This window comes from Aethalodelphis obliquidens, unplaced genomic scaffold (assembly GCF_003676395.1).
Source record: "Aethalodelphis obliquidens isolate GAN/ISIS:26980383/991018 unplaced genomic scaffold, ASM367639v1 scaffold1, whole genome shotgun sequence".
NCBI classification, from domain to species: Eukaryota; Metazoa; Chordata; class Mammalia; order Artiodactyla; family Delphinidae; genus Aethalodelphis; species Aethalodelphis obliquidens.
This window is the reverse complement of record NW_020837945.1, coordinates 27,583,228-27,655,316: the sequence shown is the minus strand read 5'-3', so window position 1 is coordinate 27,655,316 and position 72,089 is coordinate 27,583,228. Positions and strand designations below refer to the sequence as shown.

The 72,089-nt window shown below is 37.4% G+C and overlaps 1 pseudogene; it reads left to right on the top strand.

The window, feature by feature from the left end:
* The first annotated feature begins 46,662 nt into the window (after positions 1-46,662).
* Positions 46,663-48,144, top strand: LOC113625050 (protein SET-like; annotated as a pseudogene).
* Positions 48,145-72,089: the final 23,945 nt, after the last annotated feature.

Sequence of the window (72,089 nt, the reverse complement as noted above, 5' to 3'; positions counted from 1 at the left end):
AGTCTAAAGGGACAGATAAGGTTGATGTTAATTTGAACCAATAGAATGTAAGACATATCAAATATGCCCAGGTCCCTAGTTAGCATAAAGTGACTAGCCTGCCACTCAACAGAAAAGAACAACACTGTACTCTCTCCCTCTCTCTGGAGTACTCTGATCTTGCAGCAGTTACATGAGGTTACTATGACCACTTAGTGCTGCTTGGATGGAGAATACTTATGAACAAAGGATCAGCTGGGAATAAATAACAGCCAAAGGAAATAGAGTTTTGGCTAAGTAATAGGCATAAGTTAGTACATCCCTTCCTGCTCTATCATCTGTTATGGCTTGTTTGCTTAATTGATTGATTGCTTAATTAGGTTGTTGAATGAAAATAAATGTATTTTGTAATAATAAGTAGTTTTCTTGGTTATTTCTCTTAATCAACATCCTCAGCCAGGTCTTTGCTTTAACCTGAGGTAGAATCTAAAGTCAGAGTATACACTCAAATTTAACAGTTGGTTCAGATACAACAGCCTTGCGACTCACATGCTCTAGCTACCCAGAAATTAAGTTTTATTCTTTTTTTTTAACTTTCAAAATTATATATTGTCATTAATAACTTATACAGACAAGTTGTTTTATATTTACAGACCCGTTAATCATTTCGTTTGTTCAATATTTCTTATGTTCCAGCTGTCATCCTATAATCGGTTTTCTTCTTATGGAGGTCCATCTGAGGTTCCTTTAGTTAAGGTGATAAACATTCAAAAGTTTAGGTTTCTAAAATGCCTTTATTTCACCCTTGTTTTACTAATAAAGTTTGGCTGGATACACTATTCTTGGTTGATATGTATTTCCTCTCAACACTTTAAGGTCTTCCCACTGTCTTCTGGCTTCCCTTGTTACCGTTGAAAATTCTATCAAAAGTCTTTCTATCATCAATCAATCTATCATGCCTTTGTAGGTGGTTTGCCTTTTCTCTCTGCTATTTTAAGATCTTCTTTATTTGTCAGATGCTTGCATTTTCACCACGATGTTTCTATGTGGATGTTTCTTTGTATTTATCCTGTTTCAGATATATTGGCAGATACTTTTCTTCCACACAATCATTGAGGGACTCTGATTTTTCCTTCCTGTGTCTCAATAATTTACTGTTCATAGTCTTATCCAGCCAGAAGAAGGGAAAAGAGACTATTGTGGAGGGACACTAGCTTCTTAATGTCATTGGCCTGGAATGACAAACATCAATTTCTTCCACTCACTTTTCATTGGACAGTCACTATTCACATGGCTACGTCTAGAAGCTAGTAGGGCAGCTGCTTCACAATCCACCTTTTTCTTTCCAAGCATAGAACACATTTACCTTCTCTCCAAGAAAGATAGCCCAAAATCATTTGGCTATTACATCCAGACAAAAGTCGAAGCACTTTGGTGCTCAACGTACTAGGCTGAATAATGGCGACCCAGAGAAAGCCACAAATCCTGGAAGCATCCCTTCAAGCTACAAGTGCTATCTTATAAAGAAACAAGGTCTTTGCATATGTGATTAAATTAAGGATCTTGCTATTGGAGATTATCCTGGATTGTGTGAATGAGCTTTAGATGCACTAGCAAGTGTCTTTATAAGAGGGAGGCAAAAGGAAATTTGAGATAGATAGAAGAGAAGAAAACAGAAAAGGAGAAGGCTATGTAAAGATGGATGCAGAGATTGGAGTGATGTGTTCACAGCAAGGGAATACCAGCAAGCACCCACAGCTGGAAGAAGCAAGGAGTGAATTCTCCCCTAGAGACTCCAGAGGGAGCACAGCCTTGCTGACACCTCGATTTTGGCCCAGGGAAACTAATATTGTACTGGCCTCCAGAACTGTGAGAGAATTTCTGTTGTTTGAAGCTGCCAAGTTCATGGTAATTTTTACAGTAACCACAGGAAACTGATATACTCGGATGAGGACTCCTCGTAATCATGTGAACAACATTTTTTGAGTGGGTCCTAAGGACAGGAAAGGAGGTTAAGTAGTCACCAGAACTTTATTTTCCTTCTTGGAGAAAGAAGAACATTTTAGCTGTGGATACTACATTATCATCTCTGATATTTTTGGTTTGATGGGATAAAGTTTGATAGCAGTTCACCAGGAGAAATGTTTTGGGGAGCATGCAAAGTAGACCTGCCTCTTCAGTGTTCTTTGGAGTGATCTTGCTCCTCTTTTAATACGCAGACAGCCCACAGGAGACTAAATTTACCAGATTTTCAACTATTACAATCACTGTTTGATTGTATTTCATCTGTCACTTACCTGTTAGCTGTGGTGTTTAAGGAACGAGAGACTTGATCTCAATGGTCTGTGTAGTGAAAAAAGTGTTTGGACTTTCCAGTATTCTTTCACCCTACTTTAGCTAATATCATCCTGACTTCCACAGAGTTAATTAACTCTCCCAGTTTGTGCGATTTTGGTGAGACTGAAAATCACCGTGCTCTCTCTTTGATCCATGTGCTGTAAAATGCTAACATTAGTGATAGGGAGTAGCCTTCCATTCAGGTAAGTTCAGAGGTACTATAAATTATGTCATCTAACATGTACAGACGGTCCCCAACTTAGATGCTTCGACTTACTATTTTTCGACTTTATGATGGTGCCACAGCGATAAGAATTCAATAGAAAGTAAACTTCACATTTTTTAATTTTGATCTTTTCCAAGGCTAGTGATATGTGATACGATACTTTCTCATGATGCTGGGCAGTGGCAGTGAGCTGCAGCTACCATTCAGCCACGTGATCACGAGGGTGAACAACTAATATGCTTACAACCATTCTGTACCCAATACAACCATTGTTCTTCACTCTTAGTACAGTTTTCAAAAACTTACATGAGATATTCAACAATTTTGGCTTTGTGCTAAATAAGTTTTCCCACCTGTAGTCTAATGTAAGTGTTCTGAGCACATTTAAGGCAGGCTAGGCTAAGCTAGGATGTTTGGTAGGTTAGGTGTATTAAATGCATTTTTGACAAGATATTTTGAATATCTTACGATAGGTTTATTGGGACATAACCCCATCAGAAATCAAGATCTGTATACAAATCAACTTCTCTTTAAAAGTACGTAGTTGATCTCATTTCATTTGGCATTTTTACTGATGCATGCCTGTGTAAATATTTCAGCAGCTTTTCCACTAAAGGAAATTTCCTTTCAAACATCAATAATAAGCAGATTGGTTTGATAATATTTATTCTATTAGGTGGTTTATTTATGTTGACAGTAAGTGGATACTTTAAATATAATGTCTACTGAAAGAAAAACTGTGGGATCATATGTTTTTAAGATAGTGTTTTAGATTTCCTATGTTATTATACCATGATTTTTTGGAAACAAATTTGTACTCGTATCGTCAGTTACTATTTAAAACTGTTTGAATGTACATGTCACTCAGGATCCAATCGGGAGATGGAAGTCACATTACAATTTTAACAAAGAAAGTTTAATTCAAAGAATTAATAACTATAACCAATTACTTAGCAACAGAAAAACTAAAAAATAATTGAATTGAAGAACACATCTAGGGAGAAGCCACTATCTCTAGGGCTGAGTCAGAGCACCAAGAGAAAGACCAAATCTGGAAGAGGTACTCTTCCCCACCAATGGAGAGGGTGTAGCCATGACCATGGCCCATTGGATGGTGTCGTCTGAGGTATATTGCCAGCTGAGATTGCCAGGAAGCTGCCTTCTGGGTGCTTGGAAAACTGTCCATAGGAGAGTGTTGCTTCATGGAATTTGCTGGGGAGCTGCCCTCTGAAGTGCCAGAGGAACGTGCCATTGTGGAGGTGCCATTCAGCAGAACACACTGTTGTCCTATGCACTGCTGGATGCTGTGCACCACAGTAGCAAGTGGAGAAAAACACACTGAAACAAAGCCTCGTTTTCCAGTAGTGTTCTCTAGCGCCATCTGCTGACAATACTTACCATTTTGTCCTCTGAGGAAAGAGAAATGTTTTCAGGGTCCAGCTCCAGGATCATCAGCAGGGCAATGGTGAGTGGATTTGGAGATGAGAGGTAATCACTTGGTAACTGACACAAGGTAAGTGAAATTGATCTTTTTTCCTAAGTGAAAGCAAGGGATTTTGCAAGACTTGGTGTTCCATTGGTTTAATCTGATAAGGAAAATCAGTCCTTGAGTAGAATTTTACATAGGGTTCCATATAGGTATTTAAACTGCAAAAACAAGAAAATAGCTCATGTTTTGTTTTTGGAGTATTTCTTTGAAATATCTAGGTACACTTATGCAGTGAAAATACTGGAATTCTCAGTTTTAGCCTGTGAAAATGCTCCGTTAGAAAATAATTTTCTTATAAAGAGACAGACTGCCCACAAACAGTCTATTCCCTAAGGGGAAAATCTGTGGTTTCTTAAAAATTGAGCTCAGATTGTGTTTGCATGGTTAGGGCCAAGCTGATTTTTATGTACTGATGAATCATCTAAGACATGGAACTGTATTCCATCCAACATAATTGGATGGGAATAAATAGGCCATCGGCTGAGGTTGCATGTACAACACACTGTAAACTATAAAGTTGTATGTAAAAGCTGTTCCAGAAGGATTTCTGTTTTGAGTCTGCTCTTTCTAATGTCATTTAACTCCCATAAAATTTTTCCAAATACTTGCAGAAAAAATTCTTTTTTTTTTTTTTTTTTTCGGTACGCGGGCCTCTCACTGTTGTGGCCTCTCCCGTTGCGGAGGACAGGCTCTGGACGCACAGGCTCAGCGGCCATGGCTCACGGGTCCAGCTGCTCCGCGGCATGTGGGATCTTCCCGGACCGGGGCAAGAACCCGAGTCCCCTGCATCAGCAGGCGGACTCTCAACCACTGCGCCACCAGGGAAGCCCCAGAAAAAATTCTTAAAAACTGTTGAAGTGACAAGGCAGAGCTCAACAGGTGGGCCAAATTTACAATTTACTCTTTGTAATGCTCTGTGACTATTGGAGTTTACTATAAAATAACAGATTCTAGATATCATCTATAGAAAAACTAACTCCTTCCCAAGTGGGTCTGAACATTATTAGAACTTCAGACAACTGCTACCCACCCCCTAAGCTTTTCTCCAGAAATTCTGACATTTCATACTATCCTTGTAATGTTCTAAATCCTTATTGTCTAGAGTTTGTTTTGGGATGGCTGCAGAACCAAGCAGAGAAGAACTAAATTGGAGCAAGAATTTGCTATTTCCCAGGATAGGACACAGAAATGTGACCAAATCCTGAAAATCAGGAAGAATGTTTTATAGAGTTGAGCTAAATTTTGTGCTCAGATTTCTAGAGTTTACCTACTAACATAAGGATTAACCATATCTCAAAGTTGATTTGCCCACCAGCACGTGGACCACAGACTGGTTGGAACCAGAAGGTCGATGATGCTGACTCACCATCAACCAATCAGAAGAATGTCCACGAGCTGATGACGCCCTCTTTGAACCATTACTATAAAACTCCTCAATAACCCCTCCAAGTTGGGACACACAGTTTTTTTTGTTGTTGTTGTTATTTTTTGTTTGGTTGTTTGTTTATAATTGTATTTATTTATTTATTTGGCTGCATTAGGTCTTCGTTGCTGGGCGCGGGCTTTCTCTAGTTGTGGCGGGCTGGGGATACTCTTCATTGTGATGTGCGGGCTTCTCATTGCAGTGGCTTCCCTTGTTGTGAAGCACTGGCTCTAGGTGTGCGGGCTTCAGTAGTTGCGGCTCACAGGCCCTAGAGCACATGGGCTTCCATAGTTGCAGCGTGTGGGCTCAGTAGTTGCGGCGCACGGGCTTTGTTGCTCCGCAGCATGTGGGATCTTCCTGGACCAGGGATCGAACCTGTGTCCCCTGAACTGGAAGGTGGATTCTTAACCACTGCGCCACGAGGGAAGTCTGAGATACACAGTTTTGAGGGCATTAGCCTGCTGTGACCCCCCCTTTGCCTGGCAAAGCAATAAAGCTATTCCTTTCTACTTCACCCCCCCCCAAAAAAGGTTTAAGAGTTTCCAAATATCATTAACATGTTCTCCAATCATGCACAATCAATTGTAATCTAAGCAAAAAGTAAAATACAGCATGGGGGCTTCCCTGGTGGTGCAGTGGTTGAGAGTCCGCCTGCCGATGCAGGGGACACAGGTTCGTGCCCCGGTCCGGGAAGATCCCGCATGCCGCGGAGCGGCTGGGCCCGTGAGCCATGGCCGCTGAGCCTGCGCATCCGGAGCCTGTGCTCCGCAACGGGAGAGGCCACAACAGTGAGAGGCCCGCGTACCGCAAAAAAAAAAAAAAAAAAAATACAGCATGGGTAAAGCTAAAGTGTTTGCATCTCATATTTCCATCTAAACTGTAGAGCTGAAAGGTGGGTGTCTCGGATACTAGAGAGTGGGGCATGGGCTGCTTACCACATACTGTGTTTGTAAAGTTTCTATAACAGCATCTTTGTCTAATTAAGTAGTGTAGATTCTCCCCCTCCTTAAATTAATTCCCCCCAAACTCCACATCTCTTAATTATTATAAATACTGGTTTCATTTTGCTTGGAAGTAATTTTCTGCTTCCTACATTTTTGTGGTTTACAAATTTGGAAAGAATTATAGCCAGTGTGCTCTACTTCAGATAACTCTGCAATACTACAGAGTCCTCGGTGAAAAGTTCCATTTTCTGTGTCTTGGGGAATTTTCAAGGACTCATTCACAGCACAGTCAAATGGATTTTTAGAATAAGGAAAAATCCCCTACAAATATGATCACATGTTAGAGAAGTTGCATAAAAAAAGGACTCTCTCCCTCCTTCCCTTCCTTCCATCCTTCTTTTATTTTATATTCAAATTGAATACCATCTCTTTTTTTCCCCGTAACAGGACCCATCCCTGAGATTCACAAACCTCCAGATAAAACTAGTAAAAGTGGAAAATGATAAATTTATCTTTTTTATCTTTTTATGTTTTCATTTGTATTTGTTTAAATGGAAAAGTTAGTCCTCCACAATTTTTTTCTCTTGACATTAAAACCAGGTGAAAGATATCATATAAAGACAAATGACCATGCAATTAAAGATGTCTCATAGTTTTGAAATCCTAGCGGAGTCTGCCAACTCTTGCTTTTAAGAGTGAAGAGGTTTATGAGAACTTTTAGAGTCTTATCTCAGAGGGAAAAAAGTTCTACAAAAAGACTTGTATTGATTCTGGATCATGACATTATCTCATAAATAAAGACTTAATAAAATTTGACTACAAAGAGAGAGAAGAAAGTATTTGCAATGAAATGATATCTTAAAGACTTATCAGATTCAGTAAAATAATTTTGGGTTTGTTTTTTCAAGGAACTAGGCACTGAGAACTCTTTAAGGAAGGAAAGTAGTTCAGAGCAAATAGGAAATTAATTATTTAATTTAAAGTTTGATGTGCCACTTGCCTTTTGTGATATATATCCACTTGACTGGAATATGGGGTGACCAGATATTTGGCTAAATGTTATTTCTGGGTGTGTCTGTGAGAATGGTTCTGGATGACATCATCATTCGAATCAGTGGACTCAGTAAAGCGGATTGCCCCCCGCCCCCCATGTTGATAAGCATCATCCAATCTGCTGGGTAGAACAAAGTGGGCTGAGAAGGGAATTTGCCCTTTCTGCCTGACTGTAGAACTGGGACACCCATTTCTCCTGCCCCTAGACTGAGACTTAGAGCACAGACTCCCCTGGTCCTCTGGCCTTTAGACTCCCACTAAACTACATCATCAGCTTTCCTGGGTCTCCAGCTTGCAGACGGCAGATGGTGGGACTTCTCAACCCCTGTAATGGTGTGAGCTAATTCTTCATAATAAATCAATCTCTCTCTCTCAATATATAGATATAGGTAGATATAGATGTAGATACAAGTATAGACATACTATCTACCTACCTAACTATAGATGTATATATAGATATCTACACAGATAGATATATACATCTATAGATAGGTAGGTAGATGTGTGTATATATATATATATATATATATATATATATATAAAATTGGTTCTGTTTCTCTGGTGAACCTTGACTAATACATCTTCACTAGTTTCCATTATTTCAAATAATATTTATAATTATGTTTGACTATATTTGAGTAATTCTAATTTGTAAGCAATCAGGTATGCAGGCACTCCTAAGTGATTGTGGCATGTATATGTAGAGATTGGGAAGGATGGTGAAGGAGACATGGAGATAAATGTTTGTAGACAAATGAACCCCAATCCGTAACTCAGTTTTAATGGTTTCAATTATAATCTGCATGGATTAAATAGAATGTGGGTACTTTTTATCTTGATTCTTAATCTCTTAATCTATATTCCAATCTCATTTTTTAACAAGCCACCATTAATTACATCAGTAATAACAAGCTGTCATTACTTCTTTATGGTTGTTGGTGCTGAGTGACCATTTGCACAAATACATTTCATTAAATGTGAATTATAATTCATTACATCTATTTTAATCGGGCTGACCACTTCATTGAGAAACTACAGTGAATCTGCTAAAGAAGAATTCTGTTAAATTCCTTGTCAGATAATGTCAACATCTGTGTCATCTTGGTGGTGGCTCTGTTGATTGTCATTTCTGGTTCGAGTTGAGATTTTCCTGGTTCTTGGTATGAGGAGTGATGTGTGATTGTATCCTGGACATTTTGAATATTATGTCATGAGACTGGATTTCATCTAAATCATATTTTAGCAGGCCTCCTCTGAAGCTGGCAAAGGATTGGGAGCATCTCTTCATTACTGCTAGGACATGGTAGAAGTCTAGGTTTCCCCACCTCTGTTAACCCCACAGTGCGGGCAGGGGGTTGTTGAGGGGTACCTCGTTACTTCTGGGTTGGGGGTGAGAATTCAGGCTTCAGTCTAGACCTTCACGGATACCTCCCTGGCTAGAATGGCTGCTTATTGCACACAGGTGTCCTCCACTGATATGTGGGGCAGGGATAGGGTGGCAGTGGTAGAAGTTCTGACCCTCTGCCAGTTTTCATCTGATACTGCTGAAACATGGGGGGAGAGGAGAGAGGGGAGCTTTATTACCACAGTGCAGGGGTACAAATCCAGATTCCCCATGTGGTATCTGCTGACACCAGGGTAGGGTGGGATGCATTACAGCTTGATGGAGATGGACTTCCCAAGCCCTCACTCAGCCTTCTCTGACACCATACCAGCAGAAGTGGAGGCAGGAGCAGGGTCATGAGACAGCAGTTTTCTCTGTGGTATTCGTTTGGAGCTGAGTTGTTATTGTCTAGGCCGACTCTTTCCTAGTCCTCTGGGTAGAGAAAAATAGACTTTCATTGAGGCTTAATTGTCTATGCCCATTAGTATTTTCTGCTTGCTGGTTTCTTCGGCTCTAAGTCTGAGGTATATGAGATAAAAAGAAAACCCAGGTATTTCACCGTGGTGTCATTCCTTGGGTCCACAGTTTAGCCAGTCTGTGTAGCCAGCCTGTCCTCTTGTCTCCACCATTCAGAGCCTTCTTTTGTTTTATATATAGTGTTCAGGATATCCAGCTGTACTTAGTGACAGAAATGGGCAAATGTGCCTCCCGTCAGTCTTTCCAAACTAAGAATGACTTTTTGAGTGATCAATAGTAAAGGTACTGAAAAAAAAAAAAAAGGGCATGAGCTACATGGGAGTGGGATGGAAGGAAGTTACTAAAAAAGCCAAAAGAAGTGGGAGAGAGGAGACAGGGATTAATTTAACTGAATATGGCGAAAAACACTTCAGCTGTTTGTAACCAGCATGTTCCCACAAAGGTATTTCCCAACCATGGTCATACTATCCACAAATATGCAGATTTACCCCTATGCCCTCCCCCAGGATGATGGGACGTAAATACCCAAATCATTGGGGAGAAACTGGATGAAGCAATAGTAGTGGCTCTGTGAACCTTTCTCCAGGATTCTTGCTTAAGTGCTGGGCAGATCGGGCACCAGTGTGACTGCCTGTTTGCTTGGTGATGTGAGTGTCCTTTGTTTACTTTCTCTTTTCTCTACCCATATGAAAACTTGACTCCTCTCATTGTGGTTTCAGGTGAAAGCAATGCAAAGCTTGGCACCAGAAATTCCATTCAAGACAGAATTTTGTGGTTTTACCAGACTTGTGAGCCCTGACACTTTATTTTAACCCACAGTTTGTAACCTCAAAATATCCCAACCCATGCATGTCGTTTTTAGAAGAAGAAATTTCTCCAGAAACCTAAAAATCCCCTGTCCTTCAGTTCTCCAGTGTTCCATCATTGAAGTCACAATTCCCATATTTATTACGTGAGAATCATATCTGATTTTCATTTCTTGCTCTCAGTTTAGCCAGCTGGGGTGAGACCTTGTACAATATGGATTGACTCATGACTGAGATAGAATAAGATAGAATCACAATTGAGAACTGGTAAAAAAAAAATTATTTTAGGAAACTTAACACCCAGCATATCACCTGGGACCCAAGTTGGAATTTACTCTGCATATTTAATCAGGAAACTGCAGTTTATCCAAGCGTGTGTCAAGGATAAAGTTTGAATATGTGCTCCTTTACTCTAGATTATGGAGTGAGGCTGGCCCTAGAAGAATTTGAGGCAGTTGGCAATTTTCTTAGATTTCTGAGTTTTACATCACAAAATCCTGTGAGTACTTTCTGCAGAGGGTAGGGAGATAAGGAAAAGTATCTCAAGTCAAGAACTGGACTCAAGGGGCTCATGGCACTAACTGCTTTCTAGAAGCAATGCAAGGGGAACTACACTCATTTACTCATATATCAGCACTCCTAGATGTTTCCAGGGTCACATGAGCAACTACATGAAAACATTTGTGGATTATTACAAAACCTTGATGTGGCCTCTGTCTCGCTCTACCATCTCAGTATGGGTCATGCTTGAAGCAGGCAAAGGTGGAGGGGGGGGTCCCTCTGTTGGGTACTTGTATCTTGAGAGAAAATCCTTGGTCCTTCATTACAAGGATTTGTACTTCTAGAGATTTCAGTACGCAGAACAGTAACCAGCATATGTAGTAAGTACTCAATAAACACTTCTGCTTTGACCAAATTCCTCACTATCAAAAAATATTAATCATTTTCAAGTGTCACAGTTCCCCAGATTCTGGTTAGGGCTCAAGCTAATGACTGAGACCCTGAGAGAGAATGCAGTTCTTGGGTATGTGATCCATTTGACAGAGGATTACAAATATTGTAGCATAATATTTAGGCATATTAACAGTGATTCCCCCACCTTTGCTTTTCTTTGTACTCTTTGATGTCTCTCAATTAATCAGCTAGACATTACTTATTCATTTCCCTACATATTTGCAAAATACCCGATTAATGATATTTTAATCTCTTCAACATGGTTAAAAAAGGGGTAATTGATGAGTAACAGAAAACTTGCTGCCTCCCACTGAAATAATAGATTCTTAGAGCTGGGGTAAGAGGAGAGTAAGATGGAGAAGCAATGAGTAGTACATATTGAACATACTTTATAAAAGGGAGATGACCCTTCTCTTGGATGAGCTAGGGGTCATTCAGACACTCCAGATAAATTGGGGAGATTGGAGTGAAAGTGGTGCCTCTTTTCCCTTCTGAAAGTACAGCCATGGAGGCACATCAATATTACAGAACACAAACCACCGTTTAAGATATCTAATCATATGGGTCTGTGTATTAGTTAGGATAAGCCAGCCTGTGGTAAGAAACACACTTAATCTGGTAATGGCTAGACAAAAACAGGAGTTTATTTATTGATCAATAACAGTCCTGGTGGGTGTTTCAGATTACAACTCTCTGCTCTATCATTCAGGAAGCAAGGTCCTTTGCAGCTTGTACAGCTTGTATCTTTTCAGCCTTTAGAGATTCACTTGTCTGTGTCATGACAACAGAGGAGGAATGAACATAAAGGAGCATGTGTGAAAGGCTTGGGGGCCAGGCTGCAAGTGACTCATATTATTTCTGCTCATATCCTATTGGTTAAAACCCAGTTACGTGGCCACACCTCCCAGCAAGGGAGGATGGAATACTGGCTCAGGAAAAAGACAAAATGGATTTAGGTGGACAAACATCTCTGATCAACTTATGGTAACATTTTTCTCCTATGCCAGGTTGATACCTGATAAGTATAAATATCGCCTGAAACTAAGAGGAGCAAGGAAGTAATGAGAGATCATAGGCAGCCTCTCATCCTGTAAATCTCTGTGGACTTGTGTGATTAAGAACAGCAGAATAATCCTACATACTCTAAAAGAACATGGGACATAGCCTAGACAGAACATGCCCGCAGGAACCTTTCGGATGACTTAGCAGTGACCTGTTTCGACAGAAATTCATGGACGGGAATGAATTATGAATTCCTCAGCTGATCTCAGGAGATGCCAGAATATACAGATTGTAAGACAAGAGCCAGATGCCCATCAACTCCCACCCACCCAGCATTTAGAATCCAGTGATAAGACAAACGGATATTTAAAGGATATTAAATTTTTATGATCTATTTGGAAGCTTGTGACAGAAAATAAACTGAGTAATAGAAAAATAAAATTGTATTCTGTGAACACCTAATTTTTATACTGCATTTTGTGCCTACTCTACATAATTAATTATTTAAATCATATTGCAAAAGAAATTAAGGATCTGATAAACCTTCTCTGAATACACTAGTCTTCCAGATGTCTTCATTGGCTTCTGAAAAACTTAACTGACATAAATAGCCCTGAAAATTATATAAAGTAGTGGTGTACATTAAAGTACACTCTTTATTGTGTAATGGGTTAGAGTGTAGGCTACCATGTTCTACTCAGGTTCAATTCCTAGGCCTACTATGGAATATATAGCTTTGTGACTTTGGGCAAGTTACAACATCTGCTCCTATCTTCTTATCTGTAAAATGGCAATATTGAAGTATCTAAATCTTAGGATTGCTGTGAGAATGGAATGAGGTGGTATATTAATGACAGTGCCTAGTAGAGAGTATGCATCCTGTAAATATTACTTATACTTACTTGTACTTCTAGAGATTTATGTGTGCTCTAGCTACTGCCTGGAATGCTTCCACTCCCACCTCCACTCCCACCTCAGGGTTCCTTTCCCCTGAACTTATTCCTCTTCTTGCAAACCCATACCAATATCACTTTCTTCTCAAAATGACAACCATTCTCTCATGTCTGTTCATAGAACTACTTATTTTATTGGGAATAATGATGTTGGTGAAATGAAAATGACAACTATTTTTGTTTCAGTCATTGTGATTTTTACTCTGTTTTCATGAATCTTCAAACTCCCCAGTACTCTTCCAGAGTATATTTTATTGTTTGCATTTTATGGATAAAAAAACTGAAACTCTGAGAGGGTAAGTAATTTATCCAGCATTATATTGCAAGTAAGCAATGAATCTAAAATACAAGTCTAGTTTATTTGATTTCTATTTATTGCATTACTATTATTTCTTATCTGAATGTCTCCTTTAGTAAACCATGATCCCCTTCATATTAGGAGGAATATAGTCATCTTTAAATCCCTAAAGTATAAGTCAAAAAAGATTGAGTGACTATGAAACTAATTTATATGACATTTATTATCTTAAAGAATTTTATGTCAGTGATGTATATGCATGTGTGTATGTGTTTCTATGTGAATGCTGGAAGAAAAAGAGTACCAGACCTGTTATTAGTAGACTGGTATTTAGTTCCCAGTGGATTATATTAGTTATATGATCATTAGTTATATTAAAAACGAAACCTTTAATTTTTTCATGTCACATTTTCTCCGTCTGTAAAATGAGATCTAGGAATTGCCAAAAAATAAGACCACTACTCAGTATCTGCAATGTAAATGCCAAAATTACAGCATAAGCAAGGGAGAGCTCTGATGACTAAGCTTAATCTTGTAGAGCAAAGCATATTGACAGTCTTTTTTAAAAAAAAATTTATTGGAGCATAGTTGCTTTACAATGTTGTGTTAGTTTCTGCTGTACAGAAAAGTAAATCAGTTATACATATACATATATCCCCTCTGTTTTAGATTTCCTTCCCATTTAGGTCACCACAGATCATTGAGTAGAGTTCCCTGTGCTATACGGTAGGTTCTCATTAGTTATCTATTTTATACATAGTAGTTTATATATGTCAATCCCAATCTCCCAATTCATCCCACGCCCCCCGCTTCCACCCTTGGTATCCATAAGTTTGTTCTCTACATCTGTGTCTTTATTTCTGCTTTGCAAATAAGTTCATCTGTACCATTTTTCTAGATTCCACATATTAAGCGATATTATATGAAATTGGTTTTTCTCTTTCTGACTTACTTCACTCTGTATGACAGTCTCTAGGTCTATCCACATCTCTGCAAATGGCACCATTTCGTTTTTATGGCTTTAGGAAGACTTCATTTGGGGTCATGCTAGTTATGTGTTGAAGTCAATCTTAGAAGCATGTTTTGTGTTACAAATAGAAACAGAAGTAGGGTGGTGTTTTGTCTTAGTTGCAGAAGTACGTACACTGAAGTGAATTGTCCCTGAACAAGTAGACAGATTTAAAATCACTTCTGCTGTTACCATTGCCAAATATCTGTCATTGATACTTTAGACAGATTTAAAACCAGTTCTGGTAGTTATATGTTCCTATGACTGTGGGATAATCCGGATTTCCTTTGGAGTTTCAGGCTTTTTATCCTCAAACCCTCTTTTTGTTCTTCTTAAGCCAAAGCTGCAGAAGAAAACGCTCGTATGTAGAGTTCAACAGGTCCTCACCATTATTGTTGATTTGCCTTGAAGGTGGGGTATAAAAATATTTAGGCTCTGGAAAACTGGTGATAAAACAATTATAATGAAACGTTCTATACGAGGGGACTGAAAGGCACTATGGAAATTTATTCAGGTAGCTGAATTTCTTTTAAAAGCTGTTTCGGTTTTTTAGATAGACTTTATTGAGGAATAATCTACATACAATAAAATGCACTTATATAAAGCATATGGTTTTGTGACTTTTGAGAAACATATACCTATGCAAACAGCAATCCAATAAAGATATAAAGCATTTTCATTATTCAAAAAAGTTCCCTTCTGTCCCTTTGCAGTTAATTCCCTCCTGACCACCCCCAATCACCGGCAATCACAGATCTGCTCTCTGCCACTATAGATTAGTTTTGCCTGTTCATATGAATAAAATCAAACAGTACATATACTTTTGTATCTGGATACTTTTGAGAACATAGTATTTTTGAGATTCATCCATTTTGTTGTGCATATAAGTAATCTGATTCTTTTCATTTCCGAGTGGTATTCTATTATATGCATATACCATTATTTGTTTATCCATTCAGCAATTGATGACCATTTGAATTTTTCAAGCTATTATTTTCTGTTTTTAAATATTTTTTAACATCTTTATTGGAGTATAATTGCTTTATAATGTTGTGTTACTTTCTGCTTTATAACAAAATGAATCAGCTATACGTATACATATAACCCGATATCCCCTCCCTCTTGCGTCTCCCTCCCACCCTCCCTATCCCACCCCTCTAGGTGGTCACAAAGCACTGAGCTGATCTCCCTGTGCGATGCAGCTGCTTCCCACTAGCTATCTATTTTACATTTGGTAGTGTATATGTGTCAATTTTACTCTCTCACTTCGTCCCAGCTTACCCTTCCCTCTCCCTGTGTCCTCAAGTCCATTCTCTATGTCTGCGTCTCTATTTCTGTCCTGCCTAGGTTCATCAGCAAAAAATATTTTTAGATTCCATATATATGTGTTAGTGTATGGTATTTGTTTTTCGCTTTCTGACTTACTTCACTCTGTATGACAGACTCTAGGTCCATCCACCTCACTATGAATACCTCAATTTCATTTCTTTTTATGGCTGAGTAATATTCCATTGTGTATATGTGCCACGTCTTCTTTACCCATTCATCTGTCGATGGACATTTAGGTTGCTTCCATGTCCTGGCTATTGTAAATAGAGCTGCAATGAACATTGTGGTACATGTCTCTTTTTGAATTATGGTTTTCTCAGGGTATTTGCCTGGAAGTGGGATTGCTGGGTCATACGGTAGTTCTATTTTTATTTTTTTAAGGAACCTCCATACTGTTCTCCGTAGTGGCTGTATCAATTTACATTCCCAACAACAGTGCAAGAGGGTTCCCTTTTCTCCACACCCTCTCCAGCATTTATTGTTTGTAGGTTTTTTTAATGATGGCCATTGTGACAGGTGTGAGGTGACAACTTATTGTGGTTTTGATTTACATTTCTCTAATGATTAGTGATGTTGAGCATCCTTTCATGTGATTGTTGGCAATCAGTATATCTTCTCTGGAGAAATGTCTATTTAAGACTTCTGCCCATTTTTGATTGTGTTGTTTGTTTTTTTTTTTGATATTGAGCTGCATGAGCTGCTTGTATATTTGGGAGATTAATCCTTGGCCAGTTGTTTCATTTGCAAATATTTTCTCCCATTCTGAGGGTTGTCTTTTCATCTTGTTTATGGTTTCCTTTGCTGTGCAAAAGCTTTTAAGTTTCATTAGGTCCCATTTGTTTATTTTTGTTTTTATTTCCATTTCTCTAGGAGGTGGGTCAAAAAGGATCTTACTGTGATTTGTGTCATAGAGTGTTCTACCTACGTTTTCCTCTAAGAGTTTCGTAGTGTCTGGCCTTCATTTAGATCTTTAATCTATTTTGAGTTCATTATTGTGTATGGTGTTAGGAAGTGCTCTAATTTCATGCTTTTACATGTAGCTGTCTAGTTTTCCCAGCACCACTTATTGAAGACGCTGTCTTTTCTCCATTGTATATTCTTCCCTCCTTTGTCAAAGATAAGATGACCATACGTGCATGGCTTTATCTCCGTGCTTTGCTTTGTATCCTGTTCCATTGATCTATATTTCTGTTTTTGTGCCAGCACCATACTGTCTTGATTACTGTAGCTTTGTAGTATAGTCTGAAGTCAGTGAGCTTGATTCTTCCAGCTCCGTTTTGCATTCTCAATATTGCTTTGGTAATTCGGGGTCTTTTCTGTTTTCATAAAATTGTGAAATTTTTTATTCTAGTTCTGTGAAAAATGCCTTTGGTAGTTTGATAGAGATTACATTGAATCTGTAGATTGCTTTGGGTAGTATAGTCATTTTCACAATGTTGATTCTTCCAATCCAAGAACATGGTATATCTCTCCTTCTGTTTGTGTTGTCTTGGATTTCTTTCATCAGTGTCTTATAGTTTTCTGCATACAGTTCTTTTACTTCCTTAGGTAGGTTTATTCCCAGGTATTTTATTATTTTTGTTGCAGTGGTAAATGGGAATGTTTCCTTAATTTCTCTTCCAGATTTTTTGTCGTTAGTGTATAGTAATGCAAGAGATTTCTGTGCATTAATTTTGTGTCCTGCTACTTTACCAAATTCATTGATTAGCTCTAGTAGTTTTCTGGTAGCATCTTTAGGATTCTCTATGTATAGTATCATGTCATCTGCAAACAGTGACAATTTTACTTCTTCTTTTCCAATTTGGATTCCTTTTATTTCTTTTTCTTCTCTGACTGCCGTGACTAAAACTTCCAAAACTATGTCGAATAATAGTGGTGAGAGTGGGCAACCTTGTCTTGTTCCTCATCTTAGAGGAAATGATTTCAATTTTTCACCATTGAGAATGATGTTGGCTGTGGGTTTGTCATATATGGCCTTTATTATGTTGAGGTAGGTTCCCTCAATGCCTTCTTTCTGGAGAGTGTTTATCATAAATTGGTGCTGAATTTGTCAAAAGCTTTTTCTGCATCTATTGATATGATCATATGGTTTTTATTCCTCAGTTTGTTAATATGGTGTATCACATGAATGCTTTGCATATATTGAAGAATCCTTGTTTTCCTGGGATAAACCCCACTTGACAATGGTGTATGACCCTTTCAATGTGCTGTTGGATTCTGTTTGGTAGTATTTTGTTGAGGATTTTTACATCTATGTTCATCAGTGATATTGGCCTGTAGTTTACCTTTTTTGTGACATGTTTCTCTGGTTTTGGTAAGAGGGTGATGGCGGCCTCATAGAATGAGTTTGGGAGTGTTCCTGCCTCTGCTATATTTTGGAAGAGTTTGAGAAGGATAGGTGTTAGCTCTTCTCTAAATGTTTGATAGAATTCTCCTGTGAAGCCATCTGGCCATGGGCTTTTGCTTGTTGGAAGATTTTTAATCACAGTTTCAATTTCAGTGCTTGTGATTTGTTTGTTCATATTTTCTATTGCTTCCTGGTTCAGTCTTGGAATGTTGTGCATTTCTAAGAATTTGTCCATTTCTTCCAGGTTTTTCATTTTATTGGCATATAGTTGCTTGTAGTAATCTCTCATAATCCTTTGTAATTCTACAGTGTCAGTTTTTACTTCTCCTTTTTCATTTCTAATTCTATTGATTTGAATCTTCTTCCTTTTTTTCTTGATGAGTCTGGCTAATGGTTTATCAATTTTGTTTATCTTCTCAAAGAACCAGCATTTAGTTTTATTGATCTTTGTTATTATTTCCTTCATTTCTTTTTCATTGATTTCTGATCTGATCTTTATGATTTCTTTCTTTCGGCTAATTTTGGGTTGTGTTTGTTCATCTTTCTGTAATTGCTTTGGTGTAAGGTTAAGTTGTTTATTTGAGATTTTTCTTGTTTCTTAAGATGGGATTGTGTTGCTATAAACTTGGCTCTTAGAACTTCTTTTACTGCATCCCATAGGTTTTGGTCACTGTGTTCTCATTGTCATTTGTTTCTAGGTATTTTTTGATTTCCTCTTTGATTTTTTCAGTGATCTCTTGGTTATTTAATAGCATATTCTTTAGCCTCCATGTGTTTGTATTTTTTACAGATTTTTTCTTATAATTGGTATCTAGTCTCATAGCATTGTGGTCGGAAAAGATACTTGATATGATTTCAATTTTCTTAAATGTACCAAGGCTTGATTTGTGACCCAAGATATGATCTATCCTGGAGAATGTTCCATGACCACTTGAGAAGAAAGTGTATTCTGTTGTTTTTGGATAGAATGTCATATAAATATCAATTAAGTCCATCTTGTTTAATGTGTCATTTAAAACTTGTGTTTTCTTATTTATTTTCATTTTGGATGATCTTTCCATTGGTGAAATTGGGGTGTTAAAGTCCCCTACTATGATCGTGTTAGTGTCGATATCCCTTTTTATGGCTGTTAGCATTTGCCTTATGTATTGAGGTGCTCCTATGTTGTGTGTATAAATATTGACACTTGTTATATCTTCTTCTTGGATCGATCTCTTGATCATTATGTAGTGTCCTTCTTGTCTCTTGTAATAGTTTTTATTTTAAAGTCTATTTTGTCTGATATGAGAATTGCTACTCCAGCTTTCTTTTGATTTCCATTTGCATGGAAAATCTTTTTCCATCCCTTCACTTTCAGTCTGTATGTATCCCTAGGTCTGAAGTGGGTCTCTTGTAGACAGCATGTATACAGGTCTTCTTTCTGTTTCCATTCAACCAGTCTATGTCTTTTGGTTGGAGCATTTAATCCATTTACATTTAAGGAAATTATCAATATGTATGTTCCTATTACCATTTTCTTAATTGTTTTGGGTTTGTTTTTGTAGGTTTTTTCCTTCTTTTGTGTTTCCTGCCTAGAGAAGTTCCTTTAGCATTTGTTGTAAAGCTGGTTTGGTGGTGTTGAGTTCTCTTAGCTTTTGCTTGTCTGTAAAGGTTTTAATTTCTCAGTCAAATCTGAATGAGATCCTTGCTTTGTAGAGTAATCTTGGTGGTAGGTTTTTCACTTTCATCACTTTAAATATGTCCTGCCACTCCCTTCTGGCTTGCAGAGTTTCTGCTGAAAGATCAACTGTTTACCTTATGGAGATCCCCTTGTATGTTATTTCTTGCTTTTCCCTTGCTGCTTTTAATATTTTTTCATTATATTTAATTGTTGATAATTTGATTAATATGTATCTTGGCATGTTTTTCCTTGGATTTATCCTGTATAGGAGTCTCTGTGCTTTCTGGAGTTGATTGACAATTTCTTTTCCCATGTTAGGGAAGTTTTCAACTATAATCTCTTCAAATATTGTCTCAGCCACTTTCTTTTTCTCTTCTTCTTCTGGGACCCCCCCCCCCCATAATTGAAATGTTTGTGTGTTTAATGTTGTCTCAGACATCTCTGAGACTGTCCTTAATTCTTTTCATTCTTTTCTCTTTATTCTGCTCTGTGGCAGTTATTTCCACTCTTTTAACTTGCAGGTCACTTATCTGTTCTTCTGCCTCAGTTATTCTGCTATTGATTCCTCCTAGAGAATTTTTAATTTAATTTATTGTGTTGTTCACCATTGTTTGTTTGCTCTTTAGTTCTTCTAGGTCCTTGTTAAATGTTTCTTGTATTTTCTCCATTCTATTTCCAAGATTTTGGATCATATTTCCTATCATTACTCTGAATTCTTTTTCAGGTACACTGCCTATTTCCTCTTTATTTGTTTCGTCTGGTTGGTTTTCACTTTGCTCCTTCATCTGCTGTGTATTTCTCTGTCTTCTTATTTTGCTTAACTTACTGTATTTGGGGTCTCCTTTTCACAAGCTGCAGGTTCTTAGTGCCTGTTGTTTTTGGTGTCTGCCCACAGTGTGTGAGGTTGCTTCAGTGGCTCTTGTAGGTTTCCTGCTGGAGGGGACTGGTGCCTATGTTCTGGTGGGTGGGGCTGGATCTTGTCATTCTGGTAGGCAGGGCTGTGTCCAGTGGTGTGTTTTGGGCTGTCTGTGAACTTAGTATGATTTTAGGCAGGCTCTCTGCTAATGGGTGTGGTTGTTTTCCTGTCTTGCTAGTTGTTTGACGTGGGGTGTCCACCACTGGAACTTGTTTGCCATTGGGTGTAGCTGGGTCTTAGTGTTGAGACGGAGATCTCTGGAGGAGCTCTCACCAATTGACATTACATGGGGCCAGAAGGTCTCTGGTGGTCCAGTGTTCTGGACTTGGCTCTCTCACCACAGAGGCTCAGGCCTGATACCAGGGCGGACCACCGAGACCCTGTCGGCCACACAGCTCAGAAGAAAAGGAAGAGAAAAAATAAAATAGAGTACAAAAACAATAAGAAGAAAAAATAAAAAAAAAAAAAGAAAGGAGCAACCAAATCAATAAACAAATCCACCAAAGATAATAAGTACTTAAAACTAAACTAAGATAAATATAAAAATCAGAAACAAAAACAAATCAGTCACAGACAGAAACCCCAAGTCTACAGTTGCTCCCAAAGTCCACGGCTTTAATTTTGGGAACATTCATTGTCTGTTCAGGTATTCCACAGACACAGGGTTCATCAAGTTGATTGTGGGGATTTAATCCGCTGCTCCTGAGGGTGCACGGAGAAATTTCCCTTTCTCTTCTTTGTTCGCACAGCTCCTGGGGTTCAGATTTGGTTTTGGCCCTGCCTCTGTATGTAGGTCACCCTCAGGAATCTGTTCCCAGCCCAGACAGGAGGGGGTTAAAGCAGCGGCTGATTAGGTCTGTCTTTCTTTCTCAGGCCAGGGAGAAGGAGGAGTACAGTAGTCATAATTGGAATGTGGGTTGAGCCTGCGGTTGCATTGGCTGGCGTGACATTGCAACAGCCTGAGGCATACCATGTGTTCTCCTGGGGAAGTTGTCCCTGGACAACTGGTGTGCTGTGTAGGGTCCTGTGGGGGGTGTGGGTAGTGACCTGAGCTTGCACACAGGATTTTTGGTGGCAGCGGCAACAGCATTAGCATTTCATGCCCATCTCTGGGGTCCTAGCTGATAGTCACAGCTCATGCCTGTCTACAGAGCTTTCTTAGTCGGTGCTCTGCCTTCTGTGACACATGGGGAAGGAATCCCCTCTTCTCCTGCACCCCAAAACAATGGTCTCTTGCCTCTTAGGCAGGTCCATACTTTTCCCCTGACTTCCTCCTGGCTAGTTGTGGTGCACTAGCCCCCTTCAGGCTGTCTTCACGCGGCCAACCCCAGCCCGCTCCCTGGGGTCTGATCTCCGAAGCCCAAGCCTCAGCTCCCAGACCCGACCTGCCCTGGCAGGTAAGCAGACAAGCCTCTCAGGCTGGTGAGTGCTGGTTGGCACCGATCCTCTGTGCAGGAATCTCTCCGCTTTGCCCTCTGCACCCCTGTTGCTGTGCTGTCCTCCATGGCTCTGAAGCTCCCCCCATGCCCACCCCCCCATCTCCGGCAGTGAAGGGGCTTCCTAGTGTGTGGAAGCTTTTCCTCCTTCACAGATCCCTCCCAGAGGGACAGGTCCCATCCCTATTCTTTTGTCTCTGTTTTTTGTTTTCTTCTTTTGCCCTACCCAGGTACGTGGGGGTTTTCTTGCATTTGGGAAGTCTGTGGTCTTCTGCCAGCATTCAGTAGGTGTTTTGTAAGAGTTGTTCCACATGTAGATGTATTTTTGATGTATTTGTGGGAAGAAAGGTGATCTCCTCATCTTACTCCTCTGCCATCTTGAAGGTCCCCCCCAAGCTATTATTTTCAATAAAACTGTTATAAACTTTCATTTAGAAGTCTTTTTTGAACATCTGTTTTTTTGTGTTTATTATTGACTAACATGGTAAGTGAATTTTAAATTTATGAGAAGTTGCCAAAGAGTTCAAAACTGTACAACTTTACACTTTTACCAGCAATGTTTGAGACTTCCATTGTTCTACCTCCTTGACAACACTTGATATTGTCTGCCTTTTAAATTTCACCTACAGTAAGTCCCCTACATATGAACGAGTTTTGTTCTGAGAGCGCATTCTTAGGTCCAATTTGTTTGTAAGTCCAACAAAGTTAGCCTAGGTACCCAACTAACACAATAGGCTATATAGTACTGTACTGTAATAGGTTTATAATACTTTTCACACAAATAATACATATAAACAAACAAACACAAAAAATAAAGTAAAAGTTTTTAATCTTACAGTACAGTACCTTGAAAAGTACAGTGCAAAAGCTGGCATACAGGGACTGGCATCGAGTGAACAGGCAAGAAGAGTTACTGACCAGAGGAGGGAGAGGAGGTGGGAAATGGTAGAGCTGAAGTATCCTCAGCTATAGGAGACAGAGGACAAGCTGCAACTTCACTCACGCCTGACATTGATGGCACAGGTTCTGGTTCCTTGCTAGAACCAGATGCACATTTGCATCTTTGAAAGTTCACAACTTGAATGTTCGTATGTAGGGGACTTACTGTATTTTATAGGATGTGTAGGGATATTGGAGTTTCCATTTGTACTTCTTTGATAATTAATCATTTTTAGCATCTTTTCATGTGTTTATTCAGCTACTCATATCTTTATTTATGAAGTATTTATGAAAAAATCTCGCCTTTTAAAATATTTTATTTTACTTTTGAGTTGTAAGAGCTCTTTATATATTCAGGATACATGTGCTTTTCTATATATGTAAATTGCAGATATTTCCTCCTAGACTGTGACTTGTATTTTCCTTTTCATAGTGGTGTTTTTTGGGCCTCCCTGGTGGCACAGTGGTTGAGAGTCCGCCTGCTGATGCAGGGGACACGGGTTTGTGCCCCGGTCTGGGAAGATCCCACATGCCGCGGAGTGGCTGGGCCCGTGAGCCATGGCTGCTGAGCCTGCATCCGGAGCCTGTGCTCCGCAACGGCAGAGGCCACAACAGTGAGAAGCCCGTGTACGACAAAAAACAGAAAAAACATAGTGGTGTTTTTCTAAGAGCAAATGCTTTTTTTTTTTTTTTTTTTTTGGCTGCATTGGGTCTTTGTTGCTGTGCACAGGCTTTCTCTAGCTGCGGTGAGCAGGGGCTACTATTCGTTGTGGTGCATAGGCTTCTCACTGCAGTGGCTTCTCTTGTTGCAGAGCACGGGCTCCAAGCATGCAGGCTTCAGTAGTTGTGGCTCATGGGCTCTAGAGCGCAGGCTCAGTAGTTGCGGTGCACGGGCTTTGTTACTCCATGGCATGTGGGATCTTTCTGGACCAGGGCTTGAACCTGTGTGCCCTGCATTGGCAGGCAGATTCTTAACCACTGCACCACCAGGGAAGCCCAGAGCAAATGCTTTTAAATTTGTTGAGATCTTTTTATGTTTATATCTATGATTCATTTTAAGTCCATTTTTCTGGACAGTATGATGTGAGCATTGATGATAGTTTGTCATAAAATGATACTCAGTTGTTTCAGCATTGTCTGTTGAAAAGACTATTTTTTTCTTATTGAAATACCTTGGTTATCTTTCTTGAAAAATCAATTCATCATATATATGTAGGTCTATTTGTACACTTTCTAGTCTACTACATTGATCTATTTATCTGTTTTTACTCTCAGCACCAACACTATCTTAATTACTGTGGCTTTGTAGTGAGTCCTAAAATCAGGTAGTTTAAACATCACATAAATTAAGTATTATATTGGTTTCTGTTTTCTCATTATTCTGTACAAGGAAAGTGATATCACTAGAGCTTACATATAAAGAAATGCAAGCATCAAGACCAGAAGGCAGTATTTGTGCTCAAGCAATTAGTTAATGTTTCTTCAGGTTACTATCAATATGATAAAACAACAAATAAAAGAATTTTAAAAATATTCTAGAGAACTCAAAGGGCCTCTGTTGTTAAAAAGAGATTTAGATTACACTCGTATCACTAGAACATCATTTCAAAAGGTAGTTATCCATATGGAATGGTTAGTCCTTCCTTGCACTGATCTGATTCTGCAATATGCTAATTGCTTTGTAAATCTTCTGCTCAACATTATTAGATGGTCTGACATGTAGTATGAAAATCATTCACAAATTTGAAAAAAATACAGAAAAAAATACCACTTTATAATTTTTTATCACACTTTCTCAGTATTTGCCATAAAATTTCTATGAACTAAATGAATTTGAATCACTACCCTATCATTTACTTAGAAAATTGCTTGTGTGTCTCTGTTTCCTTATTTGTAAAATAGAAATAATAAACCTGGCTCATAAGATTGTTGTAAGGACTAAAGGAGAAAGCATTTGAAAATTTCTGTAAGTAGAAGATGCCAGAAATATTAGTTTCCTTCCTTCCTTGACACCAGTGAATAATAGAAAAGATGCTTTAGCTAATTTTGATTGGAAATAATCATGATTTTGTCTCTACAGATTCATAAATGGATGCACTTTAAAGTTTCATTTAAAAATATTATTTTAAAGTCTTTATTAATTTAATGGCATGGTAGAAACATCTCACAGATATAAGCTCTGTTTTTGGTATTCAACCCTTTGGTACTGTATCAAACACTTTCCAAAGTACCATTTAACTCACTCAGTGGAGGTAGATTGCATGAATAGCCTGCTGTGGGTTTTTCTTCCTTTCATATAGTTAACATTGATTGGGAATAAGTGCTTCAGATAGTTTGGATGATGTAGTGTAAGACAGAATAGTAATCATTTAACTACAGCATAAATTCAATTATTATTGTGTCTTATATCATAAGGTGTAATTAGGCAAAAATTAGCTTATGATTTCAGTTGATATAATTACTGTGGTAAAGGAAATATTATGATGTGTGAGTTAAGTATGGCAATTGTTTTTTCTGGATTTCTATGTTTCGATTCTCTGTTATCGTTTCTACTTCCCATAAGCAGTTTTCAGTCCCCTCCTGCCTTTTAAAGTCACAATACAAACTTTTTCATGCAATTTTACATAATTTTATTTTCTATGAAAGAGCAAACGGCTCAGGAAGGAGAAGAGAGCTGCAATATCAGCCTTCAGATGGTGTGGGCAAAACCAACAGGCACTTTCTTTTCAGCTATACTTTGACTTCAAATCACTTAAATTCTTCCTGAAAATAATTTTTTTCAACATACCCATATAACGTGAGCACCATCTATATTGAAAATGTTGAAGCCTAATGTAGTTAGGAGAATAAAACTCCTTAAGTAGTTAGGAGAATCAAACAAGATAATGTTTCTGCTCATTTATTATTAATATTCAAAAAACTATTCATAAGGAATAGCCAATAGGTAGATGGCATTTTGTAGTCTTTGATTAAGAAAAGAGGCAGATGGGTTGAAAGTATTTGCGTTGCATTTCTAAGCTTCCTCAGATAGTGTTCTTAACTCCTACTGATTTTAAGTGTTGGAATTGCCAGCACATATAAAGATAAGTGTTTTAAGCTGCTGATTTGCTAGAGTCATTTAATATCTAGAGTTTGAAAAATGACAAAGGAAATTATCTAATATTAGTTAACAGGTATTTTTGGTTTAAACGTATTTGCTACATGTTTTAGTGGTATCTTTTAAAAGCCTTCTCTTGTTTATTTAATACAGTTTTCAATGTGTTACTACAAACTTTAAATACCAGAAACACAGCATAAAATATGTTCTATGTTTGTCTGTCTTGAAATTCCAATCACATCTGAATAAACACTTTCTCTTTTTCTAAAATCATTTGATGGAATGCAATCCACTGAGTTCTGATTCACTTCAATGTATTATCACAACCTTGTTTTTAGAGGTTGATGTCCAAGAATTAATGTCCCTTAAGAAGCTCTTTTATTTATTTTTTGGCAATTGTTTTCCTATTGGATAAAACGTTGAAACTCTTGACTAAAGGACATTTGCCATAGACTAAAAAACTATTTGGTTCCTATTCAAACCTAAGAAAATTAATTATGAGGTCAGACCTAATTCTGTTATTTATTTGGCAATAATAATAATACGTCAAATGAATGCACCCTTTATTTGGATTTTAATGTATTTTTGGAAATATTCCATTTTTAAAAAGTTTGCACATTCCCTTTTTTGTTGTTGTGATTATGGCCATTTTGTGATAAAGAAATGAAAGCATTGAGTTGTTTGTGGTCACATAGTCTCGATTAGTGGAAAACTGTCCAGGTCTTCTGATTCTCAACTCGGCTTTTTCCACAAGACTTCACTGCCAGTTCTGACCTTCACTCATTTTAGTTGCATGGTTTCCTTTTCATGTCCTCAAGTAAGCAAGGGTAATGCGGCTCTCTGTGTTATTGCAGCTGAGGGAAGTGAAGTGAAGGGGTCACCGGGGTCGAGATGACAGCGGAACTCTTACCGTTTGCTCACCAGGCTGCTGCTCAGCCCTTCCCTTCCTGCTGCCTTTGAAAACACACTTCTTGAAAGTAACTCCTTCTATTTCAAGTGTTCAAAGGTGGGCAAATCTTGTGGATTTTTATCAAACATAAAAGGATCATCAGCTTCATATGAGCAGTTTGCAAAGGGTAGTGAGAGAAAAGAATGTGAATTAATGTGTCTCTTACGGGCACTCAGGATGTGGTGACAGTCCATGAAATGATCACACGTAATTAATAAATAGCTACATAGGTGAGGGAGTTAACTAATGGATAAGCGGGTGATTAGTGGTTACCCCATTTTCCACTGTCTGAACTATTGATAAAAATGGTGTCTCCATAAATACAATGTGAGAGTGTATTAAAATTCCTCCACAATCCCTTTCAACTCTAAAACTGTATTGTTAGGGAATTGTTTTAGAAAACCAATAAAAATCAGAATGAGTTGACAGAATTGACTTATTTAGAATGAACACTACAAGGACTTGTGAAAGAAATGTATGTTATTCTGAAACTGAAGCTTTGACAAAAGATAAACTAAGAATCATCAAAGGGAAAAAAATGTTGTCTCAACCAAAAATGAGTCACTTCCCATAAACTTGTCTATTGGATTTTAGAACTGGGGGGGGGGGGGTCTCTCACTTTTGGGTGGCAATATAGAAAGCAGCAATTTTGTCCCAAGTGATTTCTTTTCCAGAAAAATACAATTCAAATATGTTTGCCTAATAAAATCACTGCTGATAAGAGTATAATATACCATACCATTGTAGTATTTAATAAAATTATGTTTTACTAACACGCTAGAAAATCTCAATAACTAAACACTCATGTGCGGTATCCTTTACAATTGAAGTCCTGTAACTTTGAACTTAGGCATGTTTAATACAATTCAAGCAAAAAGTATTGCTTTTACAGAGAACAACATCTCTGTACACATTCATGGTACTTTGCAATTTAATTTTTTCCATGCGTAATATTTAATTATCGAAGTATAGTTGACTTACAATATTATAGTAATTTTAGATATATAACACAGGGACTTGATATTTTTATAGATTATACTCCATATAAAGTTATTTTAAAATATTAACCATATTCCCTGTTTTGTACATTACATCCTTATACCTCACTTATTTTGTCTAGTCGCTTGTATCTCCTAATCTCCTACCCTTGTCTTTCCTCTTCCCCACCTCTCCCCTTTGGTAACCACTAGTTTGTTCTCTGTATCTGTGAGGCTGTTTCTGTTTTGTTATATTTATTCCTTTGTTTTATTTTTTAGATTCCACGTGTAAGTGAAAAATACACTATTTGTCTTTCTCTGTCGGACTTATTTCTTATATAATATTTTACCAAAGTATTAGAATATAAGTGCTGTGGAAAACAGACATTTATTAAATTCACTGCACAATCCAAAGTAAAACTCACTTTTCTTCCTGCCCACTCCCCCATATCTATATTTTTGTCCAACTCATTCAAATAAAAATATTCAGGCTGAACTGAAGTTAAACAAGAAATGTAGATTGGGGAGGGCTGACAACAAGCAGCCTCTGTCTCGGCATCATTCCTCACATTGAACTTTGTGCTCTACACTTCATTCAGATAAATGCCCAAAGGTGCAATTTCTAAGTTGTATGGTAGTTACATGGTTAGTTTCATAAGAACACTGCCAAATTGTTTTAATGAGTGGCTGTATTATTTATATGCCTACCAGCAATGTCTGGGTGATTGTTTCCCAGATCCTTATGAGCATTTGATGTTGCCAATATTTTTAACTTTAGCCATTCTGATAGGTAAGTAGTCATATCTCATTTTGGTTTGAATTTGCATTTCCCTAATTGCTAATGATGCTGAACATCGTTATGTCTTATTTGCTGTCTGTATATGCTCTTCAGTGAAATGTCTGTTCAGGTCTTTTGTCCATATTCTAATTGGATTGTTTTATTACTGTTGTTTGAGAGTTCTTTATAGATCCTACCTATTAATCCTTCGCTGGATATGTGTTTTGCACATATTTGGGCTCAATCTGTAGCATGTCTTTTCATAAAGGTGTTTGAACACACAAAAAGTGTTTAATTTTGATGTGGTCTAATTTATCAGTTTCTATATTTATGCATCATGCTTTCGGTATCATGTCTTAGAATTCTTTGTCTACCCCTAGATTCTAAAGATTTTCTCCTGTGTTCTTTTCCCAAAAGTTTTATAATTTTACATTTAAGTTTGTGAGCCATTCTAACTTAATTTTGGTACAAGACATAAAGTTCAGGTTTGAGGTTCGAATTATTTTACCTTGGATGTCTTATTGTTCTAGAACTATTTGTTGAAAAGTCCTCCTCCATTGAATTGTTTTTGCATCTTTGCAAAAAATCAGTTGGCAGAATAATATTCCATGGTATGGATATATCGTATTTATTTATCTATTCATCATTTGATGGAAACTTGAGTTGTTTCTACATTTTGGTTACCAGTAATGATTCTGCTATGAACATTGGTGTGCAACTGTTTGTGTGGACATATCTTTTCATTTCTCTTGGATATATTCTTAGGAGTGGAATTAATGGGTCTCATGGTACCTCTATGTTTAATATTTTGAGGAACTGCCAAACAGTTTTCCAAAGTAGCTGTACCATTTTACATTTTGATGAGCAATGTATGAGGATGCCAATTTCTCCACATCTTTACCAATGCTTGTTATCTGTCTTTTTTCATAACAGCTATCCTAATGGATGTGAAGTAATATCTCATTATGGTTTTTATTTGCATGTTCCTAATGAGCATCTTTTCATGTGCTTACTGGTCATTTGTGTATCTTCTTTGAAGAAATGTCTTCAGATCCTTCGCCCATTCTTTTTCTTCTATTCATTGTTCTGGTTTATTTCTTAAAATTTATTTTTTATTTTATTATTATTTTTTTAAATATTTTTATTGGAGTATTTTGCTTTACAATGGTGTCTTAGTTTCTGCTGTATAACAAAGTGAATCAACTATATGTATACATATATCCCCATATTCTCTCCCTCTTGAACCTCCCTACCACTCTCCTTATCCCACTCCTCTAGGTCATCACAAAGCATTGAGCTGATCTCCCTGTGCTATGTGGCTGCTTACCACTAGCCATCCATTTTACATTTGGCAGTGTATATGTCAATGCTACTCTCTCACTTCATCCCAGCTTTCCCTTCCCCCTGCCCATGTCCTCAAGTCCATTCTTTACATCTGTGTCTTTATTACTGCCTGCCCCTAGGCTCATCAGTATCGTTTTTTTAGATTCCATATTGGTGTATTAGCATACAGTATTTGTTTTTCACTTTCTGACTTACTTCACTCTGTATGACAGACTCTAGGTCCATCCACCTCATTACAAATAACTCAATTTCATTCCTTTTTATGGCTGAGTAATATTCCATTGTATATATGTGCCACATCTTCTTTATCCATTCATCTGTCAATGGACATTTAGGTTGCTTCCATGTCCTGGCTATTGTAAATAGTGCTGCTATGAATATTGTGGTACATTTATCTTTTTGAATTATGGTTATCTTATGGTATATGCTCAGTAGTGGGATTGCTAGGTCATATGGTAGTTCTATTTTTATTTTTTTAAGGAACCTCCATACTGTTCTCCATAGTGGCTGTATCAATTTACATTCCTACCAACACTGCAGGAGAGTTCCCTTTTCTCCACACCCTCTCCAGCATTTATTATTTGTAGCTTTTTCATGATGGCCATTCTGACCGGTGTGAGGTGATACCTCATTGTGGTTTTGACATGCTTTTCTCAAATGATTAATGATGTTGAGCATCTTTTCATGTGTTTGTTGGCAATCTGTATGTCTTCTTTGGAGAAATGTCTATTTAGGCCTTCTGCCCAATTTTCGATTAGGTTGTTTGCTTTTTTCATATTGAGCTGCATGATCTGCTTGTATATTTTGGGGATTAACCCTCTGTCAGTTGCTTCGTTTGCAAATATTTTCTCCCATTCTGAGGGTTGTCTTTTCGTCTTGTTCATGGTTTCCTTTGCTGTGCAAAAGCTTTTAAGTTTCATTAGGTCCCCTTTGTTTATTTTTGTTTTTATTTCCATTTCTCTAGGAGGTGGGTCAAAAAGGATCTTGCTGTGATTTGTGTAATAGAGTGTTCTCCCTATGTTTTCCTCTAAGAATTTTATAGTGTCTGGCCTTACATTTAGGTCTTTAATCCATTTGGAGTTTATCATTGTGTATGGTGTTAGGAAGTGCTCTAATTTCTTTCTTTTACATGTAGCTGTCCAGTTTTCCCAGCACCACTTATTGAAGATGCTGTCTTTTCTCCATTGTATATTCTTGCCTCCTTCATCAAAGATAAGGTGACCATATATGTGTGGGTTTATCTCTGGGCTTTCTATCCTGTTCCATTGATCTATATTTCTCTTTTTGTGCCAGCACCATACTGTCTTGATTACTGTAGCTTTGTAGTATAATCTAAAGTCCAGGAGCCTGATTCCTCCAGCTCCATTTTTCTTTCTCAAGTTTGCTTTGGTTATTCGGGGTCTTTTGTGTTTTCATACAAATTGTAAAATTTTTTGTTCCAGTTCTGTGAAAAATGTCATTGGTAATTTCATAGGGATTGCATTGAATCTGTAGATTGCTTTGGGTAGTATAGTCATTTTCACAATGTTGATTATTCCAAACCAAGAAAATGGTATATCTTTCCATCTGTTTGTATCGTCTTTGATTCCTTTCATCAGTGTCATAGTTTTCTGCATACAGGTCTTTTGCCCCCTTAGGTAGGTTTATTCCTAGGTATTTTATTCTTTTTGTTGCAGTGGTAAATGGGAGTGTTTCCTTAATTTCACTTTCAGATTTTTCATCATTAGTGTATAGGAATGCAAGGGATTTCTGTGCATTAATTTTGTGTCCTGCTACTTTACCAAATTCATTGATTAGCTCTAGTAGTTTTCTGGTGATATCTTTAGGATTTTCTATGTATAGTACCATGTCATCTCCAAACAGTGATGGTTTTACTTCTATTCCAATTTGGATACCTTTTATTTCTTTTTCTTCTCTGATTGCCATGGCTAAAATTCCTAAAGTATGTTGAATAATAGTGCTATGGTTGGGCACTCTTGTCTTCTTCCTGATCTTCGAGGAAATGCTTTCAGTTTTTCACTATTGAGAATTATGTAGCCAGACTCATCAGGAAAAAAAAGGGGAGAAGACTCAAATCAACAGAATTGGAAATGAAAAAGGAGAAGTAACAACTGATGCCAGGGAAATACAAAGGATCATGAGAGACTACTACAAGCAGCTATAGGCCAATAAAATGGACTATCTGGAGGAAATGGACAAATTGTTAGAAAAGTACAACCTTCCAAGACTGATCCAAGAAGAAATAGAAAATAGGAACAAACCAATCACAAGCAATGAAATTGGAACAGTGATTAAAAATCTTCCAACAGGGCTTCCCTGGTGGCGCAGTGGTTGAGAGTCCACCTGCCGATGCAGGGGACACGGGTTTGTGCCCTGGTCCGGGAAGATCCCACATGCCGCAGAGCTGCTAGGCCCATGAGCCATGGCTGCTGAGCCTGCACTTCCGGAGCCTGTGCTCCACAACGGGAGAGGCCACAACAGTGAGAGGCCCATGTACCGCAAAAAAAAACCCCAAAAAACAAAAAACTTCCAACAAGCAAAAGCCCAGGGCCAGATGGATTCACAGGAGAATTCTATCAAACTTTTAGAGAAGAGCTAACACCTATCCTTCTCAAACTCTTCCAAAATACAGCAGAGGGAGGAATACTTCCAAACTCATTCTATGAAACCACCATCACCCTGATACCAAAACCAGACAAAGATGTCACAAAAAAAGAAAACTTCAGACCAATATCACTGATGAACATAGATGCAAAAATCCTCAACAAAATACGAGCAAACAGAATACAATAGCACATTAAAAGGTTCATACACCATGATCTAGTGGGGTTTATCCCAGGAATGCAAGGATTCTCAATATATGCAAATCAGTCAACGTGATACACCATATTAATAAACTGAAGGAGAAAAACCATATGATCATCTCAATGGATGCAGAAAAAGTTTTTGACAAAATTCAACACCGATTTATGATAACAACTCTCCAGAAAGTGGGCATAGAGGGATTCTACCTCAACATAATAAAAGCCATATATGAGAAACCCTTTGCCCATTTTTAAAACTTGGGTTATTTGTCCTTTTATTATTGAGTTGTAACAGTTCTTTACATATTTTGTATCCATTTCCTTTATCAGATATATTATTTCCAATTATTTTCTCCCATTTGTGGATTATCTTTTTGTGCTTTTAATGATATAGTTCACAGCAGAAATAGTTTTTATTTTTGATGAAGCTCAATTTATCTAATACTTCTTCTATCTCTTGTGCTTTGGTGTCATATCTCTGAAGTCTTTGCATTATCAAGGTCATGAAAATTTACTCTATATTTTTTTTCAAAGAGCTTTATAGTTTAGCTCTAACATTTAGGTCCATAATCATTTTGAGTTAATTTTTATTTATGGCATAAGAAAGGGTTCCAAATTCCCTTTTTTTCTCTCTTTTTTTTTTTTTTTTTTGCATGTGGCTATCCAGATTTTTCAGAACCATTTATTGTAAAGACTCTTTTTTCTCCATTGAATGTCTTGGCACCGTTTTTGAAAATCAATGGACCATAAATGTAAGGGTTTATTTCTGGGCTCTCAATTCTATTCCATTGATCTAAGTGTCTATCCTTAAGCCAGTACCAGACTGTTGATTGCAGCAGTTTTGTAGTAAGTATTAGAACTGGGAAGTGTGATTCCTCCAACTTTGTTCTCTGTTCTCAGAATTGTTTTGGATATTCTGGATTCCTTTCAGTTATATGTAATTTTATGATCCGCTTGTCAAATTTCAAAAAAAAAAATAAAACAACTGGGATGTTGATAAAGATTGTGTTGAATATGTATATCAATTTTTGGAGTATTGTCTTCTTAACAATATTAAGTCTTTGCCAATTGAATTTTTTAAATTAATTAATTAATTAATTGTTTTGCTGCATTGGGTCTTTGTCACTGCATGTGGGCTTTCTCTGGTTGCGGTGAGTGGGGGCTACTCTTTGTTGTGGTGCGCGGGCTTCTCATTGCAGTGGCTTGTCTTGTTGCGCAGGCTCTAGGCATGCGGGCTTCAGTAGTTGTGACATACGGGCTCAGTAGTTGTGGCTCACGGGCTCTAGAGCGCAGACTCAGTAGCTGTGGTGCATGGGCTTACTTGCTCCGTGGCATATGGGATCTTCCTGGACCAGGAATCAAACCTATGTCCCCTGCATTAGCAGGTGGATTCTCAACCACTGCACCACTAGGGAAGCCCACCAATTGATTTTTGACAAATGTGCCAAGGTAATCCAACGAGGAAAGTCTGGTCTTCTCAATAAGTAGTGCTGGACCATAGACCTAAATGCAATAGGGAAAACAATGACACTTCTAGAATAAAACACAAGAGAAAATCTTCATTACATTAGATTAAGCAAATATTTCCTAAATATTATATCAAAAGCATAATTTGTAACTTGGACTTGAAAAAATTAATCGACCTTTAAATGACACCATTAAGAAGTTGAAAAGACCTACACATAGGGAATACTACATGGACTTTTTTCTTTTTAACATCTTTATTGGAGTGTAATTGCTTTACAGTGGTGTTAGTTTCTGCTTTATAACAAAGTGAATCAGTTATACATATACATATATCTCCATATCTCTATCTCTTCCCTCTTGCATCTCCCTCCCTCCTGCCCTCCCTATCCCACCCTTCTAGGTGGTCACAAAGCACAAAGCTGATCTCCCTGTGCTATGTGGCTGATTCCCACTAGCTATCTATTTTACATTTGGTAGTGTATATATGTCCATGCCACTCTCTCACTTTGTCCCAGCTTACCCTTCCCCCTCCCCGTGTCCTCAAGTCCACTCTCTAGTAGGTCTGCGTCTTTATTCCCGTCTTGCCCCTAGGTTCTTCATGACCACTTTTTGTTTGTTTGTGTGTTTAGATTCCATGTATATCTGTTAGCATACGGTATTTGTTTTTCTCTTTCTGACTTACTTCACTCTGTATGACAGACTCTAGGTCCATCCACCTCATTACAAATAACTCAATTTCGTTTCTTTTTATGGCTGAGTAATATTCCATTGTATATATGTGCCACATCTTCTTTATCCATTCATCTGTCAATGGACACTTAAGTTGCTTCCATGTCCTGGCTATTGTAAATAGAGCTGCAATGAACATTGTGGTATACGACTCTTTTTGAATTATGGTTTTCTCAGGGTATATGCCCAGTAGTGGGATTGCTGGGTCGTATCGTAGTTCTATTTTTATTTTTTTAAGGAACCTCCATACTGTTCTCCATAGTGGCTCTATCAATTTACATTCCCACCAACAGTGCAAGAGGGTTCCTTTTCTCCACACCCTCTCCAGCATTCATTGTTGGTACATTTTTTGATGATGGCCATTCTGACTGGTGTGAGATGATATCTCATTGTAGTTTTGATTTGCATTTCTCTAATGATTAATGATGTTGAGCATTCTTTCATGTGTTTCTTGGCAATCTGTATATCTTCTTTGGAGAAATGTCTATTTAGGTTTTCTGCCCATTTTTGGATTGGATTGTTTGTTTTTTGGATATTGAGCTGCATGAGCTGCTTGTAAATTTTGGAGATTAATCCTTTGTCAGTTGCTTCCTTTGCAAATATTTTCTCCCATTCTGAGGGTTGTCTTTTGGTCTTGTTTATGGTTTCCTTTGCTGTGCAAAAGCTTTGAAGTTTCATTAGGTCCCATTTGTTTATATTTGTTTTTATTTCCATTTCTCTAAGAGGTGGGTCAAAAAGGATCTTGCTGTGATTTACGTCATAGAGTGTTCTGCTTATGTTTTCCTCAAAGAGTTTTATAGTGTCTGGCCTTACATTTAGGTCTTTAATCCATTTTGAGTTTTTTTTTGCGTATGGTGTTAAGAAGTGTTCTAATTTCATTCTTTTACATGTAGCTGTCCAGTTTTCCCAGCACCACTTGTTGAAGAGCCTGTCTTTTCTCCACTGTATATTCTTGCCTCCTTCATCAAAGATAAGGTGACCATATGTGTGTGGGTTTATCTCTGGGCTTTCTATCCTGTTCCATTGATCTATATTTCTGTTTTTGTGCCAGTACCATACTGTCTTGATTACTGTAGCTTTGTAGTATAGTCTGAAGTCAGGGAGGCTGATTCCTCCAGCTCCATTTGTCTTTCTCAAGATTGCTTTGGCTTTTCGGGGTTTTTTGTGTTTCCATACAAATTGTGAAATTTTTTTGTTCTAGTTCTGTGAAAAATGCCACTGGTAGTTTGATAGTTATTGCATTGAATCTGTAGATTGCTTTGGGTAGTATAGTCATTTTCACAATGTTGATTCTTCCAATCAAAGAACATGGTATATCTCTTCATCTGTTTGTAGCATTTTAAATTTATTTCATCAGTGTCTTATAATTTTCTGCATAGAGGTCTTTTGTCCCCTTAGGTAGGTTTATTCCTAGGTATTTTATTCTTTTTCTTGCAATGGGAAATGGGAGTGTTTTCTTAATTTGACTTTATGATTTTTCATCATTAGTGTATTGGAATGCAAGAGATTTCTGTGCATTAATTTTGTATCCTGCTACTTTACCTAATTAATGATTAGCCCTAGTAGTTTTCTGGTAGCATCTTTAGGATTCTCTATGTATAAAGATACTGACTTTTTATCTGTTTTCTCAAATAGATGCTACTTTTCCATGTATATCTCTGAGTCAACAGAATATTGGTTCCTTTGTGGTGCCTGTTTTTTAACTCTTTCATTATTCTGTGTTTTAGTCATTGCTATGCTTCAGTTGATCCTGCATCTATATATTCTTGGTTGACTCTTTCTTGCCCATCAGTTCCCTTAACACAGATTAATTCTTATTAATGTTTAAACTATGTACAACACAGCTATATTCTAGCCCCTTATAATAAGTATATTCTGTTATTCTCTCATTTTTGTAATGATGGGCATGGTTTGAGTGGGAAGTGTGATCTGTATATTCATATAGGATTAATAAGACCAATTTTCACAGGTGTCTGTTATGCTTTGGATTATAACTGTAGTCTTTCTCCAAACACCTGTCATTATAGTCACTACCCAAGTATCCATCACAATTGGAACATGCCTCCTGGGTACATATTTTGCCTGAAGGCTTTGCTTAAAAATGCAGCTCAATAAAATTTCTTATGGCCACAGGACATTCAGTTCTTTTGGCAACGGTGATTTTCCACCTATTATGTATTGCTTATGACTGAGTGTAAGTGAATCTCTATATGTTTTTTTCCTCTTTAGTTACACCATTCCATTTTTTCCTCAGTACTACAAGTAAATTTATTCTACTGCTAGTATTTTTATATGTTCAAATCCATAGTAGTTGCTTATTTTCTAATGGAAGATATTTTACAATAGTAGACTAGCAATGATAGTGTTCAAGGATACTGAATAAGTCATAGAGGAAGAGGCTTCAATATAACATTTTTCTTTTCAATAAGCAATATAAAATAAAAAATATATAAATTGTTTCTTTCATTGTATTCTCATATTCTTAAAGTTAAATTACTTTTATGACATAATTTTTTAAAGTCTTAGCTGAATTTTACTGTCAGTTATATCTAATTTTGGATATTATTTCTTAAGAGGCCAACCTTACATGGCAGGAGGACACCATAGCCATGACTTAAGGTAAAGGTGAGATTAAAAATGGTGGCTCCTGGTTATAGTTTATTTGTTACAGCTAGGATGATGTCAATAATGTTGATGATGATGATGACTTTGTTGTGGGGTGATTGTGAACATGTTGTTCTTGAATGCCAACCTGGAAACTCTTTTTCAGAATTACAGAGGTTAAAACAATATTCTGGAAACACATCTATAAAATAGGCATCACCAATCACCAGAATAATTAAGTGCATGCTGTATATTAAAAGTTTAAAGTTTCAGATGACAACATTTTGGATATGCTTTTATATACCTATTTACTAAAGTTAGCTAAATTAAATTTTCATCAGCTACTTTTCTTAAATCAATAGACAATTCCATCCTACCAGGTCTGATATGAGGTCATTTCATTACAGTGTGTACCTCATCAGAAAGAGAGGAGAGTTGTAAGTTTAGTCATTATTAGTTTATGATACTATGCTGGTAAATGTTAACTTTATCTCCCCATTTTGCTGTGCACCATTCTGGGGTCTGAGGGTTATGGGTGTTTTTTTCTACTGGCCATACTGTCATCCAACCACTGTATTGTTACATCTCTCTTAAAACGTATCTTGGTAGTGACTACAAAAACTTCAGTGTTTGCTCAACAAAGAGAAAATATGAAGTAAAAAGAAAATCCTTATGATATGGCATTTTTTTTGTATGGAACCCTTACATGTAACAAATAGTTAGATATTTCTTTTTTTATTATTATTATTTTAAATAGAACTTTATTGGAGTATAATTGCTTCACAATACCGTACTGGTTTCTGTTGCACAAAAAAGCAAATCAGCCATATGCAGACACATGTCCCCATATCCCCTTCCTCTTGAGCCTCCCTCCCACCCTCCCTATCCCACACCTCTAGGTCATTGCAGAGCACCGAGCCGATCTCCCTGTGCTATGCTGCTGTTTCCCACCAGCCAACTGTTTTACATTCAGTAGTCTATATATGTCGATGCTACTTTCACTTCACCCCAGCTTTGCCCTCCCACCCCATGTCATCAAGTCCATTCTCTGTCTATCTCTTTATTCCTGCCCTGTAACTAGATTCATCAGTACCATTTTTTTTTTAAGATTCATATGTATGCGTTAGCATACAGTATTTATTTCTCTCCTGACTTACTTCACTCTGTATGACAGACTCTATGTCCATCCACCTCACTAAAATAAAGCAATTTTGTTTCTTTTTATGGCTGATAATATTCCACTGTATATATGGGCCACATCTTCTTTATCCATTCATCTGTCAATGGACATTTATGTTGGTTCCATGTCCTGGCTATTGTAAATAGTGCTGCAGTGAACATTGTGGTACATGTGTCTTTTTGAATTATGGTTTTCTCAGGGTATATGCCCAGTAGTGAGATTGCTGGGTCATATGGTAACTATTTTTAGCTTTTTAAGGAACCTCCATACTGTTTTCCATAGTGGTTGTATAAATTTACATTCCCACCAACAGTAGAGGAGGGTTCCCTTTTCACCACACCATTTCCAGCATTTATTTTTTCTAGCTTTTTTGATAATGGCCATTCTGACTGGAGTGAGGTGATACCTCATTGTAGTTTTGATTTTCATTTCTCTAATAATTAGTGATGTTGAGCATCTTTTCGTGTGTCTCTTGTCCATCTGGATGTCTTCCTTGGTGAAATGTCTATTTACGTCTTCCACCCATATTTTAACTGGATTGTTTGTTTATTTGATATTGAGCTGCATGAGCTGTTTGTGTATTTTGGAGATTAATCCTTCGTCTGTTGTTTCATTTGCGAATATTTTCTCCCATTCTGACGGCTCTCTTTTCATCTTGTTTATGGTTTCCTTTGCTGTGCAAAGGCTTTTAAGTTTAATTAAGTCCCATTTGTTTATTTTTCTTTTTATTTCTATTACTCTAGGAAGTGGTTCACAAAAGGTCTTGCTGTGTTTTATGTCAAATTGTTTGACATACGTTTTCCCTGTGTTTTCCCTAAAATTTTATAGTGTCTGGTCTTACATTTAGGTCTTTAATCCATCTGGAGTTTATTTTTGTGTATGGTGTTAGGTAGTGTTCTAATTTCATTCTTTTACCTGTAGCTGTCCAGTTTCCCCTGCACCACTTATTGAGGAGGCTGTCTTTTCTCCATTGTATGTTCTTACCACCTAGTCATAAACTAGGTGCCCATATGTGCATGGGTTTATCTCTGGGCATTTTATCCTGTACCATTAATCTATATTTGTGTTTTCATGCCAGCCCCATACTGTCTTGATTACTGTAGCTTTGTGGTATAGTTTGAAGTCGGGGAGCCTTATTCCTCCAACTCCACTTTTCTTTCTCAAGATTGCTTTGGCTATTCAGGGTCTTTTGTGTTTCCATACTAATTGTAAGATTTTTTGTTATAATTCTGTGAAGAATGACATTGGTGTAAGTGTCGTGTTAAAGTCTCCTACTATTATTGTGTTACTGTAGATTTCTCCTTTCATGGTTGTTAGCATTTTCCTTATGTATTGAGGTGCTCTTATGTTGGGTGCATAAACATTTATAATTGTTATATCTTCTTCTTGGATTGATCCTTTGATCATTACATAGTGCCCCTCCTTCTCTCTTGTAACTGTCTTTATTTTAAAGTCTATTTTATCTGATATGAGTATTACTACTCTGACTTTCTTTTGATTTCCATTTGCATGGAATATCTTTTTCCATCCCTTCACTTTCAGTCTGTATGTGTCCCTAGGTCTGAAGTGGGTCTCTTGCACACATCATATATATGGGTCTTGTTTTTGTATCCATTCAGCCAGTCTGTGTCCTTTAGTTGGGCATTTAATCCATTTACATTCAAGGTTATTATCGATATGTATGTTCCTATTACCATTTTCTTAATTGTTTTGGGTTTGTTTTTGTGGGTCTTTTTCTTTTCTTGTGTTTTCCGCTTAGAGAAATTTCTTCAGCCTTTGTTGTAAAGCTGCTTTGGTGGTGCTGAATTCTCTTAGCTTTTGTTTGTCTGAAAAGCTTTTGACTTTTCCATAGAATCTGAATGATATCCTTGCTGAGTAGAGTAATCTTGGTTGTATGTTTTTCTCTTTCATCACTTGAAGTATATCCTGCCACTCCCTTCTAGCCTACAGAGTTTCCACTGAAAAATCTGCTGGTAACCTTATGGGGATTCCTTTGTATGTTATTTTTTGCTTTTCCCTTGCTGCTTTTAATATTTTTTCTTTGAATTTAATTTTTGTTAGTTTGAGTAATATGTGTCTTGGTGTGTTTTTCCTAGGGTTTATCCTGTATGGGACCCTCTGTGCTTCCTGGACTTTGGTGACTACTTCGTTTCCCATGTTAAGGAAGTTTTCAACTATAATCTCTTCAAATATTTTCTCAGACCCTTTCTTTTTCTCTTCTTCTGAGACCCCTATAATTCGAATGTTGGTGCATTTAGTGTTTTCCCAGAGGTCTCTGATATTGTCTTCAAGTCTTTTCATTCTTTTTTCTTTATTCTGCTCCTTGGCTGTTATTTCCACCATATTGTCTTCCAGCTCACTTCTTCGTTATTCTGCCTCAGTTATTCTGTTATTTATTCCCTCTAGTGTAGTTTTCATTTCAGTTATTGTGCTGTTCCTCTCTGTTCGTTTGTTCTTTACTTCTTCTAGATCTTTGTTAAACATTTCTTGTGTTTTCTTAATCCATTCTTCCTTTCTATTTCTGAGGTTCTGGATCATCTTTACTATTATTGCTGTGAATTCTTTTTGAGGTAGATTGCCTATTTCCTCTTCCTTTATTTGGTCTTGTAGGTTTTTACCCTGCTCCTTCATCTGTGACATATTTTTTTGCTGTCTCTCTTTTTATTTATTTTTTTAGTGGAATTGTGTTTCTGTCTTACTGGTTGTTTGGCCTGAGGCTTCCAACACTGGAGTTTGTAGGCTATTGGGTAGAGCTGGGTCTTGGAGCTGAGATGAGGACCTCCATGAGACCCCATTCTGATGAATATTCCCTGGGGTCTGAGGTTCTCTGTTTGTCCAGTGGTTCAGACTCGGAGCTCCCATTGCAGGAGCTTTGGCCCGACCCTGGGCTTATGAACCAAAATCCCACAACCCACATGGGGTGGCAAAAAAAAGAAAAGAACAATAACAAAGTAAAAAATACAACTAGACTAGGCAACCAACAGATATGTTAGAAAGAATGTAAAAAATATATATAGGTGAATCAACATCCAGGAGGTACATCAGTACCACAGTAGTGAAAAAGAGGAGGAAAGAAAAGAAAAATAGAAAAAAGAAAAGAGGGCGGAAGGCTGTGGCTGTGGAGGGTGAGGCCTAAGCAAGGACAAGGTTTGGGTGGTGGGCGGGGCCAATGTTCAGGACCCACAGGGCTGGAATAAGCCCTGGGGGGTGTGGGGGTGGGACTTAGGCTCAAGGAACAGAAGGGGCCCAGGCATGCTCCCCACCCTGGTCTCAGAGGGTAGGGGACCTCACCTGGGAGCCCAGCAGGCTTCCTGGGCTTGACTGAGCAGTGCAAACACCTTCCTCTCCTCTCCCGCTCCTCCGGTCTGGGGTCTGGGAGGGCCCCTCCTCCCTGCCTCTTCTGATCTCCCCAGCCTCCTTCCTATGCCCCCAAGGACCCACTTGGCCCGGAGGGGGGTTTGAAGGGCAGAGGACAGGCCTGAGAGCTCAGCAGGCTCTCCATGCTCGAGTGGGTGGGGCAGTTGCCCTCTGCTCCTCCTAGTTGGATATTTTGAACCCTTATTAATAGTTGAATACATTGTTTTTAACTAAGATCAAAAGTCATACATTAAATTTAATATAAACGGAGATGGATTGTACTCAAGTATATTATAAAATTCTGTTTTTTATTAAAGGGATACCAAATAGAACCATGGATTTTCTACTCTGTTTAAAAAGTCTGATTTTAGTTAAAACAATTAGTCTCACGAGACCCCCTCCCTTATGTTGGTGAGAATGCTGGACAGTTGAACTAGTGCTGGGATTTGCGTCCCAGAACTAAACAGCCTGAGTCTTGCATTTATTCACAGTCGATGATGTTGACAGTACTGATGCCTCATGACACAGTCTAGAGTAGCAGAATAAAGTTAGAGTGAAAAAGTATATTAGTCAATACAATGAATAATTATTGAAGAATATTTGTATTTGACCACAAAAATTATACTGCAGTATTTTTGCATTTTAATCACGAACACAGTTATTCCTCTACCATGTAGGACTGAGGTATAATTTGAGTTCCATTATATACATATTTATTTCTTTAGCAACTTGTTGCTATGAGAATGGGTTAAACCAATAAATGATGAGGCTTGAGAACTTGACTTCCTTAAACCACAAATATATAGTATACAATAAATTTTGAACAATCATAATATTTTATAACTTGAATACTTTGTCTTATCACAAAAATATTCATTGTAGAATATTTAGAAAAAAAAATTAAGCAAAAAAAAAAATCCCTGAAATCACTCATAATCCTACTACCCAGAGATAAACACTGTTAACCTTGTCTTCTATGTCATTAAAGTTTTAAAATATGCACCCAAACTTCTCTAACACAACTGGAATTGTTGTGTAAATGTTATTACATCCTACTTTTTAAAAAATTTGATTAAGTTTAAGTATCTCTGTACCTCCTTGGTCTTTAGGTAGAGATGTAGGTATGGTAACCTCTCCAATCTTTCTGGCTTTGGCCTTCACTTTCTTCATAGAACCTTAAGTCTAGGTCAGATCGTTATGTCTGAATATTCTATTGGTGACTCCCTTTGTTCCTAAGATGATCTTCTGCATTCCTTGCCGCATGGTTCCTTGTATCACCATGTCCTGCTTGTACTATCGTCGTATCCCACCAACCTGTTGGAGAAATTACTGTGCCCAACAGGCTTCTCTGTTGTTCCACTGGGCATTGCCACTGATGTCATGGGGTCTCACGGGGCAAATTATATGGGAAATTCAGTGGTGCAGCATGAAAACCTGCCTTTGCCCTCTTTATGTTATGGTCTGTTAGAGGATATTAAATGAATACTGCAATACCCCAGTGTTGCAAGAGGGAAATAGTAAAACAAACTACTAAAAATAAAATAGTAAAAATAATAAAACAAATAGTAAAAGAGTAAAATGCAAACAGATACTTAAAACGACTATGTTTTAGTGTACTATTAAATGGTACATGATACCAATCACATGTATCATCAGACCTTGTGGAGTTAGAGGCACCTGCTGCTCAAAGGTGCTCGAGGCTTTGGCTCAACACAACAAAAGATTGTGAACAGACCACACTGTGTGATGTGAAGAGAGTGACTGTATGTGAAGACAAGAAGATGACACAGGATGATTTGCCTCAATTCAGTTCTTCCTATAAAATCTCCCCCTGTCCTCCAACACTGTAGCCCAGATGTCTGAGGATGTCGTCTTGCTCTTGACCTTTTTCACGTGGCTTTTTCCTTGGGGGTTCGATGAGAATATTAGGGGGAACTTGAGCTTCCTCTAGAGTGTGCCTCAGTTAATGTAGACCTTAAACCTTACCTGGAAAAGGCTCAAGTGGTGATGTGGAGGCCCGCTTAAATAACATTTTGTTCTTAAGTGCCTTCCATGGATATTTGCTAAAACCTGTATATAGTTACTCGCATTTCTCCTTCCAGGAGACCAGGTTCCTGATGATAAAGATTATTGTGTTCCTGTTTAAAAATACGTTTCCCAAGCTTTTCCCCAGAGATTGGCATGCAACAGGTGTTAAGAAGCATTCCAGGAGACACGGATCATCAGGCAAGTGTGTAAAACATTTTTCTCACAATTCTTATTACTTTCCTTGTGTTTGTAGACCTCCTCAGTTTACAGCCCTGGCTGGATTTTAAAATCACCTAGACCTTGCTCCCAGATATTCTAGTTTAATTGGTCAAAAGTCGGACCTGGTCATTGAATTTTTAAAAAAAAATTCTTCATGTGATTCTAATAGTGAGTATTGCCAACCATTACCTTAGGAAAGGCAAATGTCAGAAGCTTTGTAGCCATAGCAATCATTCTACTGTGAGTGTTCTTTGAAATATCTAATATAGATTTTTTAGACTGTGGAGATTGCCTTTAAAGTTGAAATTTCTCAGGCATATTGGAAGTTCTTTAAAAAAATGATTTTCATCGTTTTTCAAAAAATAAATTGCTGTTTTCTTCATCCCTCATACCTAAACATGTTGGGTTTCAAATTATCTTTGTTTATCTGCTATGCCTCCAGTTTTAAAGGAAAATTGGTCATGTTTGCTTGTTGAGTTTTTAAGTATGAAACTATGTGATTAGATCCATTTTAGGATTTGGGAGACGAAAACATTTTTGAAATAGCTGCTATTTAGGTTGCAGGAGGCATAACTTAAAACAGGCAAACCCACAATGAGGTGAATTGAGGACTGAGTTTTTCCACTTGCTGTTGTTGGGACCAAGTCAGCATCTGTCCAGTTTGAATGAGCCCCATGGATGTATTTGCTCTGGCATTGCTGGCCAAACTAAGTCTACCACTTTGGCCAAGAAGCTCACTACATTTATTCTTACTCACTACATTTATTCTTACTGGTTGACAGTTTTATTTGTGATCCCTATTTAAAATGGAGAAATTGAGCCCAGCCCTTAAGACTTTGGCTTTGGTAAAACTGCTTTGGGCAAGATACAGAAGGCTAAAGAAGGAGAGACTGAAACTTTTCCTTCGTAAACCTTTCCTCTGTAAAGTTGGCATGCTGTAACCTACTAAATGGTGGGTGAGTTCAAGCACCGTGTTCAGTGCCAGCATGAGCTAGAATTTCTTTACCAGGGAGCACACTGGCCCCTTGTCACTCATGGTGTCAGTACTTTTAAGTCACATGTCCCAGAAGAACCTTCTTAAACTTTTGAAGTTTTATAAATATCAATTTCTGGCTTTGGTTTATGTGTTGGGAGACATATGTGGCTTCATAGGTGCTTGTAGCTGTTTGCAAACTTTTTGTCTTATAGGACAACTTCAAAAAATGAGTCAGCAATTATAAAATGTTAAAGAATAACCTCAAAGGGAGCAACTTGTATTTGTAATGAGAGAGAAAAATGTTTTCTCTAATCCTTACAATTTTCATCCTTACATTTCTGGTATATGAATACCGAGGTTAAAACAGTTTTAAAAAAAAGACAAGGGGAAAAATGTCAATCATGGATTGAAAGGTTTATCGAAAAGGAGACTGACAGCCAATAAGAGTGGCAGTAGAGAAGTAATAAATATTGCATTTAATTAAGCATTAATTTTTATGTCTTTATTGAAACATAAAAGGACAGTCGGGAAAAGGAATCTGTGAGTGAGACTCATAAACTATCCTGTTCTCTTTCAAGAATTTGAAAGATATTCATTCTTGGTAGCATCCTATATATGTAAGGTGGACCTTTATTTCACCCAAACCTATCTAACAATGCTTCCCTTACTTCCGGATCAGACCTAGAAGAATGTTGGGCATACCAGACACTTGACTATTGTGAAGTCCTAGTCCCTGATCACTTCCTGATCTTAGCAAGGTGACCTGTGGACCTGTCACTTCTCCACTTTTCGTGGACATCAACCGGACTCTCCCAAAGTGCACCCTACAAATAACTATTGAAAATATGTTCTCTTGGTTTTCAGCATTCCCCTTCCCCTCTGGAAGCTCCTATTGGCAGAGTCTGTACAGGCGCCAGGTGGCAAAGCAGAGATGCGGTGAGAGTCTCCGCTCCAGCATCACAGAGTTTAGAAGGGTGGGAAAGGAGTCGGAGACAGCTCAAAACCTGGCAGATGACCTCGATTTTTAAAAGCATTGGTTCTGATGGAACCGTGCAAGGGCAAGGAAGTCAGAGGTGGATCAGCTTTTCTCTATCAGGATTTAAAATGAGAAATAACCAGAAAGATCGATCATAGAATTGCCTTCTCAGGAAAATTTCAAGACTACAGTAGACATATCAAAGCAAGGCTGGTGATGCAAATGCTTTACTTCTCAAATCTGTTTGTGATAATTAAACCTCTGTCACCTGGGGCAGCCTTAGTTCTCAGAGTTCCTGGTACAAGCCTCTTCCCTTGGGTGGATTCTTGGCTTTTCTCCCAGACTGGTTTTGGCCCCCAAAACCAGTCTTCACTTCCACCCCAAGCAAAGAAACTGAAGAAACCGAGACTGACTCCTGCCTCCAGGCCAGAGGAAACGTCTGCTTCTCTGAAGTTGCCGAAGGAAGAAAAAGAACAGCAAGAAGCAATTGAACATATTGATGAAGTACAAAATGAAACAGACAGACTTAACGAACAAGCCAGTGAGGAGATTTTGAAAGTAGAACAGAAATATAACAAACTCCGCCAACCATTTTTTCAGAAGAGGTCAGAATTGATTGCCCAAAGCCCAGATTTTGGGGTAACAACATTTGTTAACCATCCACAAGTGTCTGCACTGCTTGGGGAGGAGAATGAAGAGGCGCTGCATTATTTGACAGGAGTCGAAGTGACAGAGTTTGAAGATATTAAATCAGGTTACAGAATAGATTTTTATTTTGATGAAAACCCTCACTTCGAAGATAAAGTTCTCTCCAAAGAATTTCATCTGAATGAGAGTGGTGATCCACCTTCGAAGTCCACTGAAATCAAATGGAAATCCAGAAAGGATCTGACAAAACGCAGAATAAAGCCAGCAGGAAGAGACAGCATGAGGAACCAGAAAGCTTCTTCACCTGGCTTACTGATCACCCTGATGCAGGTGCAGATGAGTTACGAGAGGTCATCAAAGATGCTATGTGGCCAAATCCATTACAGTACTACTGGTTCCAGACGTGGATGATGAGGAAGGGAAAGAAGAAGATGACGATGAAGAGGAAGAAGGATTGGAAGATATTGATAAAGAAGGGGATGTGGTTGAAGGTGAAGAAGATGAAGATGATGATGAGGGAGAGGGAGGAGAGGAAGATGAAGGAGAAGATGACTCATGGAACACTGATGGATTCTGACCTTCTTTTTTAAATTTTCTCCCGTCCCTGGGAGCAAGTTACAGTCTTTTTTTTTTTTCTCCTCCTCTTGTGCTCAGTCACCCTGTTTTTGAGGTCTCTTTTCTCTTTTATACCATGGCTCACAACTTATTTTGGGGGGAAATACCTTGAGCAGAATTCAGTGGGAAAAGAATCTCTATCCTTTTCTGTTCCAAATTCTTTTTTACCCCTTCCTGTCTCAACAAAAACTTTGTGGAATCAACACCACCATGCTCTGTGGGAAAAAAGAAGACCCTTCTGCTCCCTTAGGTCTGCTGGAAGCTGGAGGGTGCTAGGCCCCTGTGTAGTAGTGCATAGAATTCTAGCTTTTTCCTCCTTTCTCTGTATTTTGGGCTCAGAGATTACACTGTGTCTCTATGTGAATATGGACAGTTAGCATTTACCAGCATGTATCTGTCTACTTTCTCTTGTTTAAAAAAAGAAAGAAAAAACTTTAAAAAATGGGGTTATAGAAGGTCATTAAAGTTGGGTCTGAGATGTTTGGGTGGGTTAAGTGGGCATTTTGACAACATGGCTTCTCCTTTGGCATATTTAATTCTGATGTTTAATGGACATCCTTGCAGTTTCAGATGACAATTTTAAAATAAAATTCTCTCCTAATGATGACTTGAGCCCTGCCATTCGATGGGAGAAGCAGCAGAACCTGTAGGATCTTATCTGCAATTGACATTCTCTGTTGTAATTTTATTCCTGTTTATTTAAAATTTTTTCTTTTTGTTTCGCTGGAAAGGAAACATGATGCTCACTTTAAGCGTTAGAAGTGTACAGGTTGCTTTGTTACGATAAAACTAAATGCGTACACAAAGGAAAAAAAATCTGTTTGTATGTTCAGTTTTTACCACTTCTTGGGGATAATAAATTTCCTATGTAACTACTGGGAAAAAAAAAGAAAAGATTCATTCAATGATCTATCACTATTTATAAAGGGTCTGTTTATTGTGAGTGAGGCAGTGTTCTGGGTGCTAGGGATAACTCAGTGAACATGACAGCTAAAAAGTCACTTTCTTGTGGACATTATATTTTATTAGGGAAAGAGAGAGATAACACCCAATGAATATAACAAATGAATAATATAGTACGTTGGAGGTTGCTAAGTGTTATGGAATAGAAATTGTGCAGGGATAAGGCCAATTCAGATTGTGGAGGTGATGGTAGTTTGCAATGTTCAATAGAGTGGTCAGGATAGGGGTATTTTAAATAATAAGATGTGGCAAAGACTTGAAGAAGGTGAGTGAGAGAGACATCTGGCTATCTGGGGGAGGAGTCTTCCAGACAGAGGGAAAAGCCACCCTGAGGTAATGGAACTGTAAATTCCAAGTTTCAAAGGAATGAAAAGAAATCAGAGGTTTAGAAAAAGGCTGGTGTCATGTCTGGCTGGATCATAAGGGGAAGGAGAGAATTATAGGTAGAAGGTAGACGATTGAACACTGTATGCTGTGTTGAGCTGGTTAGGCTTTGTCCTGTAAGGGTCAGCCCGTCTTCCATACAAGGATGAGACCGTAGGCAGGGATTCTTTATATCTGCCAAAGACCTTTGGACAGAGGAGACACTCAATAAATGTCTAATGAATGAAGACGTGTTTGGTGACAAAACGCTTCTACAAGTAAAGTCGTGGGAGAACTATCAGAAATATAAGCTCACAACTGTGTGTATAAAAAAGAATATTGATGTTAACCTTAACCAGAGGTGTCTTTTTCCTAAGAATTGTTTTTCTTTTTCATAAAATAAATTATATGAGTGAATTGAACATCTGTAAGTAGTTTCCTATTGCTGTCAAAACAAATTACCATAAAGCCAATGGATTAAAACAATACAAATTTATGGTCTCACAGTTCTACAGATGGCTTAATTGGTTTCTTTGCTCTGTGTCTTGTCTCACAAAACTGAAATCAAGATGTCAGTGATCTGGGATCTTATCTGGAACTTCTGGGAAAGAATCCACTTCTAAGATCTTTTAGGTTGTTGGCAGACTCCAGTTCCTGTGGTTATAGATCCGAGGTCTCCGCTCTCTTGCCAGCTGTCAGCTGGGGTTTGCCTATAGCTCCTAGAGACCCTTCTCAGTCCTTGCACCTGGGCCCTACATCTGGGCCAGGAACAGTGTGCAGTTGAACCCTTCTCCTGCTTAGAATTTCTCTGACTTCCTCTTTCTGCTGTATCTTTCTTCTTCCTCTTCTAATGTATTTTTCAAACTTACCCTTTAACCTTTTCCTTCATAGGGTTATATGGAGTCCACCCTGATAAACCAGGATAATCTTCTTGCTTGAAGGTCAACTGAGTAATAAGCTTTTTTACATCTGCTGACAGTGCCTAGATAAATGATTGAATATTCAGGAAATGAAAATCTTGTTGGGGGGTTGGTGCATCTTTAGAATCCTGCCTACCACAATATCACATTCTGGGTTGATTCATGCCAAGTACTGACTGTCTTTCTAGAGCAGGACACAGCCAAAAACCTGCCCGCACAGGTTTAGGTGGTACCACAAAACCTGCTCTGTGGTGAAGAACTGACACAGAGGAAGTAACTCAATATAGATGCTGATGGGAAATGGGTGATAAATTGGGGGGCTCAATTTTTGAGGAATGTTGCAGTCTAATTTGCAATGCAGAAAAAGATCATTTTCTAGTTACATCAGTAGTGAGTAAATCAGAAAACAGGGAATATTGTGAGCCAAGGAGACAGTGGTCATCATTGCACAACTGACCTGTCTGTAGGCAGAGGTCCCCCTGGGTAGGGTTCAGGACAGGGCTTTGTTCCTTAGATGGTGGAAGACTACTAGAGTAGGCATGGAGTACTAGGCAGGGAACAGGTCAAAACTAAATTATAGGGCCAATTACAGAATGAGAAGACAGAGGAAGCAGAGATGTAATTCCAGCAATTTAGGGACAGAGAGCTGGCTGTGTGCAACCTTAGACAGCACCAATTTCTGACTCTTACTTTAAGTAAGTCATTTTCCCAAAAAAGCCCAACACTTCTTCAATGGTGCCCTGTGAATACAAATGTCCAGTCTAAATCCTTCTGTCTCTAGGAAATATACATTTTCTCCTCTTGTAAATGCAGTGACATATTTGATTGAATATATAACAAGGTAGATATCCTACTGTGTTTTAGAGGTATAAGAGGGCAGCATCTCTCAACCAGCTTTTATTGTATTGACTTTAAAATGTTTTATGCCTGGTTGTTTATTTTACCATGCATTTTCAAGAGTTTTAGAAGACAAAATATAAATGCAAACAGACATTTGCAGAGACAGAATAGAAGAACTTGGAACTTTTTCCCCCTCTTAGCTGTAATTACTTTAAAACATTTCTTTTTGTCTGAAAAAAGAGAATATCTCTGGTAAACTAGTAGGATTCTTGGATTTGGGAGGAGAATCTTAATTTGTCCTTTGGGGAAGACATCCTCGATACACCTTAGAAGCAAAGTGAAGATTTTCAAAGCATCTGCTTTTAGAGCTCTTTCCTGGGCCACATTTCCTGGACTCCGTCTTGTGACCAAAGACTTTCATACCACATATCCATTCGTTATTAGATGTGTGTGCTGGGGGCGTGGAGCAGCTGGGGGAAAAGGTGATAATTACAAAATAGTATTACTCTGTTTTTAGTCAACTTGCTCCTCTATAATGAGCAAGTTTCTGCTTCACATTTTTTCTGCAGCTAGCTAACCTGGCCAAAACTTAATCTAGCAGATGATTGAGTGTGGCATTAGCCAACACCATACTGCTTCCAGCTTCCTGTCCTGGGCCTCCCCTCCTGGGTTTATTATATTTCAAGTCTGGTTCTCCTCCAGCTGGCTCACTATCCCAAATATTGCTTTGATTGTGATATGGACAGGCCATAATGCGAGTTAAGTTTCAGGAACATCAGAAACCCTTCCCTTTATCCATTCACTAAACGGTCTCTGTAAGTTACTTAATGACCTGTATTCGAATCTGTATATCTGTACCAGGCACAGGGAAAACAAATGCCTTAATTAGTGTTAACTAAACTTTTAGGTAATCGTACAGACATAAAATGCTGTGTGTTTTGCTATAGATTATTGGAATTTCTGCTAAGACATATACGAATCGATGTAACAATGATTATGATTAGTGTAGCTGACAGTCAAAGTAGAAGAAAAACAACAGGAAGAAGCCAATAATTAAATTTTAAGAATACACGGGGGAATAAGAAGGGGTATTGTCTCATTGATATATTGCTAGCATTTCGCAGAAATCTAGGTCTTCCCTGGCAGCCAAGTGAGGCTTCCTTACTGGATAATGTCTGGGACGGTAACCCAATGAGTTGGCAGTAGGTACTAAGAAAGCTAGAGATTCGTTCTCCTGTAGAAGAACCATAGATTTTACCTTTACTCCCAAAATTGAGTTTCACTTATATTCTATTGGTAAAAGCTATGTATCGGTGATTCAGCAGAATCTACCTCAAATTCTGGAGCTATTACTAGATACCTTTCATTAAGAGTAGATTAGTGACACAATTTTCCTATTCAGAGGACAGTGTAGGATAATGGGCTTGAAAGAGCAGGGAAGAGGTGTACAGCCAGCACAAGGCAGCTAGCCCTCTGGAAGTTTTCTGATAGGGTCACCATGTTCTGGTTTGTAGGACCAGAATACATATATATTGCCAGTTATCTAAACTACACCAAATTCACAGGAGTCTAAGGCATAGACAGGAATGCCATTTTTTGTTTGTTTTTAAAAGATAAATGTTATTTCCATATAGACTAGCTATGATGTTTGTAGGCTATAATATTCTCTACCGATTGGCACCTCAAGGCAAATAATAAAATTGGAATTTTTCTGAGTGAGTATATAGTCAGAATAAGTGATTTATCCTGGATAAGAGAACTTTGAGTACTCCTCTCCCCCGTAGACAAGGCCTTGCTGATATGTGCCCCTAATGTTGTGTCTGAAGGACAGATTCTACTAAGGAGTGTGGGGTAACTCTGGGTCAGGCCCAATGTCTCTTACCCAAGTGTTCAAAAATTTTCTTTTCTATTTTGAGAAATTCCTTTATTCATAACTTTAAAATTATGTTAATAATATTGTCTATTTTCAACTCAAATTTGGTAGTAGGACGCATCTCTTGATTAGAACATTGTTGTTCGGTGAATTCCTCAGTCATCCATTTATAAATTGTTGCTTAGTTTAATTAATTAACATATGGCCAACTTTAGTCATTGTATGTTGATTAGATTAGATTAATTCAGAGTGGTGAGATACATTACTATCACCCATATACTTAAGGCTATAAGTGAATGAAAGATCTTACCTTAAAAAACTTCATGTAGTTTCTCTGTGAACATGCTTTTCACCTTTAGAGCTGTGTAGAGACTTTAAAAAGAGAATATGGCCTCCCATGCTTTACCTAATTGCTCCCAGCAATAATAATACTAGGCAGAGAAGCCTTTATTTTTTTCAAAGATTTTTAGCATATTAAAAAACTCTATAAATAGTGATAATAACTTATTCATTTGCTGTTTTCTAGTACAATTGTTTAGTACTAGAAAATTATCTTTCCATTAGCTGTAATAGCTCCCAAAGAAATGGAATATATCAAATCATGGAGTTAACTGAGAGTTAAAGGGATTTAAATGAATAAACATAATGATGATATTGTAAAATATGAGGTTTCTCATTTAATTTGTTTTTCCATGTGATTCCTGTAACTTTATATAATGATTTTTTTTTCCTATGGAATGACTTTTTGAAGATGTGGTGAAGAGAGCATAACATCCTATTTCCTATTTCTTAGTATACTTGCTTCATCTGGTGGCTGTCAGACTGAGATTTTCTGGAGAATGTGGGAGAGGTGGTATTTCTGTGGTCTCTAGATTCCTTATCAAAAATCAATGTCAGTGCCTTTCTGCCATTTGTGAGACTCACCTTAATCTTACAATAGCACATTTTTTCCCCCTTCTTATTCTTTTTTTTCTTTTTTTGCGGTACACAGGCCTCTCACTGTTGTGGCCTCTCCCGTTGCGGAGCACAGGCTCCGGACGCGCAGGCTCAGCAGCTATGACTCACGGGCCCAGCCGCTCCGTGGCATGTGGGATCTTCCCGGACCGGGGCATGAACCCGTGTCCCCGGCATCGGCAGGCGGACTCTCAACCACTGCGCCACCAGGGAAGCCCTCCCCTTCTTATTCTTTCGGAGTAAAAAAATGAGAGTTATTTTTTACAGTGCTTATAATTCAATCTCATCACTGTTTCTAAGAGGTCCTCCTACCTTCCAACAGAATATATATACATTGTATTTTATGCATAGCTATATATCCATTACCATGTTTTCACTTGGTTAAGTATAAGAAATATGCTGTTCATATTCCAAATATGGAATAGATGGCCTTTGTAGATAGTCACCAAAGGCTTGGCAATTTCTTTGATGAAATTGATGAACATTTGTTTAATAAGAACTTTCTACTCTATCATTGTTCCTTAGGGTTTCATCCTGTTAGAAAAATTTTACCACGTTTCATAAATTTCATGAAAGTATTACATAATACACTGAAGAAATAAAACGTGAGAACACTGGTATTCATCCATAAAGAACAATATATAACTTTCTATTTTTTCTTCTTTTCTATGAGTTTTAACATTAAGTTTTTTCACAATGAGTAATTTGTAGTCACTGACTAGGAAACATAGTGGTTTATGGAGTATCTATTTCTACCTTCTTCCTTGCTACTAGAACCCCCCTCACTTGTAGAGGATGGCAATGTTTTCATGTGATAAAATGTTCTCATGTGGTAAAATATCATTGCTCTAAACCACACGTGGAGTCCTGATCTTCTTTGCAGTATACTGGGTTTTTAGGCTGTATTGTACCTAAAAGAGACCCTGTGACCAAATTTCAGCAAATGAGATAAAAGGAAAACCCACTGGTGGATTTGTGAAAGATTTTGTTGAAAGCGGCACCCTGAAGTGGAAGGCCTCATATCCCCAACCAACAATGAGACCAAGACTCCTCCATCTCCACTGCACACTGGCAGACACCTAATGGAGAAGAAAAACCTTTGAAAATGAATGACAGGGGGCTGTGAAATTTACAAGATACACAAAGGGAATAGGAATTTAGTCACTGTTTCAGGATGCAATTGGGCATTCCAGGAGAATGTGTGGTATGCGATACCCAGGTATCTGCATCAAATTGTTTTTGCTAATCAAATTCCCATTCTTGGACTCTGTATAGCTTTGCATAAAGAATAGCTTAATCTGTCCTTGGGATATAATGTGAATTCTCTTTAGGAAAGATGGATGAAGAGGTATTAAGAACATGCAGAGGAGAAGTATCTCCTTTCCTTCCTGGTCAGCTAACATCATCATCATCATCATCAAACACCCACATTGTGAGTGTGGTAATGAGTATATGCCTATAGTTTGAGAAATCACAAGATCAATCCCTTTTACTGTTTCCTGTCCAAGTGTGTATAGACTCCTTGTGTAGGGATAGGATACAGCCCTAGGTAACTTGGATTACAGTAGCTTTTATAATTATAGAAATTTTATAGAGAAAATCGTATACTCGGGGGAGATCCAGATTTTAATTAGGGTAAGAAGAGAGAGTTTATGTAAACTGCTTAAACATGTAGGAGCACTTGATTTCAGAAGTGAAGGGTAAGGAAGTGCAGTTGTAAGTGAGGGCACCTATGATGATGGGTGAGACAGAAATAGGACATGATGGATGTGGGACAGCAGGATAGGATAAAATGGAGTAGGCGTAGCTGAAGAAGGTTGTATTCCATTGAATGATGCAGGACTCAGGGATAAACAGTATATTTGGGTGGCCCTGACATGCTACAATATAATTTGAGTGTTAAATGTTTTGCTTGATATCTCTCACTTTGTTAAGTAAATGGTGACATGTACAATAATTTGACAAGGAACAGCAGAAAAGGGGTGTTTTTAGCACAGATCTTCCTCTACTGATGATGAGGTTATGTCCCAATAAACCTATCATAAGATGAAAATATCATTAAGTCGAAAAGGCACTTAATACACCTAACCTACTGAACAGCATAGCGTAGCCTAGCCTACCTTAAACATGCTCAGAACAATTACATTAGCCTACACTTGGGCAAAATCATCTAACACAAAGCCTATTTTATAACAAAGTGTTGAATATCTCATGTACTTTATTGACTACTGTACTGAAAGTGAAAAAAAAGGAGGTTGTCTGGATACAGAATGGTTTTAAGTACATTAAATGGTTTTAAGTACAGTAAGTACATTACCCTTGTGATTGCGTGACTGACTGGGAGTTGCAGCTATGGATATGAGAGTATTGTACCTTTTACCACTAGCCCAGGGAAAAGACCAAAATTCAACATTTGAAGTACAGTTTCTACTGAATGTGTTATCTCTTTTGAACCGCTGTAAAGTCGTAAAATCACAGGCCAATCCATCAGAATTTGGGGATGGTCTGTATAGTGTCTGTATTTTAACAAGTTCAAAGTTGGGGCAAGTGATTTAAAATTCTGCTTTCGCGAGTTCTTAATTTTTAAAAATATTTAGGTCACTGTGCTAAAGGAGTTTATTTCTATTCAATTTCAAATTTGTATTTTTATTCACATTAGAATTTGTGTTTTACTCAAAATAACTTCATTCAGTGGAGAAATGAGATATAATGAATAATTAAAATTTCAAGAGAAGATTTGATTAGTAAGGGCACATTCCAGCTCTAAAAATTCTATTATTTCCTAGCTGACCCTGAAAATATTAGCATCATTTAGATTTCTTTGGTGGATAAACTTTTCCCCCTAAATGTTTAAAAATCTCTCTATATACATGTTCACAAAACAATGTAACTTTTAATTACTAGTTTTATGCAATCTTTATAATGTTATTGTCCTTTTTTAGATATAGAAAATATAAGTCATTTAGCTGAATCTACTCTGTCATACATGCATACCCTGAACTTCCTTTCTGTTTACATTCCTCATTTGAACTTAGTTGAACTTCCTCTTTTTCATCATTAATGGACAGAACGTCTGACTGTGATGTGTAAGCAGTGTAGATAGTTAACTGAAGCAAAGGCTGAAGCAACCTTTATTTAGGTTGCATATTTATTTATTTATTTATTAGTTTATTTTAAAGTTCTGTCTTTTTAAAAAATAATTTATATTAACCTTATTTATTTATTTATTTATTTTTGGCTGCATTTTGTCTTCGTTGCTGCATGCGGGCTTTCTCTACTTGCGGTGAGTGGGGGCTACTCTTCGTTGTGATGCATGGGCTTTTCATTGCAGTGGCTTCCCTTGTTGCGGAGCACAGGCTCTAGGTGCGTGGGCTTCAGTAGTTGTGGCACACAGGCTCAGTATTAGTGGTGCACGGGCTTAGTTACTCCTCGGCATGTGGGATCTTCTGGGACCAGGGCTAGAACCCATGCCCCCTGCATTGGCAGGCAGATTCTTAACCACTGTACCACGAGGAAAGCCCAGGTTGCATTTTTAGAATCAGAAAATTATGATCGTCACTCAGTGTCCTTTGACATTTACCAGCATTCAAGCATAGTACTTTTTTTAGCAAAAGTAATTGCTTCAATCACTTAATCAACCTCACTAGCTTCAAATTAAAGGAGGTATAAATCATCATACTGTAATCTTTCAGGAGTTGTTCTGTAAAGAAAATGAGAAGTCAGGTTTCCCTCTGAAAGTACAGGCAGTGGCTGCCCTTGTCTCTTCCTTGTCTCCTGGGATCACTGTGATTCTGGTATTTCAGAGGGCCTGATTTCTAAATCTTACTCTCCAGGGATAAAACTGTGAACTACTGGATCATCTTACTCATAAGTCAAAAGTTAGTTTCTATGAAACTAATCTCTTCACTTGATAGTTTGAATAAAAATTGGAAAAGTCATATAAATAATAGATAATATTTATCTACATTTTAAGAGGGTTCCATCTTCATTTTCACATTTGCAGTGGTAACTTGAATGTGATCTTTCATTGCATAATTTAACCTGTAAAGTCCTTTATCATTGTTAGCTTTTTTTCAGATGGAAACAGAGCAAAACTACAGATAGAATCCAATTTTACCAAATATAAGCATCTTGAAAAAAATCAGCATCATTAATGATATATGAAGGAGTATGTCTAATTAAAGATAAAAACCTACATTATTATTTTCTTTTTCACAGTGTGTAATCTCAGAGGACAAAGTTTAAGAAAGGCACCTCTGGACACAAAATTACAATTTAAAGAGGTTTATTCATCCCCAATTCCAGATATCTTCCCTTGCCACTCCTGGCTTCTCATTTAGTTTGGGGTTAGTTCAACAAAGTGGACTCTACAATCCACATGAAAGGGAGTGTCAGCCTTGGGTATGGTGCCAACAGAATGCTGCTGAGAGGTTCTGGCCTTTAAGCACCTTCTCTTCATAATACAGAGGGAGTTTACAAGTCTCTCTTGTAGGTGATGATGTGCCTCAGTCACATGTACTGTTTTGGAAGGTGTGATGCCTAGTAAGGTGTCTTATCTACAGCTTACAGGGAAAATTACTCTCAAAGATGTTCAAAGTTCCTCCCCAGATTTATAATTCTCTAGAGGCTGAGATCTGAGCAAGCCACTCTATTCCTGGAAGACTGTTATTTGATGAGAAGTACTGATAAACATTTCCTTCAGACATCTTATCCCTTAGCAGATTCCAATCACACCTTTACATTCTCTATAAATATATAAATGCCGTTCATTGATATATTTTTATTTATTCTCTGAATTGGCATCAATTCATTTTAATAACAATATTAATAATTATTATTAATAATCAGCTTTATAAAAATGATTATAATTACCTATATAACTATAGTTCTCTAAATACTAACTTTGATTATTAATAATTTAATGTTATCCAACACATGGCTAAATTGTTTCAATATAATTTTATTCCATATGTTAAATCTTATAAGAAAATGTCACTTCGGGAATAGAAAAACATTTTATTAATATAGTCACATTTTTTAAATTAATAAACATTTTCTGAGAGATTCTAATTTTATGAGGGAAGAGAATGATCGTGTCATCACTAAATTCTATTGCTGGAAACAAACTAAGTCCATTTAGTCCCAAAAGCCCTTTATTACATATGGAGGGACTTAGGTGACTGACTCCTTATTTATTAATGAAACTATTAACAGGAAATGCAATTTTGAAGGAAAGCACAGACGGAAGACACAAAACTCTTTCCGAGAGGTCAGACTTCACAAATAATCAAATGCTAATTATTTGTAGTCACTAAAATTTGGTTAATATTTAAAGGGTAAATTTTATGATCCTCTTAGGAGGAATTTTAATAAAGGAATTAGGGCCATAATCGCCCCTGAATGAACTTTGTATAGAGTGGGCCTGTAGGCCCAGTCTGTTACAGCAGGGACTGTGTTTAGAGAAATGTATTTGCTGTGAAGTGGAAAGAACACAGGATTTAGAAATAGGATATCTGGCTTCTGGTTCTGCATTCACCTCTCTGTGTGCAGTGGAAATGATTAAAACATGCACATGTGGGACCAGGGGTTATAGATAGGGAATATCTTTGTACCTTCACTCAATTTTGCTGTGAAACAAACTGATCTAAAAAATAAAGTCTATTAAAAAGAAAAAAATCAGTCATTGCCAAAGGTTAGGGAGGAGGGAGAATGAATAGGCAGAACACAAAGGATTATTTGAGCAGTGAAACTATTCTATACGATCCTATAATTGTGGATATGAGTCATCACCTTTTTGTTAAAACCTATAGAAAGTACCACACCAAGGGTAAGCCCTAAGGTAAACTATGGACTTTGTGTGGTAATGATGTGTCAATGTAGGTCCATCAACTGCAATAGACGTATCATCTGGTGCAGGATTCTGATAGTGGGGAGGCTTGCGTGTATGTGGGGCAGGAGGTATATAGGAAATCTCTGTACCTTCTGCTCAATGTTACTGTAAATTGCTCTAAATATGTCTATTTTTTTTTCAAAAGCAGAGAAAAGTAGGAAAAAACTCATAAGCTTTGTTATTATTTTAAATTCTAAGGAGGACATGAAATCTTTATTAAATAGTTTCCATCACATGATAGGTTTCTATTTCTATTGTGGAGAAAAGATGAGAACTTTTCTATGAGTAGAATTTAGATTAAATATGAATCCAAATGTTTAACTGAACTTTGGCATAATAACAAAATATGTTATAGGTTACCCTTTGCAGCGTATATATTTAAAATAATTTAGATGCTTAAAGTGCTTTGGGAGAAGACTGTAGAAGTCAGGCTGAGAAAATAAAAGAATTGATAGATCATTTTATGTCACATCCTACTCTATCGCTCCTTACTTTCTATGGTTATGAGGGTAGTCTTTGGTTAAATAAGGTTTTGTAATAAAAAAATGACTTATTTTAAAGTCATTTTTAAAATATGAAGTGTTTAATTGAATAATGGAATATTCCAGGACTTTAATCCCTTTAATGAAGTGTTTAATTGAATAATGGAATATTCCAGGACTTTAATCCCTTTAATGAAGTGTTTATTGAATAATGGAATATTCCAGGACTTCCCAGATTCTGAGGCAAAAAGAGGTGATGACTCAGTCTTTGCCCTTAATATCTTATTGTGTCAAAAAAGCAAATCAGTGATTCAAAACTATGAAGAAAGGACCAATATGATCCAAGGTCTGATCAGGGCTGAAAGTAAGGACTTGAATTAAAGGGACTTGCTGTATATTAAGGCTCTGCCATTACAAAGAATGTTACTACCAGGAACAGAAACAAAATCATGAGAGGCAGCCACTTTGGGGGAAAAATGAAGTCTATTTTAGACACACTGAATGTGAGGTGATGACAGGAAAAAAAAAAAAAAGAGCAAGTCAAGTACACAGTTAAAATACAGTCTAAGTGCTGTAATACAGAGCAGTACTATAATGAAGATTCTGAAGAAACAGTTGTATGCCAGACAGAGGTACGATAAAAATGTTTCCTCTTTCTGAATAGCCAGGGATATTTATGACTTAGGACAGATAAATGCATAGATCTCACTCATGGTACCTGAGCCCATGTGTGTTTCTCTTATTAATGTGCAAACTCCTTAGAATGAAGACCTGTTTTCTTCTTCTATAGGATCTAGCACAGTGCTTTGCACAGAGTAAACATATACACAAAATAATGATACACATATATTGCTTTCCCATTACGCCTGATATATGGAAGATGGTCAATAACAGTTCAGTTTCTTTTCACTTGAGAAGTGGTGTATAAATTTTAGCATGCATAATTTCATGTCTTTGTATGATTTTGTTTCTTTGTTTTGTTTATTTCTAAAAAGAGTAAATCATGAGGAATTTCTTGTACTTGCTGGGATTAAAACCTGATTCTTTGGTTTTAATAATACAGTGAGCCCTTTGTATTTGTGGATTCTGCATCCTTGGATTCAACCAACCAACAGCAGATCAAAAACATTTGGGGGGAAAAAAACTCCAGAAAGTTCCAAAAAGCAAAACTTGAATTTGCTGAGTGATGGTAACTATTTACATAGCATTTACATTATGCTAGGTATTATAAGTAATCTATAGATGATTTAACATATACAGGAGGATGTGCATTGGTTAAATGTTGGTATCCATAGGGTTCTGGAACCAATCCCCCATGAATACCGAGGGACGACACTATTAATAATGTAGTGAGGTTTGTTTGGTATTGAGTCTAAAAGTAGATTGTTTTTAACTTACATAAAATTCAAATTGCATAAGCCTTGGCACAATAATGATAGTATAAAATAGTGTCTGAAATTGCAACCTGTTCTTTTATCAGATTCGTGAACATTAATTAATATGGCCTTATCCACTAGAATGCCGTATAGAAACACATTCACCTGTCAAAACTCTGACTATGCTTTTCATTTTCAAAAGCTGCCTACAATACTATTTTCTCTAGACAATCACCCTAGAAGTAAATGTTTCTTTATGTGAACCACCACAATTCCCTGATTATTCTGTGCTTGAATTACTTATATTTATTTTGCTTATTTGTATATTTATACGTACCACTAGTGTCTAGCCTAGATTGTAAATTCTTTGTAAAGCTAAAATGTGTCTCATTCACTTTGTATCTCCTGTGGTGCCCACCTCAGGGCATGTTATAGGTCTTCACCAAAGGTACTGAGTAAATAAAGGATGAGATATTGGGGGATTTCCTTAGGTAAAATTCCATATATGAAGCTCCAATGAGCCTTTTTCTTGGGTCTCTCCTTCCTTTCCGTGTCCAGGGGCTGGTTTCAGATTTCACCAGATCATCTCCCAAGCTTGCAAACCAGAAGTTCTCCATATCCCACCCTGGGCACATCCAGGAATCAGCTGAGATTTTTGGTGGGGTTTATACACAGTTTTGTGTTTTTTTTTAATTGTAAAGCAACAACAAAACTAAGCACATTTATTATCACACAATGTTATGTGTATACCTACCAGATATGCACAATCTCTATGTCAAAGCACTATTTTCAAAAAGTTAAAAACACAATAATACAAATATAGAACAAATGCATGCCAAAGATTTATAAACCCATTAATGACTGATCCAGTAAAAGAGCATTTTGAGAAACTAGGAATTTACAGGCATTTATAGAAGAACATTAGAATGAGATTGCTAGGTTATGTAAAAACTGATCAATTTCCTACAGGGCAATAAAACCTTCGTAGTTACCATATGTACCTGAAATAAAAAGAAATCATCAATTTCAGGGTCTAAACTCTAATCAAATAGTAAATGGGTTCATACGTCTAGATAATTAAACAATCATGTGGGCCTATTAAACAATGTTCCTGAATAATGTCAAAAGGTCAAACTATAAAAACCTCTTTAAAAAATTTTTTTTTATATTGGAGTATAATTGATTTACAATGTTGTGTTCATTTTTACAGTATTTACAAGTTGTGTATAATTTTTCTTAGCACATAGATTTTAATCTTATGCCATAGACCTCGAACTGGGAAAAACAAGTATGATATTTTGAAGGAACATACTACATAGGTCTAATGCCTTTCAAAATAGGCAGATGTAAATAATTCATGTTTTTTTTTTAACATCTTTATCAGAGTATAATTGCTTTACAATGTTGTGTTAGTTTCTGCTGTATAACAGAGTGAATCAGATATATGTATACATATATCCCCATATCCCCTCCCTCTTTCGTCTCCCTCCCATGCTCCCTATCCCACCCCTCTAGGTGGTCACAAAGCGCTGAGTTGATTTCCCTGTGCAATGCAGCTGCTTCCCCACTAGCTATTTTACATTTGGTAGTGTACACATGTCAATGTTACTCTTTCACTTTGTCCCAGCTTACCATTCCCTCTCCCCGTGTCCTCAAGTCCATTCTCTACATCTACGTCTTTATTCCTCTCCTGCCCCTAGGTTTGTCAGAATCTTTTTTTTTTTTTTAGATTCCATATATATGTGTTAGCATACAGTATTGGTTTTCTCTTTCTTACTTCACTCTGTATGACAGACTCTAGGTCCATCCACCTCACTACAAATAACTCAATTTTGTTTCTTTTTATGGCTAATATTCCATTGTATATATGTGCCACATCTTCTTTATACATTCATGTGTTGATGAACACTTAGGTTGCTTCCATGTCCTGGCTACTGTAAATAATGCTGCAGTGAACATTGTGGTACTTGACTCTTTTTAATTTAAGGTTTTCTCAGGCTATATGCCGAGTAGTGGGATTGCTGGGTCATATGGTAGTTCTATTTTTAGTTTTTTAAGGAGCTTCCATACTATTCTCCATAGTGGCTGTATCAATTTATATTCCTACCAACAGTGCAGCAGGGTTCCCTTTTCTCCACACCCTCTCCAGCATTTATTGTTTGTAGATTTTTTGATGATGGCCATTCTGACTGGTGTGAGGTGATACCTCATTGTAGTTTTGATTTGCATTTCTCTAATGATTAGTGATGTTGAGCATCCTTTCATGTGTTTGTTGGCAATCTGTATATCTACTTTGGAGAAATGTCTATTTAGGTCTTCTTCCCATTTTTGAATTGAGTTGTTTGTTTTTTTCATATTGAGCTGCATAAGCTGAGTGTATATTTTGGAGATTAATCCTTTGTCAGTTTCTTTGTTGGCAAATATTTTCTCCCATTCTGAGGGTTGTCTTTTTGTCTTCTTTATAGTTTCCTTTGCTGTGCAAAAGCTTGGAAATTTCATTAAGTCCCATTTGCTTATTTTTGTTTTTATTTCCATTTCTCTAGGAGGTGGGTCAAAAAGGATCTTGCTGTGATTTATGTCATAGAGTGTTCTGTCTACATTTTCCTCTAAGAGTTTGATAGTGTCTGGCCTTACATTTAGGTCTTTAATCCATTTTGAGTTTATTTTTGTATATGGTGTTAGGGAGTGTCCTGATTTCATTCTTTTTCATGCAGCTGTCCAGTTTTCCCAGCACCACTTATTGAAGAGCCTATCCTTTCTCCATTGTATATTCTTGCCTCCTTTATCAAAAATAAGGTGACCATAGGTGAGTGAGTTTATCTCTAGGCTTTCTAGCCTGTTCTATTGATCTACATTTCTATTTTTGTGCCAGTACCATACTGTCTTGATTACTGTAACTTTGTAGTATAGTCTGAAGTCCAGGAGTCTGATTCCTCCAGCTCCACTTTTTTTTTCTCAAGATTGCTTTGGCTATTTGGAGTCGTTTGTGTTTCCATACAAATTGTGAATTTTTTTTGTTCTAGTTCTGTGAAAAATGCCAGTGATAGATTGATAGGGATTGCATTGAATCTGTAGATTGCTTTGGGTAGTAGAGTCATTTTCACAATGTTAATTCTTCCAATCCAAGAAAATGGTATATCTCTCCATCTGTTTGTGTCATCTTAAATTTCTTTCATCAGTGTCTTATAGTGTTCTGCATACAGGTCTTTTGTCTCCTTAGATAGATTTATTCCCAGGTATTTTATTCTTTTTGTTGCAATGGTAAATGAGAATGTTTCCTTAATTTCTTTTCCAGATTTTTTGTCATTAGTGTATAGTAATGCAAGAGATTTCTGTGCATTAATTTTCTATCCTGCTACTTTACCAAATTCATTGATTAGCTCTAGTAGTTTTCTGGTAGCATCTTTAGGATTCTCTATGTATAGTATCATATCATCTGCAAACAGTGACAGTTTTACCCTTTTTTTCTGATTTGGATTCCTTTTATTTCTTTTTCTTCTCTGATTACTGTGGCTAAAACTTCCAATACTATGTTGAATAATAGCGGTGAGAGTGGGCAACCTTGTCTTCTTCCTGATCTTAGTGGAAATGGTGTCAGTTTTTCACCATTGAGAATGATGTTGGCTGTCGGTTTGTCATATATGGCCCTAATTATGTTGAGGTTGGTTCCCTCTATGCCTACTTACTGGAGAGCTTTTTATCATAAATGGGTGTTGAGTTTTGTCAAAAGCTTTTTCTGCATCTATTGAGATTATCATATGGTTTTTATCCTTCAGTTTGTTAATATGGTGTATCACATTGATTGATCTGCATATTCTGAAGAATCCTTGCATTCCTGGGATAAACCCCACTTGATCCTGGTGTATGATCCTTTTAATGTGCTGTTGGATGCTGTTTGTTACTATTTTGTTGAGGATATTTGCATCTATGTTCATCAGTGATATTGGCCTGTAGTTTTCTTTTTTTGTGACATCTTTGTCTGGTTTTGGTGTCAGGGTGATGGTGGCCTTGTAGAATGAGTTTGGGAGTGTTCCTGCGTCTGCTATATTTTGGAAGAGTTTGGGAAGGATAGGTGTTAGCGCTTCTCTAAATGTTTGATAGAATTCACCTGTGAAGCAATCTGGTCCTGGGCTTTTGTTTGTTGGTATATTTTAATCACAGTTTCAATTTCAGTGCTTGTGATTGGTCTGTTTATATTTTCTATTTCTTCCTGGTTCAGTCTCAGAAGGTTGTGCCTTTTTAAGAATTTGTCCATTTCTTCCAGGTTGTCCATTTTATTGGCATATAGTTGCTTGTAGTAATCTCTCTTGATCCTTTGTATTTCTGCAGTGTCAGTTGTTACTTCTCCTTTTTCATTTCTAATCCTGTTGATTTGAGTCTTCTCCCTTTTTTTCTTGATGAGTCTGGCTAATGGTTTATCAATTTTGTTTATCTTCACAAAGAACCAGCTTAGTTTTATTGATCTTTGCCATTGTTTCCTTCTTTTCTTTTTCATTGATTTCAGATCTGATTTTTTTGATTTCTTTCCTTCTTCTAACTTTCAGTTATTTTTGTTCTTCTTTCTCTAACTGCTTTAGGTGTAAGGTTAGGTTGTTTATTTGAGATTTTTCTTGTTTTGAGGTAGGATTGTATTGCTATAAAATTCCTGCTTAGAACTTCTTTGCTGCATCCCATAGGTTTTGGGCCATTGTGTTTTCATTGTCATTTCTTTCTAGGTACTTTTTGATTTCCTCTTTGATTTCTTCAGTGATCTCTTGATTATTTAGTAGTGTAATGTTTAGCCTCCATGAGTTTGTATTTTATACCGTTTTTTTTTTCCTGTAATTGATATCTAGTCTCATAGCGCTGTGGTTGGAAAAGATACTTGATGTGATTTCAATTTTCTTAAATTTACCAAGGCTTGATTTGTGACCCAAATATTATGTATCCTGGAGAATGTTCCACGAGCACTTGAGAAGAAAGTGTACTCTGTTGTTTTTGTATAGAATGTCCTATAAATATCAATTAAGTTCATTTTGTTTAATGTGTCATTTAAAGCTTGTGTTTCCTTATTTATTTTCATTTTGGATGACCTGTCTATTGGTGAAAGTGGCGTGTTAAAGTCCCCTACTATTATTGTGTTAGTGTCGATTTCCCCTTTTACGGCTGTTAGCATTTGCCTTATGTATTGAGGTGCTCCTATGTTGGGTGCATAAAATTTTATAATTGCTATATCTTCTTCTTGGATTGATCCCTTGATCATTATGTAGTGTCCTTCTTGGTCTCTTGTAATAGTCTTTATTTTTAAAGTCTATTTTGTCTGATATGAGAATTGCTACTCCAGCTTTCTTTTGATTTCCATTTGCATGGAATATCTTTTTCCATCCCCTCACTTTCAGTCTGTATGTATCCCTAGGTCTGAAGTGGGTCTCTTGTAGACAGCATATATACAGGTCTTGTTTCTGTATCCATTCAGCCGATCTATGTCTTTTGGTTGAAGCCTTTAATCCATTTACATTTTAATGTAATTATCGATATGTACATTCCTATTATCATTTTTTAAATTGTTTTGTGTTTGTTTTTGAGGGTCTTTTCCTTCTTTTGCGTTTCCTGCCTAGAGAAGTTCCTTTGGCATTTGTTGTAAAGCTGGTTTGGTGGTGCTGAATTCTCTTAGCTTTTGCTTGTCTGTAAAGGTTTTAATTTCTCTGTCGAATCTGAATGAGATCCTTGCTCAGTAATCTTGGTTGTAGGTTTTTCCACTTTCATCACTTTAAATATGTCCTGCTACTCCCTTCTGGCTTGCAGAGTTTTTAATGAAAGATCAGCTGTTAACCTTGTGGGGATTCCCTTGTATGTTATTTGTTGCTTTTCCCTTGCTGCTTTTAATATTTTTTCATTTTATTTAATTTTTGATAGTTTGATTAATATGTGTCTTGGTGTGTTTCTCATTCAATTTATCTTGTATGGGATTCTCTGTGCTTCCTGGAGTTGACTATTTCCTTTCCCTTGTTAGGGAAGTTTTCAACTATAATCTCTTCAAATATTTTCTCAGACCCTTTCTTTTTCTCTTCTTCTTCTGGGACTCCTATAATTTGAATGTTGATATGTTTAATGTTGTCCCAGAGGTCTCTGAGCCTGACCTCAATTCTTTTCATTCTCTTTTCTTTATTCTGATCATGGTAGTTATTTCCAGTATTTTAACTTCCAGGTCACTTATCCATTCTTCTGTCTCAGTTATTCTGCTATTGGCTCCTTCTAGAGAATTTTAAATTTCATTTATTGTGTTGTTCATCATTGTTTGTTTGCTTTTTAGTTCTTCTTGGTCCTTGTTAAACGTATCTTTTATTTTCTCCATTCTATTTCTATTATTTTGGATCATCTTCACTATCATTACTCTGAATTCTTTTTCAGGTAGACTGCCTATTTCCTCTTCATTTATTTGGTCTGGTGGGTTTTTACCTTGCTCCATCATCTAATGTATATTTCTCTGCGTTCTCATTTCATTTAACTTACTGTGTTTGGGGTCTCCTTTTCGCAGGCTGCAGGTTCCTAGTGCCCGTTGTTTTTGGTGTCTTCCCCCAGTGGGTGAGGTTGGTTCAGTGCCTTGTGTAGGCTTCCTGTTGGAGGGGACTGGTGCCTGTCTTCCTGTGGGTGGGGCTGGATCTTGTCTTTCTGGTGGGCATGGCCACATCCAGTGGTATGTTTTGGGGTGTCTGTGAACTTAGTATGATTTTAGGCAGCCTCTCTGCAAATGGGTTGTGTTGTGTTCCTGTGTTGCTAGTTGTTTGACATGGGTTGTCCAGCACTGGAGCTTGCTGACCTTTGGGTGGAGCTGGGTCTTAATGTTGAGAGAAAGATCTCTGGGAGAGCTCTCACTTATTAATATTACATGGAGCTGGGAGGTCCCTGGTGGTCCAATGTCCTGAACTCGGCACTCCCACCTCAAAGGCTCACAGCTGACACCAGGGCGGAGCACCAAGACCCTGTCAGCCACACAGCAAGAAGAAAAGAGAGAAAAAAAGAAAGAAAATATAAAGGAACAAATGAAAAAAAATTATTAAAATAAAAAAAAATAAGAATTTTTAAAAAAGAGAGCAACCAAACCAAGAAACAAATCTACCAGTGATAACAAGCACTAAAAACTATACTAAGATAAATATAAAAATCAGAAACAAAACAGTTGCAGACAGCAAACTCCAAGTCTACAGTTGCTCCCAAAGTCCACTGCCTCCATTTTGGGATGATTTCTTGTCTATTCAGGTATTCCACAATGCAGTGTACATCAAGTTGATTGTGGTGATTTAATCGCTACTCCTGAGGCTGCTGGGAGAAATTTCCTTTTCTCTTTGTTCGCATAACTCCCGGGGTTCAGCTTTGGTTTTGGCCCCACCTCTGAGTGTAGGTTGCCCTTCCTCTTGGGAAGTCTGAGCTCTTCTGCGAGTGTTCAGTAGGTGTTCTTTAGGAGTTGTTCTACACGTAGATGTATTTTTTATGTATTTGTGGGGAGGAAGGTGATCTCCATGTCTCACTCCTCCATCATCTTGAAGTGAATCCCAATAATTCAGTTTTTAAAAGGTATTCAGTAGCTCTGAAAAACAATATCAAATATTCCCTGCTGCTAATGTACTCCAAGTCTGGGCGGAGAAAAGAAGAGCATCCTGAGAAAGGCTCCTGCAATGGGGTCCAAGTTCACAGTAGCTGGGGCACACCCACTCCCAAACCCAAGGTGTCCAGACAGCTTCTCTGAGCTGGGGTCTGCCTTCTCCCTCCCTCTCTGGGTAGTCAGCACTCCTTCTAACTTGCTCTGCGAACCTGCATACTGTATGCAGTTTTGAGGACTGCCCTCACTGTGGTCTTTTTAATTTGATTTTCTCCTCTCAATTTTCAGCCATTTAGCATCCCAAACTTCCTTCTATGACTTTTGAAGCCAGCAAGTCTGAGCCTTTGCTTGAACGTCAGCCCCCTTCATCCCCCTCCCCAGGTGTTCCCTGGTGGGTGTCCTCAGTGAAAAGCCTGGAAACAAGGATTTCACCTGGTGCAGCTCCTTTCTTTCCTGAAAGAGTCAGATGCCCTCCAGTTTCTTTCTGCATTTGCTCGCTCTCCAGGATTTCCTCAGAGTTACTTTTTATATTTTGTTTGGCATTTTGAATAGTTATAGGTTCAATATAAGTGACTCCATCATTCTCATAGAATAAATTTAATTATGAAGGTTCATATTGTGCTACATCCTTGAAAGAGAAATCTGAAACAAAGAGAGTAAAATAGATTCAACTCTGAGAGTGGCTTTGTTATCAGGGGAGATATAGAATTAACCCAGGAGAAAGAGTCTGCTTTCTCTGAGGGGAATTTAATTTTATTGTATAATGGTATATAAATTGAAATTTAATTATTTATTTGATCAATTTTATTAACATATGTAAAAATAATTGAATATTTTATTAAAGATAAGGAAGAAAGAAGCAGTAAATCAATTTAATAAGCATTTACTGAACACATCCTTGGTCCTTAAAAAAATCACATTCCAGTTCATAAAGAGAAAGCAGAAATGTTCCTAATCGTTCCAGGTTCTCTTCATTATTCAGTTAAAAAAAATAACTCGATTTTGGGAAGATGGAGGCAGTGACCTAAATTTCAGTTCTTCGTGAATCCACAAATGCAGAGTAAGAAAGCCAGCTGGAAAGGATGGCAATCTGAAAAGAGCAGGCATAGCCGGAGGGGTTCTCAGGATCAAATTTACTGGTTAGTGCGTGGAGACTTCTGTAAGGTCTGGACCCTAAAAACTTTTGATGCTAAAAAATAGAAGCTCTCTTTCAGGTCAGTCTTGCTTGAACCAGGAGAAAAGTCTGGGAGTAGAATCCTAACTGAACAGAACAATGACAAGTTCAAAAGAAAATATTGACCTAGGACTCGGGATGGCAAACTTTTTCTTTAAAGGGCCAGCTTTATTTTGGGGCACCTGCGTCTCTGTGCATCATCTTCTTTCATTCTTTCCTTCCTTCCTTTCTTTTCTTTTCTTTTAAATGTTTTAAAAATGTGGAAAACATTCTAAGCTTGAAGGCAGTACAAAAACAAGCCAGAGGTCCATAGGCGGTCGTTTGTCTCCCTTGATCTAGGTGAAAATGAGAAAGGGAAGCAAAGGAAGCCCATCTCAGAAAGCAGGACTCTATATTATTTCAATCACTTTGAGAAAACAACAAAAGAGGGAGCTCTAGAGCCATGAAGTTAGAAAAGATAGCAGGGCTCATTCCTCCTTTCAAAAAGACCCGAACACTCATTTTACTTAAAATTGAGCAATAGAAAAAGGTGAGTTGAACGTCATATCCATTTAAAATAGGAAAAGGGAGAGTAAGGAGCATAAGAACCTCCATACAGATTAGGAGAATTCTCAAGAGATGTGCCCTCAGAGATATGAAAACTGTAACCTAATATTTCAAAACAAAATACATTAAAAACATAATAGAGAATATGGATAAACAACGTAAACTTGAATGATGAAAATGAAGAAATACACTACTCTGAAGAAAACTGTTAGTAAAGTGTTTTTGAATATATATGTAAACTGTTGAATGATGATTTCAAGTCTAATAATGTGGGCATAACAGTAACCTCCCTCTCTAGTACCTTATACCTTAGGAGGGGTCTCTGGTTTTATGAAAGATATAATTTAATACTGCCTTAATTCTCTGTTTCTTCTCTTTCAGACAATCTTCTTATCTTCTTTGAAGCCATCCAACGATTGGGGTATGTACTAAAATGGTAAGAATTTATTTTGTGAGGAATTTTATTGAATAGGTCATGCTAATAGAAATAATGTTTATAATTTCAGAAGTTAGAATAAATAAGCAAATTATATGTGTGAGATGGATGTTATTTGTTACTTTATTGCTGTTTTGATCAAATCTCAGGGGTGATTAAATCTACTGAAATTTATCAAATTTATCATTTATCTGAAAGATGACCTTTTCTAAACTACCTCGTGCACTTAATCCATTATACGAATGTACACTATTCCGGGAGGAGAGGATTTCCATTTTTCTAATATTACCCTTCTTGCAATCAATGCTATTCTCAAGAGGATTTTTGTTTCATGGACTGGATGTTCTTTGTAAATTCTCAACATGACCTGATATAAAAATCAATGCATCTTTAGGTAAGTTCATTTCTATTATTAGATCTCACTGTAGCTTCACGCTAACGTGTTTCGAAATATAAGCAGCGCCCTACCACAGGGTATGGCTTTTTCCTGGTAATGCATTAAATTTCATTATGGTAAAAACCATTATAGCAACAATAAAATCCACCACATGTTTAAAAAAAGTCTCTCAGCTCCAGCCGATTGCCAATAATATTTGTGCTTTAATGGTCTAATTACAATACTGGTCTTAATTAAGTTAAAACGTGCTTATTGTCCAGGTTATATCTCTATTTGTGATCTGCCCCCGTGATAACGAAGGCAGATTTTCTAGCTCAGTAAGGACTAAAGGAAGTGCTTTCTGTGAAGAGAGGTAAACAGCTTCTCTGGAAGCCCACAGCAAAAGAGGAAAGCAAAGCAGTGCACATAGCATTGCTTACAGGATAAATCTGCATGAGCAATTTATTTCATGGAATAAAGAGAGGATGATTAATTCTGCATTTTGCATATTCATGAAGTAAACCTACCCAAATTAAAGAAAAGGTGCCAAAAGATGTCCGGGGGCATTTGAGGTCTGTTTTATTTCACTCCGATTCTGATGGAGGAGG